General features: G+C 38.6%; 2 protein-coding genes across 4 annotated transcripts in view; both read left to right on the forward strand.

Annotated features, from left to right (window-relative positions):
- si:ch73-206p6.1 (phospholipid scramblase 1) overlaps nt 1-4,763 on the forward strand; it is a 6,962-nt gene extending 2,199 nt beyond the window's left edge. For both annotated transcript variants that reach the window (XM_040044345.1, XM_040044344.1), the window contains exons 3-7: nt 874-916; nt 1,007-1,227; nt 1,428-1,589; nt 2,098-2,259; nt 2,652-4,763. In XM_040044345.1, coding sequence (XP_039900279.1) covers nt 874-916; nt 1,007-1,227; nt 1,428-1,589; nt 2,098-2,259; nt 2,652-2,681 — 618 coding nt within the window. In that variant the 3' untranslated portion in view covers nt 2,682-4,763. The remainder of the gene's footprint in view (nt 1-873; nt 917-1,006; nt 1,228-1,427; nt 1,590-2,097; nt 2,260-2,651) is intronic.
- Nucleotides 4,764-14,996: 10,233 nt separating this feature from the next.
- plod2 (procollagen-lysine, 2-oxoglutarate 5-dioxygenase 2) lies at nt 14,997-51,086 on the forward strand. 2 transcript variants are annotated; one of them, XM_040043995.1, is made up of 20 exons: nt 14,997-15,489; nt 28,361-28,452; nt 29,715-29,851; nt 34,293-34,456; nt 36,796-36,908; nt 37,244-37,307; nt 37,587-37,684; nt 38,654-38,755; nt 40,871-40,996; nt 41,111-41,232; nt 42,741-42,845; nt 43,634-43,759; nt 44,283-44,424; nt 45,150-45,212; nt 46,339-46,452; nt 46,747-46,812; nt 47,035-47,139; nt 49,148-49,294; nt 50,138-50,263; nt 50,433-51,086. In XM_040043995.1, the coding sequence occupies exons 1-20, from the start codon at nt 15,390-15,392 to the stop codon at nt 50,586-50,588; spliced, it is 2,268 nt and encodes a 755-aa protein (XP_039899929.1). In that variant the 5' UTR covers nt 14,997-15,389; the 3' UTR covers nt 50,589-51,086. The 2 variants fall into 2 exon arrangements, with proteins under 2 accessions (XP_039899929.1, XP_039899930.1); XM_040043996.1 differs by lacking the exon at nt 45,150-45,212.
- The last annotated feature ends 21,003 nt before the right edge of the window (nt 51,087-72,089 follow it).

Genomic DNA, 72,089 nt, shown 5'->3' on the forward strand with positions numbered 1-72,089 from the left:
ACACAACCCCCTATAAGCAAGTGCTTGGCAACAGCAGGAAGAAAAACTCCTTTTAATAGGAAGAAACCTCTGGCAGAACCAGGCAGGTTCTTTACACATATGCAGGTGTTACCTTCTGTAATATGTACTATATATGGATAAATACATCAAATGCAGTAAGTTTACACATGTTTCATATAAACATCATCTGTATCTTTCTTATTGGCTTTCACCCAAATAATTAAACATTTCAGTTACTTAAAAAAAATGTGAATTTTAATTTTATGTACTGTATAGCCTATATAATGAATAAGCATGTAGCCCAATACAATCCAGAAAACTACACAACATGATGTGGATCAGTTAGAAATACAAGTCTAACTTAAGTTTCACACTCTTCTTATTAGAAATAATCAAATTGTTACATGCCTAAATTTACACAAAATGTCAAAAATGCGCTGTTGGTTGCTACTGACAACAAGAAACAAAGCCGTTTTGCGTTAGGGGCTGAACCATTTTTAATGAGGGGGTATTATACAGTATATTTCATTTTAGAATTGCTATTCAATGCTAATTGAAGCTAGGCTCAACGTGTTAATGATAGATTATTTTAATAAACAACTGTCATATGCAAATCTTGGGTGGTACTAGAGGTGGGAAAAGATTATTTTAGGGTGGCACATGCCACCCCTAGGCCACCACAGTAGATCCGCCCCTGGAACCAGGCTCAGGGAGGGGGGGCTGTTTCCTGTGACTGGGTGGCGGTGAGGAGCAGGAGAAATAATACAGCACCTGTTATTTATGTTTATGCCAGCATATATAACACTACGCCACCAACAGCTGCTCCTCTCAAGTGTTACATAAAAAAATAACATTGCTTATGTGGTTTTCTAGGTGGATCAACTGCTCATCAAACAGAAAGTTGAGTTGATTGAAGGTATAGTACGTAAATAGTTTACTACATGCATATTTTAAGGATGTCTTTAGCGACAGTTGTTCAGTGTTTTTTGTTTTTTAATCCATGCAGCTCTTATTGGTTTTGAAAGCAATAATAAGTATGAAGTCCGTAATGTCATGGGCCAGAACGTCTTCTACGCTGTCGAGGAGAACGACTGTCTGAGTCGACAGTGTTGCGGTCCCCTGCGCTCCTTCACCATCCACATCCTTGACAATTTTGGACAAGAAATCATCACTGTCACCAGACCACTTAAGTGCATGTCATGCTTCTTCCCTTGTTGTCTACAAGAGGTGAGAGTAACTACGTTTAGACACATCCTCTTTGTATATGTTAAATTACAGTATTTCCCTTTGATCACCAAATCACTCATTGTTTGAGCGATTTGGGTTTACACCTTGAGTTTACACCTTGCACCACATCTTTGATTTTTACATGTATTTTTTAAAAGCTGACTAGAAATGAAACTGTTCTTTAATAACGCTTCATTCAGCTGGAGGTGCAGGCTCCCCCCGGCAACACAGTGGGCTATGTGATACAACAGTGGCATCCCTTCTCCCCTAAATTTATTGTTGCTAACGAACACAACGAACCTGTACTGAAAATTCATGGGCCTTTCTGCGGATGGAGCTGCCTTCCAGATGTTGACTTTGAGGTGGGTTTACCCAAACACAGAGAAATCCGTGAAATTTGTGAAAACACAACATGACATGGTTACATTCACACCCACTGGACATTATTTTTTTAAAGGAAGCCTTCTCGTGCTCTGAAGCGAGAAATGTGTTTCCAGTAACACAAGCCCATGGCTCGGATGAAGCCACTGCACAGGGCATGCTCTTGTGTGGCATAGTGTAGGCTTTGTTCCATGGCTCAGCTAGTTTTATTAGATTGAGCTGTGAAGGGGATTTGGGTCAGTGATACAGGCCTTTTGCCAGATCCAAAGAAAGGGTAACTGAAGCATGATATTACCATCCCCTAGCTGCTTTGAACTCATTATGGAGCGTACAAATCTCAGATTTCAGTGGCAGCGGGCAAAAACCAAAATCGAATTATGAGCTGTTCGATGATCCTGTTCCAGTAAAACCAAACAAGTTCAGGGAATGACCTTTACGCTAATGCAACACATGTGCACAATTTGTTTTCTTATGCAACTCTTTCCACAGATTTTAACAATCGATGAAGTCAGCAAGATTGGGAAAATCAGTAAGCAGTGGACAGGGCTTCTTAGGGAGGCATTCACAGATTCAGACAACTTTGGTATCCAGTTTCCCATGGATCTGGATGTGAAAATCAAGGCTGTGATGATCGGCGCATGTTTTCTCATTGTAAGTTCAACCTTCACTTACCTTTTAATCAAAATGATTATATGATGTATTAACCTGTCATGTTAAGGCTTTGTAAAGGATATAATTTTAGAGCTCTTGAGCTGCAGATTAGGTGTAATTTTCAACATAGTCAACCAGCAGCTGACCGACTGACTTAATGTGTAACTTTGCCCTCATTTAGTGGGAAATGTGGTTTAGAATCACCTGAATTTCAACTAATAGAAAACAGAGTTTGCTAAATTCTTTCAATATGTTTTTACTTTTCTAGAAAATTGGCAGTACAAATTTTATATATGCTTTGGCTGATGCATTTTAACAGACGATTAAGCATTACATCGTTACATTTTTAAACATTTTTACGAACGCTTTCTTTTTCCTTATTTTGCATACAGGATTTCATGTTCTTTGAGTCAACTAACTAGGAGCCAAACCGCATTTCCTTGTACCTCTGCAAGAAGAACGAGGCCTCAAAGCCATGATGATTAGTCCCAAATGCCCTAACATCGAACAGCCTTCAAAGGAATAGTTTAAAGAAAGTACCAAATGGTACCTCAACGTCAACACTTTGCATGAACAAAGAAATAGAAGGTTTGTTTTAGTCTTAGCTGCTCAGGTTTGTTGCAAAATCATGTCATTGGGCTGAAAGTGCAAAATGCAGTTTTAGTTTAGCCAGTGTTCATGAAGATTTCATTATTATAATTATTATCTTGTATTTATTTAAAGGAAATGTTTTTTTTAATATATTTTTTGCTGTGTGTTTTACATTGTGACCATTAAGTCAATCTGGAACACCGAAAAAACTTTGCTATTACTGCAAAATAACGTTTAGGGTAAAGATACATTTATATACAAGGAAACAAAAACGGAGCACAGTGGTGTAGGAAAAATGGTTTGGTGTTAATATGGTTAGTATGAAACCCTCATATGCAATTTGGTCACATTACAAGTAAAGATACTAATTTACTTAATCTACTCTGCTTGTATCTACTGTGTGAGAACTAAGGAACTCGTTTAATTCAGTTATCTGTAGTTCTGATATCCAGTGCCCTGTTTTTTATTGCTTTATGTTTTGGTCATTTGCCACACATAGCGATGTCTGTGCGCACTGCTTTGAACAAGTGTTTGTGTGTCTGTGAGCTATGATTGTACTTGTCTGTGAACAGAAGTTAAAATACCATAAAATATTTTTTTCCACAGTTTTTTTTTTTTTAAGGAAAGGGTGAGTGGGAAGTAGAAAGGATGTGCTATAAGCTTGACATACTGTTCTTGTCTTCCCCACTAGAGGGAGCTAGATATTCATTTAAGAATAAGCAGCCCAGACGAACGATATAAATACTTGCTAATGTTATTAGTATCTGATGACATTGTATATTTTTTTTGATAAACTCAGGTTGAAATGCATGCTACTACTGTATTACAGTGTTGGTCACTACTGGCTCTGGACGTTACACACCTGCACCTGATACTATGAACATAAAGCGTTCACTGGTTTGTTTTCTTAAATCATTTTGTACATTATATGATTTTAATATCCATATATTGCTTCCATTTTCTTTTATATTACATTTAATTTTGATTATGTTTACCTTTTACATTAATATCCTATATGACAGTTTTACATGTATCACAATATTGTAGTTTCCAGTACAATAGAATAATATTTTGCAGAAAATGGACATTGGTACTCTTTCACCATACTTCAATTTAAAATTATAATACATATTAATTGTGGCAATCGGTGTGATTAGGGGTGGTATAAAGTATTGTAGCAAAGGCGTTATGTGTCAAACATTCTTTGTGAAATATTTTTTTCACCATGACTGTGTAATCTGTGACTTTACAAACCTGAAAAATTAGCCTCCATCATAAGCCATTTTTACATATTAATACTTAAGCTTTTATTTTTGTAAAAGTACTATATACTGCCAGTTGGAAGAGATAATATTACTGGTGTAAACTTACATTTTTTTTTGGTGTCCAGAGTGTTTTATTCTGCCTTTAATGTATTGACACTTGTTTTTAGAATAGCCATAAGTGGATATATTTCTCTCTTTATAAACATAATTTTTTTAAACCCCTTAATTATGCGAAACCGAAATAAAAACTTAATAGATGTCTTTTATGAAGTCTGTTTTTTTTCTTTGCATACAGTTGGTTAAGATAATACTCAGTTGAAATAAAATCCAATCCCATTCTCGCCACTAGCATGGGCCTTTCCTTTTCTTATAATACAGTAGTAGTATAAGATGCTGGTGCTAGATCCTCTGAAGGCTCTTTGATTGTGTTTAAACGCCAAAAAATTCAGCCAGAATGTGATCTTAAAAAAGGGAACTTTGCTATTTTCAGTCAGTTATATAACAAAAACAGTTAAGAGTCCTTATTCTTCTACTTTTGCACTATTACTGTAAACTGATAAACTGTTTAGTCACGCAATGAATGGAAATGAGCTACGCTTAGATTGTGCAAATAGTCCATGGAAAAACGTCAATAAAAAATAAAAAGAACCGTGATGTGTGATGTTCTTTTGATTTCAATACTAAAATGAGTAGAAACTGACCATTAACAACCACTGATAGTGAAAAAGTTAAACTTTAGTACTATGAATGAACTTCTTTGTTATAGTCATTTCAATGTTTTATAACAATGCTCAGACCTTGTAAACGGTTATGTAAAGGCACTGTGCTTGGTAACCACCTTCATCTGGTCTTTCATCGGTTTCCATAAAACATCTTTGTTAATGTTTCTGAATGTTGAATTTTTAATGGAAAAACCTGATCTGAGGTGCAGAATAATCAACAGTTGCATCAAAGAGATACGAAGGATATTATGAAGAGGGAAACGAAAACTACTCATTTTCTACCTTCTGAAATAAGCTGCAAACCTTCATTGGATAAGTCCAACTAATTCTCATTTACAACAGCCTTTTCAACAACAGCACCTTTTGTTATGACATTTATTCAATGGAAAAATTATCTGCTGTGAAAATACTTGTATCTTTTGATGAACCTGGTGTTTATGAAAATTATCATTACTAAGTTATATTAAGAGCTTCCTTATAAGGTAACTATTTAAGGGCAAATTTCTCTTATATATAGGGTTTGTATTATACTTAAGGATATGTGTGAATCATGGCAAATATCAAGTTTCAGCTATTTTTGTGGTGCAGATGGTTTTCATGTTATATGGCAATATTTTCCGGAATACATGATGTCCTACTTCTCTGAGTGGTACAGATAATTAAGCTGTGGTTGGAAAATAGTGTGGAGGAGTGCACGTGGAGGAGGGAGGATGTGATTAAAAATAACACTTTATGCCATTTTTTCCTTTTTTTCTGATCATCAAATAAAATTCTTCTCATGACATAGGTATGGCAGTGGTTATATTTGCAGTAGTACTGAGGTGGATAGATGGTCAGATTGTTGTGGACGGGCGATGTCTATGATAGAGCAAGTCACATTTTCTGTATGTGCAAGTAAGCCTAGCTCTTCTAGGCTTCAAGTGACATCCATTCTTTTATTAAAGGGTTTATGAAAGGGCTGTAACACACACAGATTCTAGATCTGACCAACCTTCTCAGCCGTGGGCAAAAGATGACAACCAATAAAATTCTAAAAGATAATTTATTAGTACACTGCACTGATCATAAAAGTGAAGGGACAAAATAGTCCAGTGTCCCACTTGCAAAAGGGATACAACACACAGTTCAAGCTATGCCACACTTCACTATGGCGACAACTTTAACAGGAAACAACAGTTGTCCTCCAAGACCCAACGCCCTGTAAGTAAAGGGCTGATAATCACTCTAGCCTCAGTAAACCAACTCTGCCTTTAGGCTGTGTCACATAGTAGGCACAGAGAAACAAAATATCACAGCATTGTATTGGGTATAAATAGACCAGAGTATCAGTACAATCAAATACACTGCCTTCAATTAATCCAACCCCATAACAACCACTCGTTCACAGCAATTGTGACACACAAAAAAACTCCCAAACTAGTGCCCAATACCCACAGCAAAGATGGAGATGAGTAAATATAGGCAATACTAGTCCACCATATTACAGGGGCATCACTATGGCAGCTCAGTATAAGCCAGTGTAAACAAGCCAAGTCAGTCTTTGTATATTAGAATGCTAACTTTAGCATTCTAACACAAATACATATACAGTATAGCTACTATTAGCCAGTCTCCTGTTCATAAGGGATTGCTACAAGAATCAGGGATCAGGAATCCTTCATTGGTTTGGCAGATGTATAAACCAATACACTACAGAGACACTGTGACTGCACGATTATTTGACTTCATTAGTCTCTCACATTGTTGTGGAGAAATTTTGACCCACTCTTCTTTACAGTGTTGCTTCAGTTCATTGAACTTTACAGACATTTGTTTATGTACAGCTCTTACGGTACTGGTATGTTAATTAGGTTAAGGTCTGGACCTTTACTGGGCTATTTACTGGGCAACACCTTGATTCTTTTCTTTTTTAGTAATTCTGTAGATTTGTTGCTTTCTTGGCTATATGTCATGTTGCATAACTCAGTTTTGGCCAAGCTTTAGGTGTTAAACAGATGACCTCACATTTTATTCTAGAATACTTTGGTATACAGAGGAGTTCATGGTCACTTTAGTGACTTTAAGGTGACAGTTGGTATGAGCTGTGTTTGGTTTTCACCAAATGTGGCAGTGTGCATCAAACATCTCCAAATTGTTCCAGTGTTTAGCTTTGTTCAAAAGCAACTTTCCAAAGACATGTAATTTTTAGAGAGTGGAGGCTTTCTTCTGGCAACCCTTCCAGATAAACCATATTTGTTTAGTCTTTCTCCAATTGTGCTTAATGAACTTTTACATTTAATATGCTAACTGAGGCCTGTAGAGTCCAACGTGTAGCTCTGCAGTTTTTCGGAGTATTGTACAGTCTGAACTTGACGTGGATTTACTGGGATGTCTAGTCTTTGGAAGATTGTGGCACACACCTGAATGCTCCAGACCAGCAAACTGACAAAACATCTGCTTTTATAGATGTCCTCATACTTGGTCATCATCAAATTAATGAGGTATATTTGATTAGCAGCACATGGCTGCTAATTACCCTGTTAATTCCTATGGAAACAGTGAGTGTGTACCTAACTTTTTAAGTACATAACCTCACTAACATAACTAAATATTATCTATTTTTCTGACAACTGTAATTCTGTACTTAAACTGACCCTGGTTTTCAACCATGAAAAAAGAGGAACAGTTTTTTGAGATTAACAATGTAGCGCTATGTAGATGCCTGCAAAAATGGTAACACACACAGCTAACATTTCACCACAGCTTGTTACAAATATGACCACCAGGTGTAAAACTGTCACCTTTGAACTCTTTGTGACCCCACATTTCAATCAACACCACTGGGAACTTTACTATCTGTTGTGAGGAGCAATCCCTTTATTGTTGCAAATTCAATTTAACAAGGATTTAAAAGACTTCCTTAGAAAAAAATCACTCTCCTTTGACATGTACTGTAAAAGAGCGCACATTTCAGAATTTACTGGAGTTGTTACTGCTGTTACTGCTATAAGCTATCATGTTTCCAAGGAACATTCCACATTTGTTAGGAATTAAATATTCAGACCACACAGAATGACCTCACTGATGTCGGTGCGGCAATTTTGATGCCTGACATGTTCCAGACTGTGAAAAACAGTGTGGAAAAACAACAATGTTTTGTGCAAAACATTTGAAACTTCATTATAATTAAACACATTTGCTTTCGATAACTCTGTAATATTTTGCAATACATATACTTAAAAATGACACAATTGGTTACACAAAAAATAAACATCTGTGAGTCAAACATATTTAATATACTACTACAACTCAGATCAAAAAAAAATTTGTCAAACATTACAAAAATATAACCGTATTAATTCGAATGAAGTATTAACAATCTATACTTTTAAAACTGTATTTGCAGATTGTGATTTCCTTTGTTAGAAATCATAACTGTGATATGAAACAAATTTATTCTTCAGCTCTAGCAACAAGCCAGCATTATAGTAGTGATCGATTCACAAGTTTGGCTGATTATTTTATATTAACTGAACTGCTTGGTGTAATCACTCTGCATATTTTTAATGATGTTGAAAGATGTTAAAATTCATTTTAACATCTGTTAGCATTTGTCATGCATGCAATAAGCATATCCCATTAGTATTGTGATAAATCTGTGAAACCCAAGCTGGAATAGAAAACATATCTTCTCATTACATTTGCTGTTCTGCTCTGAGAATAAAATGGAACACAGATTGCTCTGTGTTGCAGTGACTACAATTGTCTCCCAACAGTATACAGAGAGTGGAATTTCTGGTATCTGTATTTTAAACCCAGGGTGATAAACAAATGGCTGAAGCAACATCTGTGCAAACGGAGCCTAAGAAAACACTATATACCCACAAGGGTAGAAGAAAACAGATGTAAAGTATAAAATGGGGGATGGTTGTTTGCTTTTACACTGAAATAAGAAAGACTGGACTGGAGTCAGTTTAGACTGCCCGTGCCTATGAAGGTAAGTGTATCAGAAACAGCTTGTTTACAAAAAAGATTTAGAAGCTGTTTTAATTTGTAAATAAAAAAAGAAAGAAAGATTTTTGACAAACTAGTCAAAAAATGAAACAGACATTTGTGTTTTAGAGAGATTTTTTTAAGACCAACACTATAATACATGTATATACAGAGCTGTGGAAAAAGTATTTGCCTGCTTCTTGATTTCTTATTTCTTTGCAGATCTGTCACACTTAATGTTTCAGATCATCACACATATTGTAATATCAGACAAAGATGATTGAATGTTAGTGTCAGTTCTTATCCAAACCTACCTCACTCTGTGTGGAAAAGTAATTGCCCCATTGTTAAATCCTGAATTAAGTGTGGAAAGTCACATGAGAAAGTCAAATCTCAATCACTTGAGTAGAAACTGTCTGAGAAACTGAAGTAGGCTGAAAGATCTCAAAAGCAACAGATCATACCATGATCTAAATCAGGGGTGGGGCAACTTCAGGCCTCAAGGGCTGGTGTCCTGCAGGTTTCAGATATCACTCTGGGTCAACACACCTGAACAAATGATTAGTTTGTTACCAGGCCTCTGGAGAACTTCAAGACATGCCGAGGAGGTAATTTAGCCATTTGAATCAGCTGTGTTGGATCAAGGACACATTTAAAACCTGCAGGACACCGGCCCTCGAGGCCTGGAGTTCCCCACCCCTGATCTAAATAAATAAAGAACAAATGGGAAACAAAGTAACTGAAATCTATCCGCTTGTAAAGGGTTACAAAGATGTTTCTAAAGCTTTGAGATGTCAGAAAACCATTATCCACAAATAGAAAACACAGAGGAAGGTTCCCAGGAGTGGCTAGCCTACCAAAATTACTCCAAGATCACCTCAACAGCTCATCCAAGAGGTCACAAAAGAACCCAGAACATACTGTAAAGAAGTGCATGCCTCACTTGTTTTAGTTAAAATCAGTCAAAGTTTTCATGATTTAACAATAAGAAAGAGACTGGGCAAAAATGTCATCCATGGATTAAGAAAAGGGTTAGGGTGTAGAACTAACACAGCATTTCGTTAAAAGAATATCAAACCAGCAGTGAAACACGGTGGTGGTAGTGTGATGGTCTGCTGCTTCTGCTGTAACTGGAACCATGAATTCTTCTCTGTACCAGAAAATCCTAAAGTCCAGTTATCGTTTCAAATCTTCAAGCTCAAGTACACTTGGATTATGCAACAGAATAATGATCAAAAAAACATAAGCAAGTCCACCATTAAATGGCTAAAAAAAGAAAACAAAATTAAGGTTTTGGAATGGCCTAGTCAAAGTTCAAACTTAAATCTGATTAGGATGCTTTGGCATAACATTTAAAAAAAAGCTATTCATGCTAAAAATCCTCTAGTGGGACTAAATTAAAACAATTCTGGAAAGATAAGGTGGCCAAAATTCCTCCACTGCGATGTTAAACACTTGTGCCAGTTATTGCAAACGCTTGATTGCAGTTGGCATATATAATCGGAGACATATCAGTACTAAATGTTAAAGCGAGGGAAGTGTCTGATTATACTCCCGATCCAGAAGTGGGACAGTGGGGATAGGCACTGTCTTGCTGAAACAGCCACAGGGTGCCGTACTGCTTCTACCTACTATTGAAGCTGGAAATCTAAAGACTAGAGCACAATGGGAACAATAGTAAGCAGTGGAAACATAATGAGCAAACCAAGTAAAAACAGGGCTGTTTAATATTTTGTAAAATTTATGACAAAACCACAACCCTTTGGTAGTTGATGACATCTTAAAAACTGTGGGAAAAAGGACCAAAATCCTACTCTACACTTTCTAAATTGTGAACTTAACCACACACCCAAGCTTCCCCTGTGACCACTGAGATATAGATGTCACATATCAGATGCACTGAACCAACTACTGTCAGTGAACAGAATCAAGGCAACAATTACTTGTCCTCCAAACTGCATTTGGAAAACCAAATTAGTAGGGTATGTACACATATTTATAGTGATGAGGTGGCACTATATTGGCAGGTTTACTACAAGGTTGAATCTTCTTTTCCTTAACCCACTTCTGGTACACATTTTGAGGCCTTGCGGTTCTAACTTTGCCGCCTAATGATGACATTCAAATGAAAGTCTGGAAAAAAGAGCTTATTATATGTGTCTCAAAACTCCAGCTTGTCCAGTAGAAATGGACATTCATAAGACTAGAACTCACATATATTTAAGAATTGCAAGAAACTATACACTTGATAAATACAAACTGCTGCCTCGAGTGGTTACAGTAAGCTGTGGCCTGTTTTCAGTAGATAAAAAGCCATCCACGTAAAGAGGGAATTAATCCATATCTAAACCCTTTCCCCTTGTGCAGCTAGACTCTGTGACTATAACAAATGTGCACGCTGTGCTATTTAAAGGTCTTTGGTCTAAGATTAAATGCAGTGTTACCTTCTAGCACTTCCTTCGAGGAATCCCTCAGCCACACCCAATGGGCCAATGGAAGCCCTAAAATCCCATAAATGTGACCACAGGAGCCAGGCGATGACGTGGTGACGTACTGGGTACTCGGGAAGATGACCTGCTGAAGTAAGAAAAATGAGTTTTACTCTTTCCATTGATCTGGACTAGTAATTACACTTTCTGTGAAGTGATCAAAGCATTGGGATAAAAATAAAACCCATTCTTTTACAATCACAGTGCAGTTGCGGGTTCTCATGAATGCTTTAGGGGTTTCTGTTATATGTGACTCACCAGTGCAATTGCAAAACCATACCAGAAAAAGAGGGTTGTGTTAAAAATAGAGCACAAAGTAGAGCAAAATCCAGGGCCAACTGACAGATAGTCAATATTCTGGTTTATATATTTCCTAAACTATTGCACTGACATGAATTAAATGAGTAATATATATATTATTCTTTACCTTTTATTCTCACTATTGTTTGTGTTAGTTACCAGTTAATGAGCAGTTTTGTCTTCAATTGTCCCTGTTTCTCTCATCTTTTTAAGCCATTTTTGCTGTTTTCTGTTCAGTATTGAGCATCTTCTTTGAGACCTGTCTCCCTAATGAATCATCTGTTTCTTCTTGCAGCTTGATTAAATTTAAACAGCGCTTTTAAACCCACTGTCTCCACAGCACTGCCAAAAATAGAGGATGGTCTGCTGTCGTCGGGGAGCTACAACAATATTTAGCCTTTTACTCACTTCAAGTGACAGTGAATGCTGGAGGCTTGTGTGTTCTTGTTTTCCACAAAAATGAGCTTAAATTAAAAGGCGGGCTTAAGAACACACCACCTGTGCTGCAGGAAACTTTCAAACAGTCGGCATTCCTTTTAAAGGTTGATAAACAGCTGTATTTAACCGTGTTGCCATCCAAAGTCTCCAAGTATCCCCTGATACGCAGGCAGATAGAGTGGGGATAATGAGGTCCAGGTGTGTCTTGTTGCAACGATGAGCTAATGGCGTCCTACTCTGCCATTACCCCCCTCACCCGCTGCCATCTCCCAGTTTCTGTACCCTGCACTTGCCCATTTTTGTGTAATTAAATGCAATTTTCTCACCCACACCACATACCCAATGTTTAAACTTGTCAACAGTGCTACTGCCACCACCGTGGACTCTTGAAATGTCATTACTTCAATCTTCAGTGCTGACTTCAACAGATAAAGCTCTATAGATGGCCTCCTGCTTTTTTGCAGCTCTATGGTATGTCACATTTCCAATTACTGTCTCTGGCAGAAAATGAAATACCCTGTATGACTTCTGGACATTTTTGTCAGGGTGTAATCGAATCTAAAGAACATTACATTGGCTTTTTCAGATATCTAATGGGTATTTAGTCAGTGAACTGAAGCAATGGTTGTAGCATATTCCTGTCACAAGCTTCCAAAATAAAACATTAGGTTTTGCACCACAAACACTTTTATTTTCCAGCTGCAGAGAGTTCCCTCACAAACCCACAGGGCAAAAATCCCTGTTATAAGTTATATGTTTGGTGCTGAGCTGTCAAATTGCTTTAATCCTTCTTTTGGCTGTGAATGATTGGACTGAAATTTTTGCAAAAGTGCAAAAGCAAGGGTTGTTCTACTGTTATAACTTGGTCTGCGTTAGTTTGAGTTTCCGAATAGGAGGAATCTCTGTTGTTGAAAGTATTTCTATTCAAGACAGACAGCAAGATTTAAAGGGGTAATTTTCTCATGACACTAATGACACACTAATTTCAACAAGCGTGCCTGCCCAGTGCTTGCTATAGTGTCAGTTACACACTGACTTACCAAAAAAGAAGAAATTAAAAACAAAAACAAGAGAACAGCTGAAATCAAAGTCAAACATCCAATACCAACTTTCTGGCATGACTCTACATTTTATAGTTCTATCAGGGCCTCACTGGAAAGAAGTAATAAAGGTTCTCACTCTAAATTTAAAACCACGATTCTGGTGATGTCATTAAGCAAAACAATCTTCTGGCAGAGATTACAACAGCCATGCAAAGTGTTTACCAGGAAGAAATGGTCTGAGCTGGGGGACAAGTCTGTTACTCTTAATAATGAATCAGGGACACAAATCACAGAAGGCATTAGTTTCAGTGTCAACTAAAACACAAGGAAACACAAATACAATGTGACAGTTAATGAAAGCCAGATTTATCATCTGGTTTCTGCTTTCCCCTTCATTTCTTCTTGTTGAGGGCATACAGCAGCTCTAACATGTGTAGTATTGCATAGCTGCTTTATATATGTCCATCGGCTCGATTATATCACAGGATTCCCTACTGTATATCATCACCTGGATGAGGATCTGCATTTGATGGGACCAGTTGGTCCTTGGGAGGATGGTCTACTCAACCAACAGGACATATACATGAAATGATCCATAGCCAGGAAGATCGCAGGGGATTCCAGCAACCCCAACAACCGGCTGCTGTCTGTGCTGCCATCAGGGAGCCTGCAGGCTGCCAAGACAGAAAGGACGAGGAGCTTTTATCCTACTCGTAGCTGGACTGTCACATAAGCTGCGCATTCTAACTGTATAAGTTTACATGTCTAATCGTATATGTATTCAACTCGAGCTTGTGCTATAATACCAAATTATTTACACTCACTTATAAGGATTATTTAACTATTCAAGTAAGTAAAAAGGAAAAACATTCTCATACTGTAATTTCTCTAATGGAACAAAACTGATGGCCAAACAGTCTCCTTCAGGATTTTGCTTTTCTGGTAGAGTGCAGAATTCCTGGTTTCACCACTTATGGCAAGCAGCAAAGCAGCTTAAGCCAGACTGCTACCACCATGTCTGATTGTTCTCATGTTCATTTTATGAAATGTGGTATTAGATTAATGACAAATCTAATTGGACTCAAACTCCCCAAAATTTCAGCTTTTGTCTTTTCACTCCACGGGATATTTTCTCAAAAGTCTTGGGGATCATCAGGAGTTTTCTTTTGGGAAATATGAGATGAGCCTTTGTGTTCTGTTTAATCACAGTGGTTTTGGCTTTGAAACTCTCCCTGTGGATGTTGTTTTTGGCCAGTCTATTTCTTATTACTGAATCATAATAACTGACCTCAACAGAGGTCAGTTATTTAGACATTGTTCTGTGTTTTTCTCCCGAAAAATGTGGTTAATCACTGTTAAATAATTTAAAATAAGCATCAGATAAGTCTGTATAGCATTTTTTCCCTTGAATATTGAAATAATGATACAAACAAACAAACAAACAAACAAAAACAAACAAACAGCTTTGTCTGGCTTTCTTTGTCTAATGATAACCTAATAATGTATTATTATTTTTGTTTTTTGACCATCTGAAACATCTAAGTGTGAGAAATATGCAAGAAAGTAAGAAAGAAAACAAGTTGAGATAATAAATAATAAATAAATAAAATAATAAGTTTTACTTATTTTTCATTATAGTTATAAAGGAAAGTAATTTCTGGAAACGGACTTTTATATATATATATATATATATATATATATATATATATATATATATATATTTTTTTTTTTTTTTTTTTTTTTTTTTTTTTTTTTTTTTTTTGCTGAGGTATTCGACAGCTTACACTAATGAACTGTTTCAACTTCCCTGCAGAAGGGGAGCAGTGTTGGTCAACCAGATGCCGTGTGCTCAGGGGGAGGGGACCAGAGGAGGGACAGTTAACAGCCGACGGGGTGCGGGGTTCAAATACAGCTGCGCTTACTCACACTTTTCGCGTAGGACGTCCCTGTGCCAGGGGTGAATGAATACCGTTATCTTTTCCTCTGCACCGTCTCACTTCATAGGCTTTACCGGGAACTCAAGCTGCAGCTGCAATTAAGGAACCACGCCTGTTTCTATTTAATTTCCCTGAATTGTAGCACTTATACGACAGCTCCCTAGAGCTAAAAGAATAGTTACAGGCTCCCAACCAGAAATCACACTACTCGTTGATTTTTTTTTCTTCCTAAATCCCCCCTTATTAATTGTATTATCGCGAGAGCCAACAGTACGAGCCTCCTGGGCTGATCTTGACCACTGCTGCCGGGCTGGGAGTTAATATCCCCGTCGGTCACCCAGCTCTCTGACCTGGAGCACGCACTATAGCAGAGATGGAATACCTCATGTTTTTACTGATTTCATCCTGGATCAGGTTTGCAACTTCTGTCTTGTCCAGTGATGTTCCTCAAGCCCCTGTGCCAATTCCTAAAGGTAAGAAACGATTTAAAAAAAACAAAACAAAACAAAAACTTTCACTTCTTCCTATTCTTGTTTAGATGCTGGCAAATATGGCTACTTTGACACCGCCAATGGCTACATCACATTTTACTGCCTTTACAAGTTGCTGTATTTTCCTGCGTCTGAGTTGTCATGCCAACTGTGCAAATACGAAGTTGTGTAGGTTATTTTTCTGGCTGTAATTTCCGGTTACATGATGTCTACATGAGACGCAGGTTGCCTGCCTGCGGCTCCCTGTGTGGGAAAGTGAATATGTCTAGCGCGACATATGTCGGAACGTAAAATTACATGATGTTGCTTGACAGAAGAGTCGTCTGCGGTTTCTCACAATCCTGTTTTTATTTGTTTGGCTGCACACAGCGCTGGCTTTTCATAAAGATGTCAGGCTGTAAATTTCACTGCGAGAAATAACTAACCAATTGCGGGCGAGTCTTTGATGATTTCACTAGTTTCCCCTTACTCTGCATTAAGACTAAAAATTCAGATCGTTATTGACTCAACCTAGATCCTAGTGAAATCCCCGAGTATATCATTTTATTTATTAATTTATTTATTATACAGAAAACAAGCAATTATGTGATTGAGATACAGAGAAACGCCTGTAAACGTGTTATAATTTAAGGTTTATGGAACAGAGCCAAACACTGCTCAGATCTTGAGACAGGCTTTATTCTGATGTAAAGGGCTAAGCTCCTTGAAGCAAATCGTGTCACATTTTTATTGACTTTGGGAGGGGGAAATCCACCCTCTGCTAACACGTAGCTGTCGTTAAACTGCTCTAAATTACCCTTATTCCCGTTTAGCATGACTTCTTCCATAGTCACAGAGCACCTTGTAAAACCTATAGACAACATAAGCAGATGTTGTGGCTTGTGTTTTAGTTAAATCTGAAAATCTGATTCTTTTCAAATGATGCATCTGGGATCATTTGAAAAGCTGGGAGATTTGACTATCAGGACACAACAGCTGCTTTCAGTCTCTACAGGCTTGTTTTGTCATCTGCTCTGGACTAACCCAGCGCCTTCCACACAGTAGCCACATTAACTTTACGAGGGATATAATGTTTTATTGTGAAAGCCTTCGATCACTAAACTGATGCAATATGTTGGCTAAATTTGTGACAGAGAGCAAACTTTCAAAAACCATGACTAATATTAAAATTGAACCCGTAAACTGTAAACTCTACATATAAAGTCATTTAAAATGAGAGCACTGGACATTTCATTTTACACATTGTATATAAAGGTGGTGCTTACTAAAGTGATTAAATGAAAAGAACTAGGAGGGAATTCAAAGCTGTTTTAGTTCTACGTTAAAGATTCAGTACATGGTAGTGGATGATTGCAAGCCTTTCTTTTAAGCATCTGAAGAACATCAGAAAAGTATAAAGTAACTCCATTTGGGGGCAATTAAGTATTTAATACACAGTCACCCATTTCCAGGCATGCATTAGATGGAAGAAAAGGCCATGAGAAACATTTGTTCTGCTTGGTATCAACTCGATGAGTATTTTGCAGAAAGGCAACATTTCCAGAGAAAGGGTGGGTGTCAACACCTTGGTAGTTGTGTGTTTGCCAGGTGGACATAAATATGTTTCATTAGAACAACTTCAAATCACATGCCGTTATGAAAGAACAAGGTGTCACCACTGTTTAAGTAAAAGTAGAAATGGTAGCTAATAAGGCACCAATGAAAGGACCCTAAGTCCCTAGGTGTTCGTTAAACACTGGTTGTAGCACAAGATGCAAACGGTGTGATTTAGCACTGAAAAGGGTTCAGTAGAAGAGGAGGAATTTACAGCTCTGCCCATTTCTCACCAGTGTGCACCTGGCCACTCATGGTGAACAACGGACATGGCTGTCTGGTTTGTCCGTTTTGGAAAGTTACAAAAATTGGGGCTGCGTAGACCCCCACTGTCCAGCAGTCTGAAAGAAGCCTTTCACTTATGTCTGAATGACTGTGTGAACTTCGGACGGAGCATTGGATTCAACATGCAGGTCTTGCTAATCCAAGTTTGAATAGTTTGCTGCAACACATAGTTTAAAATAACCAGCCCACTGTTAACCTCTGACAGGCATCCTATCAGAACAAGTATCATTTAATTTGACGCAATGCCTGAAGTTTAATAGTAAATGCTGGCTAGGTTAAAGGCTATTTCTCATGGCTTGTACTCTGTCCCCCTATTCCATGGATAATGCATCTCTCAGCCTTTTCCCAGACATCATTGACGTGTCAACAGGCAGCATTTTATAGAGAAGAAAAGGAAACCCCACCTAAGGTTGTCCATGCCTTATATACTGTATAATAGCGCTCTCTATTGCCTGTAATTCCAGTCTAACAAACTTAACAAACCTTGTTGCCAAGCCAAGGTTGTAATCATGCCTTAGAACGTTGTCACTATGTCACCACAGGGTTGGTTTCGTGCCTTCTTTATGCCAAGTATGTGTTGTGTTGTCTGCGTTTTTGCATTGCCTTGTTTTCTCTCTGCTTTGTCCCAAGGATTTTATGTTAACTTGTAAATGTATAGATACATGAAAACTGCAAGAAGCACAGTTCTCAAGGAGAACTGAAAGTCAATGACACTTTAAAAATGTCGAAACACTCCCTATTGTACAAATAATCAATTATTTTAAGTCATTTTAAATGGCTTTCTGGGAATCAAGCAGCTGTTGATCTTTGACAAAAGACATGCTGGCTGAACCTTATATTGATGCAGCTGAAAAGACTGAAAAGGCGGTACTTTTCAGACTCCTGCATATTCTTCAAAATTTCAGGACTCATTTAGATTGTAGTAATATTGGCCAGAATGTCAAAAACACTGAGGCTGGAAAATTTACCTTCACCTGCCAACAAGTTAGATATCGGGGCCAGTTTGCAGACTTTGCCTCTGAAAGTCATTACTATAATGCATTTATAGTAGAGAGAAAAACAACAAAACTTTTTTAGTTATTATTTATTTATGCTACAAAGTCAGAGACATGCTCATGTGCATTCCTGCTGTTCTGCAAAATTAAACAAAACTGAAAAGATCAAGGTGGAACATGAACAATGAGACAGTACATTAAGTTTTGATTTGTACTTCATAAAACTGCAGGATAAGTCATTAGTCCGAGTGAAGGATGTGCTCATCAAGTGCCTTTTGTAGTTGATTATAATGTTGGTTTAAGTAATTGATACACAACAAAACCAATTTTAAAAAAGAAAAATTCAAAAGTAAAGCCATGTTTGTGCTATTTAATGAGGTAGTGATTCAGTTTATATGAGTAATCATTGATTCTTGTTAAAATAAATTCCATAGCTGAGAAGAAGCCAACCCATGCTCTTAGGGACCTGCTCATTGTTTGCCTTAAACAAATCATTTCATTCCCTTTCCAGGTGCAGCAAGAGAAGCAAATTTAATGCCCGTTTTTCTCTCTGAAAACTGTGTGACAGTTCTGACAAATGAGAGGAGAGAATCAATATAATTATGATATAAGGGTGAATTCTTCTGTTAGAAATTTCTTGGGACTCTGTGTTGTTGGTTTATTACAAATTATTCCTCTATGCAAACCTGAAATCTATGTGTAACCGCTGATATATATGTGTAGAAGAACATAAAATATTATTTGCCCATCAAATCCTGAGCCATCATTGGTAATGAAGTCACTGTTACGTTGCCAGAAAACTAAATGTTCACATCTTTTGGTTTTTCTGCAGTACGTACAACTAATTGAATTTATGCACTGTTAGAAAACCTTGCTATGAGGGCATCTCTGAAGAAATATTTCAAGCACAGTTCATTGGCTTTGCCACTGATGATGCTGGAGGCATGATGGGCCGACACTCCTCATTGAAAAAATCGCCAAGATGACTATTATTTATTGAAACATTTAGAGTACTTAGAACTTGTGGTCCATAATGCTGGAAAACACGTTACAGATTAATTTTCACATGTTTCTTAACTCTTAAAAGTTTGAAGTTCTGCTGGCGACCCCTCCTTCTCAGGTCAGATATTTACAGATTTGGGTAAAAAGAAAGACTCAATCACTGTAAAAGCTACAATCCAGGAAAGTAGGAGAAAATCTGAAATCAAAGCAAGTATTTTCTTAGGAATCGACTGCCGTGTTATGTTAATTCTTTCTTTAAACTAAAAGCATTTTATACTGTTGCATTTTAACATTACGGTATGTCTTATTAAAATACTGAAGTTAAATGGCACAACTATTCAAGTGGAGATGGGATGTAATCCTGGCATGTTTGCATTGTTGTGTTGGCTGTGAGTGTCTCAAACAAATTGTCAGACTGAGAATTGTGCATGTTAATTTAACACTAAACCTAACACGTTGCAACAGTAAGACATTAGTCTAACACACATATACAGTCCTGTTAACAGCTTTATTTTGACATATGGCGATTAATTGGAGGCCTTCCGCAATCTGATTGAGTGATTGAGTGAGTCCGAGTTGGATCAAGACAGATTGCCTTGCACTGAGCTTGCAGAGGTTGAGGATTTTGCATGCTCAACCTCTGGACAACCAGCTGGTTGTAATCAGTCTAAAACAGCAAAAAATTAAAAAAACTGAAAATCAGCCCAATCACTTACACCTTTTTCCTGGTTGCACAAAGGCTGACATTCAATTTCTACTCTAATGTGATTGAGACCTAAGTTGTGTTTGTTATTCCTTATACAGCAATTCAGCACAGAATACATTAGCATATTGATTGAGTGCTTAACCTGCGAGTGCATAATGTTGAACTGGACTATGTGTTCCTTTCATTACTGAAAGTCTATAGTATAACCAGCTTTTTGGCAGAAGAGAAAATTACTGTCCTTACTGTCACAGCATGACAAAAGCTAGATGACAGATTAGCTTTTTTTCTAGTTTTTATTTGTTTGTGTAAGGAAAGGTAATGAGCTATTCCTGATTCAAAATGATGTGTGACGAGACTACGAAAATTGTTTCCTGGCCCACTGTCGGTGACATCATGCCACATCCTACGCCTGAAGTGCCTGTGGTTTGAAATGTGTAATTGAAAACACAACCGTTTCTGTGGATGCCCTCCGTGGCTCTTGTGTTATGGAAAAAGTGTGTTTTATCAGTTATGGTGACTCTGGTAGTCACTAAAAAAGAAACTCTTTATTTTAGTTGTAGACAACAAAAACAAGACTTGTTTCATCAATTCTGTAAGCAAAAAGGTTTACTAATGCCTTGCCTATCCTCTAAGGCTACACACAGGTCCTCGTGTCTGCAAGCTCCAAGTTTAATGCATGAAAAGTGAAACTTCTGTGCGTAAGCCTCTTTGTGGTCACATTAAAATTCTAAATCTTCCAAAGCTGGAAAAAGCCTTACAAAATAGCTGTGGGCTGGGTAGTATGCTTTATGTGTATCTGAAAACTTAGAGATGAAGGGATGTAAATGTCAGGGATTAACAGTTTAAGAGTTCATTCATTTTTGTGTACATGTATTCTTCTTATATTGTACACATTCATATGATCATCATTTTCTAATTTTTATCAGTGCCAAGTTATCAGTATCAATATACACAAGTCATAAAGCTTCAGAAATACCCTACTCTCTCACATTTTAAACAAAGGTTTTGAAATGTCCAGTCAAGATTGGGTTTGAGCTTTTTCTTCAAGTCATCTGTCCCTTCAATGTGTTAAACCAAATTTACTAGCCTTCTGAAGGAGACTGACTAACACTGTGTGGCATTTTTAATAATGTGGGTGAGTTAAATAACCAAGTTTGCATTGATATTCAGATCAACACCTTTCTCATTCCAGCTGTGGCCCGGTATCTCAGCTGGGATGCTGGCTGATTGCAGATTCTTGTGATGGCTGAATTTGAATAATTTCGGTAACTTTGGCAACTGATACAAGTGATGAAATATTCATTCATCAGAAGCTGAAGTATACATTCTTCCAGGGCTGGAGTTAGCTTTGCAGGACACAAGAAAATACAACAACCTCGTTATCTTCTATCTGAAAAATCGTAATAACGCTGAGGAATGTCATGGTAGACAAAGATAAGCGCTGTTTGCAATGACTAACGCCAAGAACACCTGGCATAGCTCCGTCACTTCCCAGCACCAGTATGGCCTCTGGAGCTAATCTTCCTTCATGCACTCAGAACAAAGCTTCCTCCAAGCATGTCTCAGCACATTTTAGAAGCATGCCAAAAGTAGTCCTCTATGTTAAAACTTGGTTGGGTCCTTAAAACAGTGTTGTTATATTTTGTTGCCAAACCAACCTTGCTTCTCCAACTTGTCTTAGGAAAAATGTGCTTTGGCCAGCCAAATGATTCTCCATTGTACTTTTCTTTTATATAGTTATATTTTCAGTAGCATTACCTTTAAAAGAGAGATAATTGTATGTGAAGGACTTGTTACTTTAAGTAACACAATAAAGGGTTTCAGCTATACAAAGTGCTAGTATAAATCAGCGTTAAGGTTCTGGTTATGCACGAGGAGCAAAGCCATACATTAAGAGGAATCTTTAGAAATCCATTATACTCAGTTTCTTAACATGTTCCATATACTCAGAAATGCAGGAAGTCAACACAGACCTTAATTAAATTTAAATTTACATCACAGACTGGCTTTTCAGGAGTTTCTGCAAGAATATCTGAAAGTTCACTTTGAAATCCTTGCATGAAAATCTAAATGACCTCTGGATGAGGTTATAAGAATTCCCTTTCTAGCTCAGTAGGTCTCTTGTTCTTGCCATCATGCTCTGGTTAATATGGACCAACTCCAGCAGACTGTGAATGAGGCCGATTGTTTCTCGTTGACATGAACAGCGTCCTCAAGCCAGTAAATGCAGATAATATAAGTGTAGGTCATTGACTGCAATATTTGCGAAGTATCTTTACTTACTTGACCAAAATAGAACTAAGGCTTGTGTTCACTGGCCAGGACCATCTCATCAAAATGAATCCTGTTATCCTTATGTGCAGGCCAGGGCACATTCCCACGATACCCCTTTCCTTTCTGCAAGAAATGCTTACTTAAGCCTAGCCCCAGCCAGTGAGTCAGAACTTTTGCTCATCCAAGTGTGAAAGTTTACCTAGACGGCTGAGCCCCATGTGGTGCAGAGGAAAAGTGCAAAGGAAAGACCACTTGGCGTCCATGCCTTTTTTGGAGAAGAGTTTCAGCAGCACTGTATGAGCTACATTCCTCTCCTCCTGTGGGCTGTTCATACACTACTGACAAGAGAACACGCTGTGTTTACCCTGACTAGACACCAAAACTCTAAAATCACAGCTGTATGAAAACCTCCCTTTTAAGTGTTACCATCTGCCGCTCAATTATGCTTCATTATGGGTGTGATTATGGCGTTTGCATAAAAACACATCAAAGGACTGCTGGTCAGTTGCCCTAAGATTCAAAATTAGTGTTAGACAAAAAAAACAAAGGAAGATGTGTATTTCTATTACCCTGAAAAAGTCCCTCGGATTAAGTCAAATAATGAAGGAAGTGCGTCTTCTATTAACACCCTAGCTCAGGGGTGTCCAACTCCAGGCCTCGAGGTCCGGTGTCCTGCAGGTTTTAGATGTGTCCTTGATCCAAATGCCAAATGACCTCCTCAACATGTCTTGAAGTTCTCCAGAGGCTTGATAATGAAGTAATCATTTGATTCAGGTGTGTTGACCCAGGGTGATATCTAAAACCTGCAGGACACCAGCTCTTGAGGCCTGGAGTTGGACACCCTTGCGCTAGCTCATCACCCAGTTATTTAGTTGGTCTAAACCAGGGGTAGGGAACTCCAGGCCTCAAGTGCCAGTGTCCTGCAGAGTCAAGACATGTTGGGGAGGTCATTTGGCATTTAAATCAGCTGTGTTGGATCAAGGACACATCTAAAACCTGCAGGACACCAGCACTCGAGGCCTGGAGTTGCCTACCCCTGGTCTAAACCAAGCCTATAGTAGCTATCATTATTATATTAAACATGAATAATATAGGTTATGAATGTTGCATAAAAGGATATTTATTTCTAAAAGAAAATTTAATATTTGGGGGAAACAAGTGAGATGGTATAGCTAGATTATATGAATGATTGAACTATTTCTTTTCCCTGTTATAATCTGTTATAATTTAATAGTCTGTTATAATTTCATGGAGCCCTATCCTAGAAGCTTGCACTAATCTAATATGACAGTGCTGTTGCTCCATTAAATAATGAAGAGTGAACAAGTCCTCTAAATGTCTCCGCCTAGAAATAGGCAGATTTACCTGGATTTCTGCACTAATTGGCAGCAAAATGTGGTCTGGTTTTAATCTTTGTCACAATAGCAGACCACATGCTGGTTAAACTAGGAACACATGAATGGCTTTACTTTTAATGTTTCTGTTGAGCACATTATATAATTACCCAAAATGCTGACTGGAAATGTGAACCCTTGAATTAGTAACTTGTTGAGACTCCTGAAGCAGCAATAGCCTCCATCAAACGTTCCCTGACAAATTGGCTTGGCCCATCAGTTTTCTGATGGAACTTTGGCTTGCATTTGAAGACAGTTTCACAAATTTCTAAGCAAAGTTAACATCAACAGTTCACATGAGGGCACTGAAACTCCTAGGGGATTGCCATAAATGTTTGAAAAAAAAGAAACACTTGGAATGTAGGAAATAAAAGTGTATGTCTCATTTCTTTTAAATCAAAGGTGGTTTGCATTTCCAGGCTATACTTAAGTGGGAGCTTGCTTGTTGGGATGCACTCATGTGGTCTCCATGTTTATGACAGGAGTGAAGTATGTGGTTCCGAAAGGTCACGCCAGAGTCACAGAGGAGTAATTGGTGTTAGCTGTCAGTGCGTTTCTTCCTCATGGGAAATGTCTCACTGACATAACAGGAAAGTCACTGTTTTTCTTTTCTTTTTTTTTCTCAGAGTATATACTGTACTGAAGCACAGCTCTTCGAAGTGAAAATAGATGTCACCGTGCAGATATCACAATATGCAGCACCCTGTTATCTTTCATCGTAGAAATACAAACAAACCTACTTGAAGTCTTGAGTTTATGTGTGTGCAGACAAAACAAATGGAGTTAATTTCAAAAAGAAATACTAAACATTTCCCCTGGCTGTAATCACAGCCCACAAGTAAAAGAGACCTTTCATGGAGGTTTCGGAATTTTTCCAAGACATATTTGTGTGCGCCTTTTCTGTCTGCAACACTATGGCTAGCTTCCAAGGTACACAGTCTGAAAGTCTGTTCTTTTATCCCCATACCTAACCTGGCTGACCTGTGAGACATCAGCTTTGCCTCTGTGTCTCACAGGTCAGCCAGGTTTAGGGAAATGGGCAAAATAGAACCCTTTCCTGCAACCGTTTAAATAACCTGTTTTATAGAGCGGTATGAGAAATGTGTTTCTCAGCTGCTGGAAACATCATCCCCTGGCAGCACTGTGCTCCAACATCTTCTTGCTTCAAGCCAAGAACAAGAACAGGGAACACCTGTGGTTCAGAATAGTCATCCCTTGCCTCTTTACAGTGATTGACGTGAAACTCTTTCTTTTAAATGTTTCTAGGTTTTGTTGGGTGACATAGCATTTGGAACTGTTTGGAAAAAGCAAGACAGGGCGTTATTTCCACTTTCTATCAGGACTTTTACGTCACACTAATACTGGAATGGCTGTGATGACGGAGCCACAGACTAGACAGAGATGAGAGCTAAGTCTAAGCTAAGTCACACTGACGGTAAAGGGATGGAAAAGAGTTGCAATGAGGTTTCTGGACAAATACAGCTCTAGAACAGGACCTACCATGTGAACTAGTTCCTTACTTGACAGTAGAGCTGGGCGATATAAGATTTTTTCATATCACGATATGTTTTTTTCATTTCAGGCGATAACGATATATATCACGATATAAGCCAAATAACTATATTTGTAAGATTTAAATGTGCCGTTGCTCACAAGTAAAATGTGAAATAATCAGCAGCTTGTTTTGATTTAAATATTTATTTCCCATAATAAGTTCAACTGGGTAGATGTAAGGAACATGAGACTTTTTCAGATAAATAAAGGCAAATATTGCAAACTACACAAAAGGCAGCCGCTAAAGCGTTTAAGTTTCAAAATAGAACAAACGAAACAGAGTAAATTGTCAATTCCACTTAGAAACAAAATATTAATTCTAAAAATAAATCTTAGTTTGTTTCACAGAAGAACAGACAAAATTGACTAACTTTTGTCAATATCAAATAAACTGAGAACTAAAAGGAAATTCTCAATCTCTCCTTGTTGTATAGCTTAGCTTTTCAAACAGTTTTAACAGTTACTTTAGTCTGACAAAAGCCGAATGACGAATCAGCGCTTCCAGTCAGAGATTGAGCATGCACCGGTTTATTGTATTTCCAGACTTGCTTTCGGCACAATTTACAGTGCGCGCTACTCTGTTTTTTTTTCAGACTTGAAATAGCCGAAATACCTTCACACTACGGAACTTCTGTGGCTCTTCCGTTCGACAATCTCTCCGGCATTGGAACCATCATCTGTTTTCTCTTCGGTAACCTTCGGTCACGCTTTCGGTTGATTTTTCTCTAGTCGGCACACTTATTTCCTCCATTACCCAGGCGGCACGGCGGCTGGCTGCTTCCAAAACAAATACACATGTGCGGCTTGGCACTTGTGCTGTACGTAACAAGTCACGTGACGTGACGCTGCGGCTGTGATTGGTTCGGCTCTGCGCTAGTTAATTTGGATTGGCTGTTCTTTTTTTTTAAGAGGACAAGCAAGATGAGGCCTATCGCAATAGTTTAACTTTTCTATCGAGAAAAAGTTATTTCGCAATACATATCGTTATCGTTCTATCGCCCAGCTCTACTTGACAGCATGTTTAATTTTACACTAGTTTCTGAGGTTTGTTTACATATATTCAGTTGTTTGTGTTTTTTGTTCACATAGTGAGAAGTAGTAGATAGTTGTTAGTATGTCTGTGTCAGTTCGTCCCCAGTTAAACAGGCCTAGAGAATGGTTGGTGTCTCCCTAGCAACCTCCAGTCACTAGGGAAGCATGTGTACACCCCAACTAGTTGGCGAGGGGTCGCTGGAGGTTGATGGCTGTCACTAAAAAATCAGTTGCTAAAACTCCAATTGGTCACTCAGACTTAGATACTGGTCTGTGGCCCCTGGTAACTACTGGTTACTCGGGAAAAAGGTTTATTTACTGATCAGTCAGTGATTGATTGCCGAATGCTGCTGTCTCGCTAGGTGAAACTGGTCTCACGGACGTCTGTGGTAGTGCTGCAGTCATCCACAGTTTGCTTAGAAGACACAGACTAGCCTGCAAACACTCGCTAACTACTAATAAAATGGTAGTGAAAATGTGAAAAGTGCAACACAAATGCAAATAAGACTGTTTGCCTTCAGAGTAAAAGCTGTGCCATACTGCTGCAGCCAACAAGTTTCAAAAGCAAAGGGTCTCTGTTTTACCTTTGTTTCACATTTTTTAAGTTACACTATCACTTGTTTGCAGACAAATCTTCTGTTTTCAGGGTAGTTGTTCAAATGTTTTAAAAAGCCCATGCTCCTCCAACTGTTCATTGTATGGGGCAAGGGATGGGACAGGAACTAAGGTCTCTGTATCTTAACATTGAACAAACATTACATTTTAAAAACTAGGGTTTCATAAACTGCATTTAAATTATATGAAATAAAACTGAAGCAACAAATGTATCCATTTAACTTGTATCAGCTTTTTTTTTAGATCCACATCAAAGGACAGCCATGTAAGATTTATTTGGCCAAGATTAACAGGTCTCTCAAGATGAAAACGTGATGTCATAACATGTCCTTTTTGAACTGTCTAACAATTTAACTCTTTATACGTCTAGTGAGGTTTGCATTGCAGTCAAAAAGACAAGAAAAAGATCAGTGATGATAATCGTGGTAAACTTTGCACTCCAAAGAAGAAATGGAAGCTCTTTAACTATGTTCTCGGGCAGGCTGCATTTTTGAGTTAGGTCCTGTGGAAGCGTTTATAAGTCCCAGATATCTACTCTTTCCCACTCCCAATTCCACTTGGCAATGTCCAATAAATATTTTACAGGGGTTTAATGGAACTTTGTGCTGTATATTAAACAGAGGATAGTCTGGTTTCCATATTTGAAAAGCAGGAATAGTTCTCAAATAGTCATTTAAAACCACATAAAAGCATCATTAACTTTTTTGTTAGCTTGTCTGATGGCTAGCACAGAACAGCACATTTTAAAATGTAAGCTAGGAATTAATTAGTTTCCCCCCTTTATGTTGTAATAGCATTTCATGAAAAAGATTTAAAGATGTGTGGTCCCCCCCCCACACACAAACACACACCTCGTTTTACAAAACATGACAGAACAAGTGAAAACTAGCTCAGTGAGTTGAGCTTTTGAGGAATCCAGACACACTACTGTGAAAATTTGCATTTGGTTAACCCTTCTTCAGACCTCAATTTTCAGCACTCAAGGCCACTAGAAATATCCTGGAGGTTTGTGGGAGTTCTTCTATCCCAAAAAGGAAGAAATTATTTTGTCTGTCTTTGAAAATACACTTCCGTTTTGGGATCAAACTAAAACTACAGTAGTCCCTCCTAATTTGAGACATAGGTTTGCTTAACCAAATAGTTACCAGTATGTTGACATAGGTTTGAGGTTTACAACGATCATGGTCCACAAAGAAGTGGGAATCTCAATGCATATATTTAAGGTTAGAAAAATATACACATTTTTGTGGATATCCTTCAATGAAAGCCAAAAATTTTGCAACCTAATATGTCTTCTGCAAGAGTATATCCCTGCATCCCTGTAATTTCACAGGAAAGAAAGCATTTGATGACTTAAGGTCAAAATAAGGAATATTTAACGTTCTTTTTTTCCTCTTTTTCAGAGAAATTGCTCGTCTTAACTGTTGCAACTGAGGAAACAGATGGTTTCCTCCGCTTCATGAGGTCTGCTAACTATTTTAACTACACTGTGAAGGTAAAACTTTCTTTTTAAATTTTGAAATGACTGCATATTCACAAATCCAGAGTTAAGGGCACTGCACTGACACACACAGCAGCAAAATGTTTTAACACAAACTTCCCTGGATTGATTGCACTTATTAAAGGAAACAATGGAGTGGAGCAAGCTGCAAAAACATTCATGGATAGCGTTTAATCTGGATCCAGAATTCCCCTCTGTGGTTGAAACAATTGCAAAAAAACCCCGCTTTTTCCTTCTTTTTTTTCTTGCTCAGAGTTCAGTTCATGCTCTGCCCTCATTTGTATGCTTATGCGTGTAATTGTGCTGCACCAGTTTGTTTTTGTTCTCCAGGCAGACATTTTCAAGATCCTTTGTAAGCCTTTTGGGCCAAGACAATCCATTTTAGTGGTTTGAACTAAGTTAAGTTCTTCTTGTGTATTGTTTCTTATTATGTGTTTGCTTATATTGTTTCTGCAAAATGCATACGATAACTTCTGTACAGAAAGCTCATAAAAAAGATTAGTAAAAAAAGAATATCCAGAAAATGTAATTGTATCTCAGGAGTTTTACCTGTTACTGATGGTTATTATGCTAGCTTAGGCTATTATAGTATTATAGTATCACACTTGCGTTGTACGGGATCAGGCTGCAGAGTAAACATGGCTCCTGGATCAGTTTTGCACATGTTGTTATCAAGAAGGAGGGCTAGATGGATGTTTCTGGGAAAGGAATGCAACCAGACAGTTTACAGTTGTACACAGCTGGGAAGAAAAAAAACTCTCAGAGGCTTTAGTCATACTGATCAACTTCACAAAAGTGATGGAACTGCCACTTAAGAATCCAGAAAACTCTTAACATGCTTTTTTGTCTACTGGGGCATTTTAAGGCTTGCATGCTCCGGATGCAGCGCTGGTTCTCATCACAAACACTATGTAAGATTAAAACATCAGCTGTCTTGCAACGCTCCCATTTCCATTCCCATCAGACAATGATTCCCTGTGTCCTCCAAATCGAGCCATAAGCGGGCTGATATCTTCTAACAGTTGTGTAGACTGAACGCAGCGTAATAAGCTCTTCAACTGAGCGATATTAACCCATCAGCTTTAAAGAATTTGAATTATTTTATCATTAATCAAGTAACCAATCTGACAGTGCATTTTAGAGTTGTTTTTTTTTTTTTGAAAACTATACAAAATAAAACTGACAGACAAGGCAGGGCTGCAAGGCCATTTTTGGTGTCGAGAGGGTTTTGGGACTCATTCTGTGTTATGTTTTAGGTGTTGGGAATGGGAGAGGCATGGAAGGGCGGCGATGTGGGTCGTTCTATTGGTGGAGGGCAAAAAGTCAGACTACTGAAGAATGCCATGGAGGCTCTGGCTGATCAGGAAGATCTTGTTGTCCTCTCTGTGGATAGGTACGTTCTGTTTTTTTCTGAACTTTTCTTTAATATTCAGATTCATTTTCTGTTAAATAAACACATTTAATTACATGGGAAAATATATAAAAAATATGTCTGATTGGCTAAATTTATTTTAATCTAAGCCTTGACAGATGTAAGATATGCAGAATATTCCCAATAGACATTTGTGAGACAGATGTGCAGACAAGCAAAAGCCTTTATTCTTATGATATTTACAGTCAATAAATATAATAAATTTAAAAAAAGAATAAGTTGCTTTTGGTTCCTTACACTATATCTGTGTTATTTCAGTTTTTTGTTGTTGCTCAGCTTCTGTTTAACCATCAGCTTTGATCTGATTTATGTTTTCTGTTTCAGTATAAAAAAGAGATGCAAAACACCTTTAATTGCTACGTAGAGCTATAAATGAGATATTGTAACTAATTTTCACAATCACAGAGCATAATAATTGCTTTGAAAGCCTTATTTCCTGAGTGAGAGGTGTTTCTGCATATTTACGTGTGCTCCACTTCTTCTTGCAAAGGCATTATTATAGAGCAATACCAAATACATGAGGAGAATAATTCTCCCATGCAGGTAGGTGAATTATGAGTTTTGCAGTCAAATGGAAAGTTTCACTGAGTAAATGTGAGTGGTTAAGAATAATAAGAGCTTTGCATGCCACGTTTCCTTAAATAGAGCAACAGACGATGATACTTGCCATACCATGTGACATGAATAATGTTCACCATAATTGCCGTGCAGAGCTGTCACACCCTTGAAACAGGTAATTGGAATGTATTTTTTTTCCTTTTAGAGGAAGCGATTGTAGTATATTCAACTGCCTCTGCATTTCAGAGGATTAGGAGCCAGTTAAATGTAATTTAACATCTATAATCCTGCTAGACCACCTCGGGTTTTTTGACAGTTTCTGCCTTTGCTACAATCACAGGCCTATATTTTGTCTTCTGATGAATTTAGTCATTAAACTGTAATTCACTGTGTTTTTGTGCGTTTTAAAAAATGTGCTGAATTTTCAAAATCAAAACGCCTACATGCATTTAAAAAAAGACACATGCATAGATAGAAGTAATCACTTCAGTGTTTCACGTTGCACAATATAAATTGATAAATGTGTTTTCTCACACCTTTGTAAAGACAGGACAAAATGGTTTTTCCATTTTTAAATTCATAAGACAGGAGAATAACACGTTTTCTGTAATTGCTGCATAACTATGTCCAGATGTATTTTCTCCTCTTTGGTGCCTTTGACTTGGATCAATGCTACTGCAGCAATCAAAATGTTAATGAAGCAATGACAAACAATATATACAGTATATGTTCTGGATTTACAAATACACTATGAATTGCACTGTTCATCATACGTTGACTGGCACTTTTTACTGGGTACTTTATTATTGTTCAGTCGCTCATTAGCACAAATATCAAATCAGCCAATCACATGGCTGCAACTCAGTGCATTTAGGAATGCAGACATGGTTACAACAATGTGCTGACGTTTAAAGTGAGCATCAGAATGGGAAGGAAAGGTGACTTTAAACGTGGCAAGGTTGTTGGTGCCAGACAGGCTGGTGTATTTTATAAACTGCTGATCTAATGGGATTTTCCCACACAACCATGTCTGGGTCTTACAAAGGTCCAAAATAGAGGTCAGAGAGAGAGAAAATATCCAGTGAGTAGCAGTTCTCTGAATGAAAATGCCTTGTTAATGCCAGAGGTCAGAAGAGTCAACAGAACCTCGAAATGATCACTGGTAACAACCAAGATGTGCAAGATAGCTTCTCTGAATGCACATAATGCTGAACCTTGAAGCATTTGGACTACAGCTGCAGAAGACCACACTGGGTGTCACCCGTGTCAACAAAAAGCAGGAAACTGAGGCCACAATTTGCAATGGTTCAACAAATTTGGAAAACAAATTAATTACATGCTTGATGTCTTGATTTCTGGTGCAACATTCAGATACTAGAGTCCGAATTGGGTGTAAATAACATCCCTTTTACCAATGGTTCAGGCTGTTGGTGCAGTAATGGGGCACAGAATATTTTCTTGACATACCTTGGCCTCTTTAGCACCAATGGAGCATGATTTAAATGCCACAGCCAACCTGAGTATTGTAACTGAGTGAACCCATTTTCTGATGGCAACACACCATGTCACAAAGCTCAAATCATGATAATGTTATTGACAAATTTTCTTCTTACTTCATGGTAAGTGGGTAACAATAGAGCACCTTCGAAATGGGATATTTACATCGTGGATATATAGGTATCGCGTGAATATGGACCAAAATCTCCAAGGAATATTTCCAGCACCTTGTTTAAGCTATGTTAGATACTGGTTACATTCACCTGCTAGTTTGTGTTGATGAGTCTAGCAACCTAAAACAATTCTTGGTACCAGTAGTTAATATTCACTAGTTAATATTACACAGTGTTCAATAACACCAAAGTTTGGAATTGTAGCAAAACAATTTGGCATTTCACTACAGTGATGGTTAATTAAACATCATGAAAAGACATTTGAGTAAGTTTAGGTAAATACGAGAAATACAGAGAAAGAAATCTAAAAGACAATTGTTTTAATGGACAAATGTCTTTTGCACCTTTCTTGGTTTGCAAACTACATGAATAGTTACTATTATTTTGCAATTGCTTTGCTTGGCGTGGTGATAAACTGTCATTGCACAACTCAAGCTATTATAAAAAATGGGATTTAGTTCATGTTAAATCCCCACAAGTACAGACAAGTGTACACTTCCCATACGGAAAAGATATATATAGGGTTGCTCGATTATGGCAAAAATGATAATCACAATTATTTTCACTGAAATTGAGATCTCGATTATTTGACGATATTTATTTAACAATAACAATGTATTGGATAATGACTTTAAAAATTGTCAAAAAATAATATAAAATAGTGTGCAAATACTGATAACAGTGCAAATGTCTGCAATATAAAAAATAAATGAAAAATGTAAACATCTATGTTTAGTGAACTTTGCAGTGTTGCTCTGTGGTGCAGCTACAACACTGTAGCAAAGTTTACACACTATGTCTACTTGATCCACGTCTGACTCCGCGAACCCATAATGTTTCCACACCACTGAAGTTTTTTTACCTCTCTTTTCAACCAACAGCAGTAACTCTCCTCTCCAAATAACTTCTGCTTTCCCTAACTTCCCTCAGGTCCTCTTAATCAGCGGTCCCCAACCCCCGGGCCTCGGACCGGTACCGGTCCGTGAGTCGTTTGGTACCGGGCCGCGAGAGTTGAGGCTCAGGTGTTAAATGTATAGTTTTCAGGGTTTTTATCGGTTTTCAGCGTTATTTTGTTATCGTTTTTATCGTTTACTCGGTTTTCCTGGGTCTTTTCACGTGTGTTATGAATAAATTCTCTTTTTTTCGGTACCGGTACTAGTTTTATTTTGTTGTATTTATCCGCGACACCTTAAAGGCCGGTCCGTGAAAATATTGTCGGGCATAAACCGGTCCATGGCGCAAAAAAGGTTGGGGACCGCTGCTCTTAATTGTTGTGACACGTGTTTGAAATGCAGAGAGGTGCGCTCGATTTGTCACACGGAGCAGCGCGAGAGTAAAGCACGAGGGAGGGGCTAATAATCGGCTCAGTCATTTTTAATGATCGTTGAAAGCCCAGATTGTAATTGTGATTAAAATTCGATTAATTGAGCAGCCCTAGATATATATAAATCTTATAAAGTTTGTATCGGTCTTGTGTGAAACTTATATGAAAAGCATACAAGAGTGAAAACAGATATAAGATCCCTTGAAAAATTATATAATGAAACTTGTATGTTTTTGGATAATTACTAAAACAATATATGAAAGTAATGAGAAAGTGGCCACTTTCATGAGTAAATCATGTCAGTTTTTACTATTTCTTTTCCATATGGGTTCATCAGAGCCACATCTATTAGAAAATATTTATTAAGCAATTATTTTGGGAATGGTGTCACTAAAATGAATCACCTCTTTTATTGTTATGATTTCACACCTCCAAGTAATAAAAAAATCACCAGAAATATTACAATTTTCCACATACTAAAACATCTGACCTTTGGGTAATAGCATACTTTTAAACAAGTCACCATGAGGCTTATGTAATGAGGTGGGCATTTTCCCCTCAGTCTGGCGCAGAACTGTATACGCCATGCATGCATCAGCACAGTTAAAGTGCTTTTGTGTGTTGGTGGCTGACAAATCACAGCATTTTTTGAAATGCCTAGCAGTGCAATCCACAGTGCTTGGCTAAACAAGTGTTCCCACCTGAAGAATGTCTACTGTTTAAATTGAGATGTTTATCAGTCTCAGGCAAGTAGAAGCCTAGCAGGTGTGTCAGATGTAAGATAAAAGATGTTGATGAAGTTGAAAGGTTAAATGATCTATTGCATTTTGTCTTCACTCCTCCCTTTTAGCTATGATCTTATCTTTGCTGGGGGACCAGAAGAAATTCTCAGGAAGTTTCAGCAGGCCAATCACAAGGTGCTATTTGCTGCAGAGGGACTGGTATGGCCAGATAAACAGCTCGCTGACAAGTACCCCTTAGTCCGCACTGGGAAACGCTACCTCAACTCTGGAGGTGGGTTCTGAATATGAAAAGCTGCTTTGACTTGTTCAAGTCCAATCTCTGAGACTTTGGAGTAATAGTAACCATAAATTGTGGTTAAAGAAAGTGAGTTCAAAAGACTAGAATAGCTCTTCCCTAGAGGTACATCTACACAAAAAGCATTGCAACTTTGTTTTTTAATCCCGTGTTTGGCATGCATCTGACAGAAACAATTCACTTCTATTTTAACCAACCCAGCTGTCTGCACGAACTGTATACCAGCTTGCATTTTACTCAAAGAAGAAAACAAAGATGTGAGGTCTTCTTTTCTGTGTTCTTAAATGCACAAGTAGAGGGATTGTATATTAGACTCAGCATAACTACATACTCTGCCTGAAGGCATTCTCTTTCTGCTGCTGCTCTGCACCTCCTGTGTAAACATAATGTTTCTAATTCAACCCTGTCACCCATGTTTTACCCTAAGTGACAAAATCCAGGCGTCTCCAGAGAATAAAATGTATTAGTTAGGGTGAATGGTTCCTTGTGTTGGACTACTGGACGCTGCAAATCTGAAGGCAATATTAGGATCATTACGGCAATGGTTTCCACTGAAACTGGTTCCAATGTTACCCACTGTGTTTATGTTATGTGCCTAGATATTTTATGCTTGACTGTAAACACACCTAGTTTCTATGTGAGCAAAGGGATTTTGAAATTCCACCATCAGCTGTCAAAGTTTGAAGACCTGTAAGCCTGGCTGGAATTCGGGAATTTAAGCCGCACTGGCCCTTCAGAGTTCTACAGTTATGAGAGGTGGAGAAGCTGCGAGACCTGCAGCCCAGTGTTAGTTTTAAAAATACAATACCACTTAATGTTTTTTTTTATTATTATTATTATCTTTTGCTGCGAAATTCAACTATATTTTCCTTGTAATCTTGCTCCGTCAGGTATTTCCTGTCTGCGGTACACTGGAGGTGGGTGAATCCCATGGCATACTGCGGTTTCTTTTCTTTAGTAATGATCCTCTCTGCTACATGAGGGGATGTGAATACACACCTGAAGATGTGAAATGAGAGAGGGGGAAGACAGTTCAGAATATGTGCACTCATGCAGACATTTTTAAGAAAGAAACAGTAACAGTATGTTCTCATATATAAGCCGTATGGCCTGGTCATTTGCATCCTGCCAGTTCTTCAGGACATTGAATTACTGCCTTCCTTGTGGTCATCAGTGTGGTCTGACCTCCCATATTGGAGCCCAGCTGTCTCAGACTGATCAGAGGCTGTTTTTAGCATTCATTGTCATTGACATGACATGTGGATTTGTCTTGGGCCCCTGAATGTGCCACAGTTTGTATAAAATTGTAGGCTTTGTTTGTGTTCCTAACGCTACCGCCCAAGTGACCATTGGGGAAAGTTTTATAGCATCTGGATGCATACTTTGTCACAGAGAGTCTAGTGTCTTTGAGATGCAGTCAAGATAGGGTTATGTTTGTGTGTGACTGCATGTGTTTATTTAAGTAGAGTGAGGGGTCACGCACACTAACAAAACTACTAATGGTTAAAGCTAATTACCTGAAATCCCTGGGATTTAGCCATTAAACCCTGTCTGTCCAAGCATATATATCATAAAAAATGTGAACTGTTGTTTCATATTATGTGTTTTCATTCCTGAGAATGTTTTATGCTGCCTCATCTAGTAGAGCAGTACAAGACACTGAACGTTTCCAACAGGCATGCAATTCGCAGCATTTGAGGTGGACTAGCTATCAGGAATAAAAGCTTAAAAACATAAAATATGATTTCTTTTGAACATTTTTCTCTCATTCCTGCCGCTTAGATTGTGTCATGTCTGTCTATCGACTTGTTTACAGTGTCTGAGGCTTTTTTCAAATGATAGGATGCAAAATGGAGCAAACCAGCAACACAGCCAAACCCTGCAATCTGTTATTGTGGTCACTGTCCTTGAGCAACACAGTGAGGAAAAGAAGAGACGTGGGGGGGAAACTGGAGTAGAGATTGCCATGAGAATGTACATTTATAGTATGTAAGATACCACCAAATATAGTTTCAGAAACTCAGCTAGCAGTAAGTTGTGTTGTTCTAAACATAAAGATCCTTCTTACTACCCATTATTACTCTGAGGGAAGAGAAAGTCCCTAGCTATTTCTTGTGTGTGCTTCGGATTATTGCCAAAAGTCACACTCTGTGCTAAGATGTCCAGGCTTCCCAAGTATTTCGACCTACACCATGGAGCCAGCAGTTGTACTGTAATTGTCACCAACAGCCTACCAGCCATGTATACGCCTGTAAACATTTCTCACTCTATCTTTTACTGCTGGATTTGTGTTTCATACTGTTTATTACTTTCAGGTATAATTGGCTACGCCCCGTACATAAACAGAATAGTTTCACAGTGGAACCTTCACGATAATGATGATGACCAGCTCTTCTACACTAAAATATACCTGGACCCATTACAGCGGGTAAGTCCTGCCAAGAGAGCAAAGATTCTCTAAATCTGTGGCTTGGTTCATGTCTCCATTGTGGTTTTTTTGTGGTTTTTTAACCACGGGCACAGTGACTTGATCGTGACTGCATCAACATCTGCCATGTCTCAATTAGTAATGTAATGGGAGCTCCACAGCTTGGCAACAGGTTCAAATTGGATGTGGTTATTGCAATAAGAGAAGACAGACCCAGAAGAGTAAACTGTGCACCACTGAATCCCAATGGCAGCATCTTAATTTAAAACACATGTCTGTGTTTTAAATTATGGATAGCTATGGATGGCTAAATGTAGGTCTTTGTGTTCTTACAGGAATCTCTCAATATGACTTTGGACCACAAGTGCCAGATTTTTCAAAACCTGAACGGGGCTGTTGGTGAGAATTTAAAGATATTTTATTTTCTAATTGAATAATCTGTGAATCTGTATAATTTCAACTCTGTCTTGGATGTCTAAGTGGCAAAAAAACAACAACCAAAAAAAACACTTAAACCAACATTTGATGTTGGTGCTGCCGCCAATCTGTGGATTACTTTCAGTGAACATGTAGGATTTGCAGTTTATAAGTTCTAAATCCTCGCAGCTCTTGCCCATGTAGTATGTCAGTTTTCAAAATCTGGCCTAAAATGTCTTGTGTTCCCCTTTTTGTTGGCAGATGAAGTGCTTCTCAAGTTTGGAACGGACAGAGTGAGAGTTAGAAACACGGCGTACGACTCTCTGCCAGTAGTTGTCCATGGCAACGGAAACACCAAAGTGAGCAAGAAATTGCAGTCAAGGACACACCTAATGTAGCCTACTTAACGGACAGAACAGATACTTTTAAGATAATTATCCTGACCTATGACACTAACCTTGAATGTAATTATCAAACTCTTTCCTGCCATTTGCAAATGAGTTTCTGTTGGCCTTTTAGACTTTTAGATTTTATCCAGCAACCATTCATCACTGCTGCTGATGTTCTGTTCGTTGTATAAATTTGACTTTACTTACTGGTAACGTGATACTTGCTAGTTACCTAGGCATAAAAGGCAGTGAATATAGCTACAATACTCTCATTTTGTTTTTGCCATCACTCAATTTTACATCATGGTGAGGAGCTGAGGAAACTAAAAAGCAGGATGCCCGCTATAATTCTGTTGATTTTTCTTCTGGTCTTTTCCTTCTCCTGTCTCATTTTCTGGCCAACTGTTTATGTTTGGTCTTCCCTGTTAAAGAACCAAACCCACCAAACTACTGAGTCATTCTTCCCAGAGGGCGCAACAGCTGAAAGAAAAGCTTTTAATGAGAGATCACAGTATGAGCTGACTAGCGAGTTGTCAGACCATTAGTTCATTTTATTTCCCAGTTATCTCGCCAAGTTGAGTTTTGTGACAGCTACACGATCATGGCGTTAACGTCTGCAATAACAGACTGGCAAACGGTAGCAACCAGGAAATTACACGTTCTCACACTAAATACAGAGCAGCAATGGTTGTGCTAACAATATGTTGAAAGTTATGAAGAATGATAACATTGTTGCCAAGCCTTGGCTTCTGTAGACGACACATCACTCTGTGGCCTTTAGTCTGACCTGCAAGTGAATGTGTCCAGTCATGACACAGTCGTACAATAAATCTTTATGTCCACAGTTGTATTCCAGGTTAGGATTTTCAAACATATCATAAGAATGTGACCTCAGCTGTCTCAAGTCTTTTATTTACTTTGAATGCTTTTTTCTTGCAGATGTACTTGAACTATCTGGCCAACTATGTTCCCAATGCATGGAACTATGAACACGGCTGTAGCCACTGCGATGATGACGTCGTAGACTTTTCTCAGTTAAAAGTAGGTGCACCAGACTGCTTTTTTCCATCTACTTGCCATCCTTTTTTAGTCTGCTTTGAAATAGCTGCTGTGGAAAGTTCTTCTTCAGCCTCTCTTCTGGACTCCGGAAAGGATGACACATACAGCCCATTTCCCAACATCAACCACCCATGTATCACTGACTGTTTAGACAGTTGATAGGTTTGTAGCTTGAATCTATCCGCTGGAACGTTGAAGACAATATAATTACACTGCAAAGCAAGACACAAGTAGGCAAGCTTCTTCATGTTTCTCGTGCACGGGAGAGAACCGGACAGGCACCGTTCCTTCGCTTGACCCCAGTTGCTCTCGTCCGTTCTCCCGTACCACTGTTCGCATAAATGACAATCAACAATACAAATCTAACACAGTAGTTGAAGATCCCAGATTTTTTTCCGTATTTCAACAGATAAGCAGTTCTGTTGGTACTCCACTGTCTTTCCAGCGATAATAGGTTATGTGCCCATTCTGCATTTCTGGACCATTTTAAAAGAGCATAAGTGCAAGGGGAACTACTTGGGCAAGAGGAAGCACTGCACATCTGCGGTGCAGGATATGGCTTTTGAGGTTTTCTGAAAGGCTCATTTAAAGGGGTGTCACTGTCGACCAGGCTGTCTTTTAGCATGCGCCGCACTGTGGGTTTTATCCACAATAGTAACTTACAGTGGTTGTACTGAAAATTTGTCACAGAGTTCAACCCAGGCTGGCAACGTATAGCCGGCAGGAATGGCAGGCAATAGGAAATGTCTATTGCTGTGTGGTTACGTCTGTCAAGAATGGTGCCAAACTTTACTTCAGGGTCCTCTAGGCGAACACTGTAACCAACACAAGATCTCAGTTCACCTTTATTTATTTTTACCTTAAAAATAGTTTGAGGAAAATCTGTCTATTGTAGAGCAAAATGTGTTTTTACTGTTCACTAAAATTGATGTTTTCACATTACACAAATAAAATTGCTGTAATCCTACATGCTGCATGGATACACTTCAATAGTTTAACTGGAGCCGATTCAGTACAAACCAAGCTACATGAAAGGCATCACTGTGAAAGTTGCTATTGGTGACCTTCCACAGTGAATGAAGAAAACACTACTCCTTCTCAATAATAGGCACATTAGAAAGGACATTTCATTCCACTGTGCCCCTTTGTTTATGTGGGACAGAAACTGGTGGGAGCTCAGGTCATGTGGAAAGTTTGGTCATACTGTCCAGGCCTTTCTTGTGGGGTAAACCCAGTTTGGAGGAGGTACTTGTTGGTTTTTAGTGTACTTGTGTTTTGAGATTGAACTTAAGCCCTGCAATGACACTGAGAGTTACACCACGAAAGACCAAACAATCCCACCCAGGCCACTTCATTGCTTTTCTTTAACTGTTTCTACTGTTGGGTGTTGCTTTTCTCTGCTATAAGAAATGCTAAGGGTAACTTTTTGCTTTCGTTTCAATGTTTCTGTCTACTCCTGCTTTTCTGTGACAATTTAAGCTCACATTGCCTTGATGGATGAGCTCCCATTCTTGTGCCTAAAACACAGTCATTGCGGAACTTGCAAATTAGATGGTTCTTCTCGGATCTCTTTTCATCCTTGGCCCAGACCTTTGCCATGAACTGGTCAAGAGGATCAAGAGTCCAGACTGAGCTGTGTGGGCTGGAGCTGAGTGTCATGGGAAAGTCTTTGCTCTTCTCTTCTCTATTGCTTCATTTTTCCATTTTATCTTTATTTCCTCAACTTTCTGCGGAATCATTTTGTGCACGTGTTTGTACCATGGTTTTGGTTACCCACTTCATTAGATTACAACATATCAGCTGGTCAGGATGGAAGATGTTCAGGAAATTAAAGCGAAGGGTTTTGCAATGTGTTAACAACATATTTAAAATGTTAAAGCCAGCACCAAATTCTGCAAAGACAATAGTCAAGGCACAATTCTAAAGTCAAATCAAGAAAATAGAGTTAATGCAGTGACAGATGTATTGGCTTCATGGTTTGCTTATGTGAGAACTGAAATGTCAAAATCATCCATGATTTATTTTAAACAAGTCTTCCACTGCCAGGGACACTTTTATGAAATCTAAACAATATGTCTTTCTTTCGAATCTAAACAGGAGTATCCAAATGTGCTGGTTGGAGTATTCATTGAGCAGCCAACTCCATTTCTTCCTGAATTCTTTCAGCGATTGCTGACCCTGGATTACCCAAAGGATAAACTCAAACTCTTTGTCCACAACAATGTGAGTACATGCAGCTGCGTGTGCAGTTTTTTTTTTCCTTCCTAGGTCTCTACATGGCTCCTTACACAGTATGTGGTGTCTCTGTTAATCCATTAATATTGGCTCCCTGCTCAGGAGGTTTACCACGAGAAGCACATCCAGAGGTTCTGGGAAGAGAACAAGAATGTGTTCAACAGTTTCAAAGTTGTGGGACCAGAAGAAAATTTGAGCCAAGGAGAGGCCAGGAATATGGCAATGTATGTATAACTATTATAAATGTATCATTTCTCAGAATCTGAAGTTTCTTGGAATTTTTGAATGATTATAAAGGATATGGTGTTTTCTGACTTTGATTAACCATGCAATACTTTCAAAACCTCTAAACGAGTTTTCATGGTTTCTGTTTGGGAAAACAGTCATCTTTGTTGCTAGAAGCATGAATAATTCAGTGCATTCAAGGTCTGTATTAAGAATAACCAGAGAGACAAATACACCTTTGGTGCTGCTTTGTAGTCTTTCTGTATTGATTACTCATAAAACGTGGTCTTAGGTTCAGCTAAATCACAGATTTACAGATAAACATAATATGACTAAACTAATAACAGGCAAACAGTTGTAGTTTTTGCTTCTGAATATCATTCACAGTCAAACCTGGGAAAAGGAAACTGGAAATGTGGGCTGTAGAGCTTCCCCTCTCTATCAACATAATTGCTTTTAGATAAAAGATGGTAGTAGGGGTCCACTCCTATTACAGAAAATAAAGTCGAGTTATTTAAGTCTTAGTAAGCTCTTTCTTAATGGGTTCATGCTATAAAGTCTAAAGTTTTTTTTAACTATAACATAATGTTTATTTTGTAAATTATCGTTCTAAAGGATGACAAGGCAGGGTATGTTTTATTGTAACTGTCAACCCTCTTCAGCATCCCAGTCAGGCTAAGGCCAGCAACTTGGTAATTCAAAAATATGAATTTTCTTAATTTTCAGCCATTCTAATGTTTTTGATTTTTTAAATTTTATTTTTAATTATTTCCTTCCTCTATCTGTGAAGCCTTAGACCCTATTTTTGAAAAGCAGCCCCAAACATAATGCTCCCTCTGCCATACTTTAAATTTGGGCGTGCTTGATTTTTAGCATGCAATTCCATTTTCCTTCTGACATTATGGATTTCTACAACTAAGTCTGAACTCTTCACATCTATCTACAATTCATCATAAAGGAATTGTTGTAGAAGGAAAACAATTATTTAAGGAGGACCAATCCAAAATGTCTTCTCATAGTTTAGCAGGTGTCATAAGCATCTACGAAGATCTGATGGAGACTGAGACTGTCCTCAAGAAGGTTGTAAATGTTGCTAAATTAAATTCATTGACTTATTTTTTTTCCAGGCTGCATTGTGACTGATTTAAAATCCTCGGCAATGTGTAAGGATTCACAAACACACACACTCAGGTGTAAACTGCAGCTTTATTTGGACCAAAACGTTTAGGCACAGCATGCCGGGAAGCATTGGTCAGCACAGCCCTGTAATGAAGAAGTCTTAGGTTTATTAGGAGTCTCTAATTTTCTGAAATCTCCTTATCCACTGGAGGTTTAAAGATAGCAAGAGTCAGACTCCACCATTGAAAATTACACCTTATACTTTGACGCTGATAAATCTAAAGCCGTGACAGTGATTAATTCCAAGCCTTTTATTGACCGTAATCAGCTCTGGGTTGGAAAACAAAAAATCATTTTCTCCGCCATGTCTGTGTTTTAATTTCATTAGGGATCTTTGCCGTCAGGATGCCACATGCAACTACTACTTCAGCATAGATTCTGATGTCATGCTGACCAACAGACAGACACTGAAGCTCCTCATTGAGCAAAACAGGTAATCACACAGTAACTGGAATAGAAGCCACAACTGAGCCTGTTTGGACCTTCTTGGTAGCTGTTGTGATCATTGAACCATTTAGTTTATCCCGCAAGTGGCAAAACCACAGGAACATTACAGCTGAGTGAATTAAAGTTTTAAAATAGGCTGCGTTGGCTTCCTGTTTTTCTCTGGCCACATGGATACAGCAAAAGAGTCTATTGAACTAACTCAGAAATGCCACTTTGCATTATACAAAAAACAAACATTCAACCTCTTTTTGCCCTTCTGCAGCTCACGATCTTAAAGAAACCTTCCCATAAACTAGATGTCACTGTGGCCGTGGCATGGTATTGTGACTGGCGTTTACGGATATTTAAAGACAGCATGGGAATTCTCAGCTGGCACAGAGGTTGTGGGAGCAAAAGTCCAATTTATCTCAACCAAGAAAGTTTACCATTAGCATACTGCAGTATATATACGAACCCACACTGTGATTTATGGTGGTGTTATTTTGCAAACTTTTTACCAGTTTATTTAACAGAAAGAAAGTACACTTCTTTGAATTGAGTCCAGCATGACGTACTGGTGTGGTTCGAATCGTGGTTTTCTGTGATCTGTTTCTGACTTTGCAGTGTAATATAAAGTATACTATCCAGCTAGAGGTTGAGACTTTAGATAGAGGCCTTACCCCAGTGGCAAGTGGTCTGGTGCAATAGGTGGCTGCCTGCTTGGGAGATTTCACTGAGTTTTAACTGCCCTGACAGAATTACCATCTCTTCACTCCGTCTCTCACTTTCCAACAGAAAAATAATTGGCCCCCTTGTCACTCGTCACGGCAAGCTGTGGTCCAACTTCTGGGGAGCCTTGAGTCTGGATGGGTATTACGCCCGATCTGAAGATTATGTTGACGTTGTGCAGAGGAAACGCGTGTAAGTCACAAGAGCAATAAGGGTAAACAAAGTTATGGCTTTGCATTTCATGGTTCACAAAGCAAATGTGGGTACTGGATCTCTGAGCATGTCCGTAACTATGAATAAATCTTGCACCGTTGTGCTGGAACTATTTTCCTTCATGTTTAGCCACAAAAAATAAGACCTGCTAACTTAGAAGGCCTATGTGAAGAGTCAGAAAAGTGATTTGATGAGAAAAACACTAAGTTAAACTTTTATTTCTGACTGACTTTGCTTAAAAGTAAGTTAGTAAGTTAGATTTGCTCTAAGATTGCACGGAAACACTTATTCACCCACAACAGTTGGAACTCAGATTGACAGCATGCAGAAAATAAATGGTTGTTATGTAAGTTTCAAAAGATTCTAAATGAATATGCTGAGCTTTTTTTCTTTTCTACCACACAGTTCACTACTGCACACTGTAAGAATGCATTCTTACATACATACATACTGGATTAATACAAAATAAGCACTTCCCGTCTTTATGTCTTGTTGTTTCTAGGGGTGTGTGGAACATTCCTTACATGGCACATGTATACCTTGTTAAGGGCAGTGCCTTAAGGAATGAACTGAAAGAAAGGAACTACTTTGTTCTGGAAAAACTGGACCCAGATATGGCTTTATGTAGAAATGCCAGAGAAATGGTAAGAAGGAACAACCGCCATCTTTAAGGATTCCTCTATTAGCACTGCTGTTCGTAATATATTAAGATTAATTTAGCAATAAGAATGTATAAGGTCATACTAACTTTAGGTATATTTATAATAGTTAGTTTGGTTAAGCAATGAATTTGCTACTAACAAAAGTCAACAGCTCAACGGAAACCAAAGACTGGCAAGTATCAGTGTTTGTATGTATGAGTATGTATGAGTGTCTTCGTCAGCAAGGCGTGACCGTCCTGTGTTTACAGTGTCTCTTTGGTTGTGCGAGGTTCTCTGCTACACTTGTATCCCATCATCCTTTACTTTCTTTTAACCTTACGTCTTGAGCACAGTCAGTACAACCGATGCCTGGCTGGCTACCAGACAGAAAGGGTCTTGTCTCTTGTGGGGGTTTTTTTCCTTTTCACTTGTGAACTTGTTACCTAGTCTTGCTTTGCGTCACTTGGACTTGGCAGCTGCGGTGTCTGATTCAAACACAGTGTATGTTGTCTGGTTTGCTTGGCCTGCTCCCCCAGCATGCATTGCTCCCATGTTAACCTACAAAAACATCAGCTTCAGAGGGAATCTTGCTTCTTTTTCATGCAGGCGTGTTTCCTCTCCTCCTGAATTCCTATGTATGTGACATATGTACTTCCTCTGTCACCCTGTTTTATATTTTGAATTCACTAATGTCACCTTATTTACATGATGCTTCTCCTTTATTTTAGACCAGTCACAGAGAAAAAGACTCCCCTTCTCCGGAATCATTCCATATGCTCAGGCCCCCAAAGGTTTCCATTTGTTTTGACTACTCTGCTTTCTGAAACATCCATTTCCAATGGGTTAGCACTCAGAAACCAATCTAAGCCATGTAGCATGCATAGTTTTAGGTACAGAAATAAATTTTCCCTTATACTGAATTTAGTATTGGAGGTTTTGTTTTTTGAAAATGCGCAGTTACAAATTCTTAATAAATTCGTACTGAGTCGCCTACTTGACTGGCAACTTTTTGAAAATTGATGTTGACTTTTTGCTTGTGATAACTTTAGGTCTAAAAGTAAAATGATCTCAGTCAGACAGAACAAGACTCATAATCTTTTATGTTTTTATGATTGCTTCTAAGAGGAGATCACGGAGGAGACAAAAAAGTTCACACAGTGAGCAGTTCCCCTGTCCTGATGCTTTACCCTAAACAACCAAACCCTACATCACACACACGTTACCAGCTGCTCTTTCTAAACACACTGACTAATCTCAGACTAGGCTCAAACTATTTTTTCCCGCAGTCATGCTAAACATCTGGTGCAAATCACAGTTTTTCACAGAATGCATTTGTACATTAGCAATTTGGAATCTTGTGCAAAGAGATTGCAAAACTATCCTTAATTTTTCATTCATCTTCATCAAGCACAAAGCCTAGTCTGATAGTAAGTCCAAACCACTCCTACACATCTCCCTCCCCATGCTTCACTTTAGAGGGAATATAATTCCTGGATTTGCTTTGTCCCGACCTCCCCAGCACCCCTCTGTTCCTGTTCTCCCACTCCTCTCCTGCCCCATGTTATCCAGTTCCCAACCCTCTAGGACCCTCCCCCAACACCCATAAATAATCTAAGATTATTTATATGACATCTGTGTCTGTTTGAACATAGAGTTCAGTAATGATTTCAGTGTGTTTAAGCACACTTAAATCCGACTATATTCTCAGTTTTGTGCAAATGAAGCTTTTAGTAGTTTGCCACAAGTATCAGCTTGTCAGTTTCATTGCCAGTGATAACTACTCATGAGTATTCATGTGTTCTAATACTGCATGCATGATGATTATGTAGACAAGTAAATCTTGCTTGTGGAACATCAGAAATCTTTTGCTTCTCGAACTTTTATGAAACTTACTCAACTTTCTCCTGCTTGCTGCAGGGAGTCTTCATGTACATAACCAACCGTCACGAATTTGGGAGGCTCATTTCCACAGCCAATTATAACATTTCTCATTACAACAATGACTTGTGGCAGATATTTGAAAACCCTGTGGTAAGTCATTATGATCTCTCATTATCCTTCAACCACAAAAAAGCTTTTTTTTCTGAATAGCTGAGATAAACAACAGCCACCTGTAAAGGTTATTAACAATAATGGAACGATTACAAATGTGAGACAATTTTGGAATAATGACTTTGGTGTGATAAGGCTCCTGGCTGATGATTTACTACTGTATTTGACAAGCTGGGATCTGCCCTGTGGGAGATGAGATTAGCTCTGTGAGGTATGCAGGTCAGAAAACATTTCAAAAAATGGGCACTAATTTGAAGTACTTTCTGCTTGCAGGACTGGAAAGAGAAATATATCCACTCAAACTACACTCGAATTTTCACTGACAACTACTTGGAGCAGGTTTGTATATATACATGTGTATCTGTATGTCTTCAACATACTGATACAGACCGAGGGGGGAAATGGGATGACATAATGTCGCAGCAAAGAAAATCCCAACATCTGGTTTTACCATATCTGAGTATTACATTACAGTTACTAGAGCTCAACATGAAGGTGTTATTCAAGTCTATTCTCAGTGGCCTCTTTTTGTGTGTCAATGTGTGTGTGCTTGTTTTATAGCCATGTCCAGATGTGTTCTGGTTCGCAGTCTTTTCAGAGAAGGCTTGTGATGAACTAGTTGAGGAGATGGAGCATTACGGTTCATGGTCTGGAGGCAAACACCAGGTGTGTATTGTTAGCTCAGTTTCACTGAACATAAAGTGCTAAATGTGATCGTCACACTACAGGCACAGTGCTCTTCTTATTCTTTCTGTGTTTTATGTTTACACATTTTAATAAGGTGACAAGCATAATAAAATATCAGTGGTACTGGATTCAGTTTAGAAGTATGAGCCAAAAAGCAAAGGTTATTTATTAGAGAGGCCAGGCACTGAGATGCAACCACTGACCTCTTCACCACAGGGACAAAAAATACATTAAATGTATCCAAAAGTATAGAACGTAAAAATTCAGCACTATGATAAGAAAGAAGATGGCAAAGATTAAGGCTACGTTCACACTGCAGGCGAAAGCGCATCAAATCTGACTTTTTTTGAGCCTATGCGACCCATATCTGATCATGGTATGACAGTGTGAACGGCACAAATCCGATATTTTCAAATCCAACCTGGGTCACTTTCGAATGTGGTACTGAATCCGATACATATCTGATGTTTTAGAAAGCGACTGCTGTTTGAACGGTCATGTCGCATTAAATCCGTCTTTTACGTCACTGACACAAGACAGACGCCAATTATCAGCGCTGGAGAAGACATCGTGAACGCTTCCTGGCCATCCAGTGTAGATGTTAGTGAAACTGTTAGGAAGACAACGTTGGAGAAATGTGAACATTTTATTTGTACTGTGTAATCTGTAGATTCTGACAGAAATCTGCAACTATCCTTTGAAGCACCGCTCCTCTTTAAAACAGCAATAAGGATAATTATTAGGCCAAATGTAAATAACAAAATAACTTTATAACTTAAAGCAAAATTGGGAAACGTAAAGTCTGAAGTCTTTATATTAAGGGCCATCAGTCAAATAATATTGTGTGGTCTGCATCTAAACAGAGCGCGTTGTGTGTGATGTCTTCTTTTGCGCATGCGGGCCGCTTTGAGCGTTCACTCTAGAGCATGTTTGCTGTCACATTTTATTTGTAGTGTGAACAGGCAGACAAAAAAATCTGATTTGATCAAAAAAATCGGAATTGAGCATCAAGACCTGCAGTGTGAACGTAGCCTAAGTTAATTTAGTTAGCATAACAGATGTGCTGGGAAAACTGAAATGTACTTATAGTTTGATATGTCTGCTTTATCTTGCTTAACATCTTAAAGTTTTTTAGGGCTAAATACAACCAGTGTACTTTAAATTCATCAACTGATGGTTTCATTTATGTTATATAATGACAAATACCCATTGTGTGTTGCCAGAAACAAGAAGACACTCTTCCTATCATTAATAATGATTAAAAAGCCTGCTAGTGAAGCTGGTTATGGCTGGTTATGTGCAGCACCAGCTTTAGCTCACAACAATAGTGTGAAGGCATGCTACCATTTGCTAACACCACTAGCATGACTAAAAGGTTTATTGATTTTTTTTTAAATTATACAGTAGAAATTTAGATTTTTGAAATTACCCCAAAAGTTTACATAAATTAACTGAGTTAACTATTGCTGATACTTCTAAGCACTCTTTCACTGTTTGTGGGTTAAATGGCATCCAGATGTAACAAGTATCAGACTATTCTTGGTTAGCTTGCTAGCTTTTAAATGTCAAAGTTATGTTTTGGTATGACACAAAAAGTTACACACATGCAACTATGATTAATGCATATAGTGAAAAATGATTTTAGTGCTGTCATCACAAGGTTGGCTATTTGAATACAACCAAAAAACCCCAGCTGTGTTTTAGTTTAATGGTGTCTAATTCCCAGTGGCTCAAAGTTGGCCAGGGAGATTACATTTTGTACAAATACTTTGACTCTGTTTGAGAGACGACTGAGCTGGATGGGTCATTAAGTCTCATACAGGCAGACAACAGAACAGCCTGTGGTTTAAAAAAAAATAATAACACATGCACATCATCACAATCACCATCACTTTGAAAACTGTGGACACACACTTTGAGGATAGTAGGTCATTTGTTCCATCGTTAGTCACACTGCATCGGGCTCTGTTTCTCTCCTTTTTCTCAGGACAAGCGGATTGCTGGAGGCTATGAGACTGTGCCGACAGATGACATTCACATGAAGCAAATTGGGTTTGAGAAAGAGTGGCTGCATTTCATCCGAGAGTTCATATCACCTGTCACGTTAAAAGTTTTCTCTGGCTATTACACAAAGGTTTGTGTGAATCTGACCTTTTTCTAGTAATAGCTGAGTTATAACAGCAGAAAAGTTTAATCATATAATGAGCTGCTGACCTGCTATTCATGTTTATGTTTGTGATTCTGATGTGAATCTTAACAACTGATGACAAATTTTCCATTAGATGACAAATTGGTAGAATTTCCCATCACCACTCGTTAATATTGTGGTAATAATGGTAATAATGGGGTAGTAAGCTGGAAAGAAAAAGGTGCCAATATGGAAAATTTAAGTTAATACCCCTTAGTAATATCTAAGTAACAACCAACTAATCTCTTGTGTCAACAGTGTTTATAATAATTTAATGTGACACTGAAATTTAAGTCATTTGGTAATAAGTACCCAGAAACTAGGGAAAACTATGATACCGTTTTAGGGCCGCTGAAGATCAGAAAGACAATAAGGTGCATTTATTTATGAGGGGAAAAAAGGCAAATCTTCAAGATTAAAGTGGCAAATTTCTGAGACGATTCCCTGTCCCTCATTTTTTTCACCAATCTTCAGTGGCCCTAAAAACTGTAGTAGGAAACATACATATGCCTTTGTATGTATGTCTAGTAGGAATACTATAATATTATACTGGAAACACTATCAGAACTTGCTAGCAATAAAATTGACATCCATGCATTTTAAAAAAAATTTTTGTATACAGATTTTAAAGTGATAGTAACCTTATAATAATAAAGTAATACTGGTGGACAGGTTCACATATTAGAATAGTATTACCATATTGTAATGGAAACACATTGTAAGCATAATTCTTTATTTGAAGGTAACATTAGTACTGTCAGCCAATGCATTTCTATCCTTTTGTCACAGGGTTATGCTTTGATGAACTTTGTTGTAAAATACACTCCTGAGAGACAAGCCTACCTGAGGCCCCACCATGACTCCTCTACCTTCACCATTAACATTGCTCTCAATAACAAAGGCATAGACTTTCAGGTAAGGACTTGTATTATGGGGCATAAGTCACACTAATATTATAGCTGTTACATATATTTTTTTTAAATGTAGATTTTATTTTAAGCTTTCCAATTAGATAATCTGTCTGATGAGTATTGTTAACCCAGTGACTTATTTCACAATTATAAATCCAATTTACTTTTTTTAGGGAGGGGGTTGCCGTTTCCATCGGTATAACTGTAGCATAGAATCACCGAGGAAAGGCTGGAGCTTCATGCACCCGGGACGACTGACTCACCTGCATGAAGGCCTACCCACAACCGGCGGCACCCGCTATATTGCAGTGTCCTTTATTGATCCTTGAACTACCTGACGGCCTTATGATGTCAAGTCTTTCAACCACGCTTCGCTTTTTTTCATCCAATTTTTTTTTTGTTTGGTTGTATGATTTGAAGTTTTGTGCACAAGCTGTTCTTCTGATGCGATTCTTTTTTTAAAGCAGTTGCTTTAAAATCTTGAAAAAGTTGCATTCAAATAACCTCTGTCAGACAGAGAATAGAGAGGCCAGGGAAGTAACAAAGGCAATTAACAGTTTTGATACACAAATTGAAACAAAAACCAAGCTAGCAGGGTAAGGATTTCTGTCACATTACTGCTTCATTTTTTGATTCAAAACAAAAATCTTTCAGGAAATCGTCTATGCTGTAGATTGTCATGATTTTCATTGCTCTGTCATGGTAACCATCATTCATCCACCCTGGTTGATTTGCTAGCAATTAGCTCTACTGTGTGAGGTTGTGCAGATGACCATTGTGTATAAAATTGTGTTTCAGGTAAAATGTGACTGAACTTGCGTATTGCTTCAAAAGTTACTACTGGTGCTAATAATCATGTTTCTGCAGTGTAAGTTACATTGTTTTCTACCCTGAGTCAGTCAAGGTTTTATTTGTGATTTTTTTAATTACATTTCCATTTGGTTTGTGCCCCATTAAAAGAACTTGTGCACTGTAATTTTGCACAGCAAAAAGAGCAGAATTCATTAAGAATTCAAGCTAAATGAAGATCAATGTGTCATTTTTACTTGAAAGGTTTTCCTTCTTTCTGTACTGAATATTGGCAACACTGATTTGCTTTACTGAAAATATTTCTGCAAAATGTTCTTCCTTTTTTCTGACAGATATCAGTGACTTTATTTTGAAACTCAGCAAACTATTTTTTAACTTATTGTCTAATTCAATTAAAAAAAAACCTGAATACTGAAAAATTAATGTTTTCACATTTACTCTAATTTTGCATTTAATATACTAAAGTATGCTGCGGTATAGTCAACACATTGCCTCATGAGCCTCACGAGACCCTGAAAGGAGACACAAACCCAGCTTCAGGAGGTCATAAGTGTGGGTAAATGTGATGGTTGCATCTGGCATACCATGTGAATCCATCCACTTTGATGACCTCGTGGGAAATAATGGAGCAGCTGAAAGCACATTCTTTCATTTAAAGCACTCGCTGTCCAGAGAGCAAACCAAAAAGTCTCCTTGTAGATTGTAGAAAGTCTGGATGTAGTTACCACTGCATACAAGCTTTCATTGTCTTATCGCTTTATCAGTTCAAGTCTGGACGCATCACATGTTAAACCCATCATGGTTGGTTTGGACTGAAGTACTCCTCTGCACAGGGAGTAGCCCCGAAGTGTTTGGGCGCGGTGTGATGATGTATATCAGTGCAAATGTGGTTCAGTTTACCTTAGGGGCTAAGTGTAAACATGTACATGCAACTTCATGGAAGTGGTACAGATGGTGCTTAGAAGACTGATGACAGAACAGAGAGGGGAGGTGTTAAAAGCACAGCTTACAGAGGAAAAAAAACATCCAGTGAAAACTATGATTTTTACCCCTTACATGACTATATGTTTACCATCTAGAAACTTAATAAAATATCCACCTTATATTGAGCCCTAGATTTTATCCAAGTTCTCACCTTCTTATCAAATCCCATTTCTTTTTATTGCCGACAGCCTCTGGAGCTTTACTTCCCCCTTGAGGGCCGTGTATTTACCTGACCAGATGTGCATTTTTGCTCCCTGTAAAGCCGAATGAGGGCTGAATTTCTGAGTAGCTGCTATGAAGCAGTAAAGACGCGGGGAGCGGAGGAGGAGGAGATTTAGGTCAGACTAGGAAAGGCTCTCAGCTGCTGAAAGAGCCCTTTGTAGTCATCATTTCCCTTGAACTCTGCAGTGTCCAGACCCTGTGAAAGGTGACATTAATTACAACCAGGCATGCAGGAAAAACCTAGGAGATTCTCACAGCAATGCCTTTATCAAAAGGAAGAAATGGTGACACATATCTGAACCTTGATTTATTCGAAAGTCGCAAGTAGGATACAGTATACTCGGTGTTTTGGAGGCAAAGGTGGGTCGTTCAAGGTCATTTCCTTCTTTTATTAATAAAATCAACTCTAGAGTCTGTGTTTTTACAGTTGTACATGGTTGTACGCACCTTGTTTAACCCGATGAATACCCATACTTAGGGTAAATGGTTTTTGAGATGGGAATTTAGTTTTTATACCAAAGTCAATTCAAGCGCACCACTAACTGCAGGGTGCCCAGTGGCAAATAGTGATTTAGACATTACCCCAGCAAGCACTCTGGTCTTGACCAAACAACGGATTTAAATTAAGTGTTTACAACATTGTAGGATTTTAAGTGCCTGGGGCCAGCCTATGTGTGGTCATATCTGTAGCTGATGGTTTAGAGGCAATCTTGCACCACGGGGATAATGAGAAGTTTCCAGCATATTTTGTCTGCCTTCAATGCACTATTTACCTGTTAGTGCAGTCACTCATTTACTGCCTGGGGTAATGAATCAAAACATTAAAGCATACGAGCCTTGTGACCTGGCATGTGCCACAAGGCAGAAAATCTATTAAGGGGCAAAATAACTATTCCTAACTATCCAAGTTCAACAAGATACATCCTTTCATACTTCTGTTTATGCTGTTGAGCCACCAAATCTAACTCTCTTGAAAAAAGGCTACAGTAAGTCACAGATATACAGTTTCAGTTCTTCTTAGTTTAATTTCCCCACTTTTTCCCCCACATTTTTCTTCCCAGTTAATTTCCTCGTGCACCTTAGCACTGCTGTTTTTACTAGAGTTAAGTTCCAGCTGTAGATTAATAAACCTTTGGTGCGCTATACTATGAACTTTTGGCACCAAGCCAGCCTATCCAGAGCCCACGTAAAACACTGTACGTAAAAGTGCTTGTGTCAATCAAAGTAAAACAGCATGTTATCCAGTGCAACACACTCACTTATGATTGTGGGTGTTGAATCATTTTTGGACAATGAGAGAGGAGGCGTTTGGAATGAAACCCGGAGTATTTCCATGGAATTTGTTTCCAGCGAAAATATACAAGTTATCATTAGCCATATGCTTTAGGTAATTCATCATCCTCTTGACAGAATCGTTTTGTAAGACATGTTTTGTGTGTATCCGTGAAATCCATGCAAAATCAGTGATCATCCCTGAGGAATATACCACCTCTGCAGGATACAGTGCAACATTTTCATCCAAACACATCATGGCAAAAAGGCCAACTGCATGAGTGTGTGTGTGTGTGTGTGTGTGTGTGTGTGTGTGTGTGTGTGTGTGTGTGTGTGTGTGTGTGTGTGTGTGTGAGAGAGAGAGAGAGAGAGAGAGAGAGAGAGATAAAATGTAGTGCATGGTTATTTCATTGTAAATTTCTCAAATTACATTTATAGAAGAGGGCGGAGGGGTCGTAGGGGAGTTGTATGATTAGTGTGGTTTGGGGCCAGGGAGAAGGTTCAGGCGCAGTGCAATTGTGAGTGAGGCATCAGTGGAAAAGTACTGTGATGGAACACAGATACAGCAGGAAACATTTGATGCCACTGAGTCGGCATTTTGTGCGTTAATGGATGCGTGAAAATACGTTTGTGTCCATTATTTTCACTTGTGCACAGTTCAAAAGATGTTAAATGAATTTAATCTCACGTTTCACATAAATGGGACTTCGGGGACCAGAAGTCTTTTAGGAACTGTGTGAGCAGAACAGATGCAGCTAATAAAGGCATGCTTAAAAGCTTGGAAATGTGACCTTGTCTGTATCATTTGCTAACAAGCAGTCTGGGATCTCCACTATGGAGCAACATCTTCAGCAGTGGAGACACAGAAGTATGCAGGCCTGCTGCTACTTGTTTGGTAAAGGTACCTGTTATAGAAAGAACCAAAAACTCGATCATCATCATCACTTTTACATTTGCATCATTGGAGCGCAAAGAAGTAGAAAATGACTCTTACATTTTGATTAAAACCTGGTTTGTGCCAGCTGAAGAGTGGAAGTATTTACTGCTAATTCTTTTTTAACCATTTAAAAACTCCTGTTTGAGGCAAGAGCAGCAGCTCTAACACATTGTAAAACCTTTATTGGGTTGTATAAAAAGAGCACGAGACTCTGAGTCTGCAAATCCCTGTTAATATGTTTTGTTTGCAGTCTCACATGTGAGGCTAACATCTATAATATATATGAAACAAACAGAAAAACAAAAAGATTCATGCCACATGTTAGGTAAGACAAGATGATCCGTATTGAACATGATCCATAATGTTGGTTGTAACCAAAATAGTACTTATTATTACGGGCCTATCATCATGCCTAACTCCCAGGTAAGTAATGAAATACATTGAGTCCACAATACCAATTATGTTGATTGTATGCTTCTAGGGGAATCAACACCCTCACTTTTTACCAGCCAGACTGTTTACCATCTCAAAGTAAACTGGGTGCAAGTACCATTTAACAAAATTACACAGCAACGCTCTGTAAAAACAATCAGCAGCCCCACACTCTCAGCAGATATTGATTTATGGAAAAGACAAATGTGGAATGGAAGATGGGTGGAGGATGGGGAGTTTTCTAAAGCCACAGAAGCTCTGTTTATAGAAAGCAAACAGCAGTCACACAACATGTCCTTTATGAGCTATTTTGGAGTCCTTTGAATGATCTTTTAGTGTATTTAAACCTGTATTTTGTCATTTGAAGTGCAGACAGAAGACTAGTGTTGTGCAGTGGGGCATTCTGGTGTCAGGGTGTGTGCGCCCAAGTCTACGTGGTGGCTACGTGTCTAGGTCAATGTGGTTGCATAAAAGGAGCAACGAGAGCCTGGCATTTAGAGCCCCCCTGTGGGTACAGACTGTTTATGCCACTTCTAAAGTGGATGTCAGAGATTTTTCATTGTAAAGAGAGACGGTAAGACAAAAAAAGAAGATAAAAAAAAGTTCATTCTTAGATGTAAGAAAACTCAGCCTTTGTTTTATATGTAAATACAAATCCAAGAAATCAATCAGTCCAGCCAAGAATATATATTGACTGCGATTTGGCTGTTATGCTAAATTAAATATATTTTGATTCTTGATGGTATGAAGAAATTAAATTGATCACTTTTTCTTACTTGTATAAATGCACATTTTTTTCTATATTGTCTGCTCACAGGAAGCTGTAAATCTAAGCATATTCAAAGTATTATCTAGGGCAATGTTCACACATTACAAATTAAATATAATCTACTATTTTTTAATGCTGGCAAGCAAAGAGAACAAATCAAATACCCTGATCGTTCTTTTAGACAGGCAGTGAAATTGCCTGAATACCAGCTGACGCCACTTGCTGCCGTGTTTGTTGATGACTGTCGACAAACGTCAAACAGTCAATTTCCCTGCTACTTTCATCAGCTAGTTTGTAATTCTTGGCACAGTACTGGAGATGACCACCCACGCTCAGTATGTCCATAATGATTCACGAGATAGGAGCTGGTGAGAGTGGGCCGTAATGAAACTAAGGCCTAAATATATAAATCTTTGATGGGTCTAATTTTGACTCTGTGATGATAGGAAGCATTTGAAATAGGCTTTGAATCATAAATGGAAATCTAACAAAGATTTCAGCATAAAGTAAGGCAACACTAATAATAGCATTGCTTCAGAATGTAACAAGAATTACACTTATTGCATGTAAATCTATATTATGTTGGACTTTTGCGTCTCAGAGACTTAAAATGGTTGATGCCCCACTAAAAAAGTTTGCTTTTGGACTGGCAGTCTGGCAAGAATATGGATATTGTTATACCTTATGTACAGACAAACAGGCCCCTCTAAAATAAGAGGGCTTGGGACTGCTGGATAATAATAACAGACACTAGCCTTTCATGGTAACGTTTCTGAAAAGTCTTTGAGGTGACTGGTTAACTACCTAAAATCAATAACCATCAGTATAGTTCACTAATAGTGTCATGTCAGTTTTAAAAGTAAGAAAAATCCCTCCCAAAAATCAAGGTTCTTTCTTAAAACCATCAAAGATAAGCAGAGAATAACGGGATTTCAACCACACACTGACAGAGCAACAGCCTATCTGAAGTTGTGATAAAAGGCAGTGAGTGAAATGTCTCATTCATGCAAATGTGCCATAAAGTATCAAATGTATTATTATCCAAAAGCACAAGACAAATGGTAAAACATGACTGTGTACTAGGTGTTATATAATTGTACAATCACAAGGGAGACTTTAATTGTACAATTTATTATTTAATTGTACGATTATGACATCTGACAGCAATTCTAAATTTCCTGTAAGTGTTTAGCTTAGCTTTGGTCATTGTCCCTCTCTGTGTGGGTCGAGTGAAAGAGTGGTGACATGTCCTAATCTTAACTATTACTAAACTTAAGTCTCGTGGCTACAGAGGCTTCTCTGTGGCAGGTTCTAGACTCTGGAATAGCCTTCCTCTTTATATTAGATCTGCACAAACATTCGAACATTTTAAATCGTTACTAAAGACACATTTTTATGGCCTGGCTTTTAACACACTTTGATGTAAACATTTTGGGTTTTAACAGCCTTAGTTGTTGTTGTTGTTTTAGTTGTTTTTATTGACTTATTTGTTTTCCTACATTTTACTGTATTATTGTTTTGTATTAGATTTATTTTCGTGGCATTTTATATTTTTAAGCACTTTGTGCAGCATGGACTGTTTGGATGAATAAGCTCCAGCTTCAGGTGACCCTGAATTGGCATGGATGGATGGGTGGATGGATGGATGTTCAAATTTAAACTTAGATCAGTTTTTATGGTTGCTTCTGCCTCCACATGGCAACATTTTGTTAAATAAAATGCTGACATTGAGGCTCCACAAATAAATGAGTGACATCACAGTGGCAACATTTAAGTTTTATATGCAGACTTTTGCTACAACAGATGCGATTCTGCATTTTCCATCCACTATCTCTTACTTCAAGACCATAAAAATGATGTCTCTATTGCCAAACCTCAGCAATCTTTGAATGAAAGATTCTGCCCTCGCTTGTAACAAAGTCCCACCAAGCTAAAATCTGTGTGCCCAACTGAAAATCTATATTTGTAACATTTAAAATCGTACTTGGGTATTACTAATTGCTTCAGAAAAGGTTATATGCAATAGAAAGGATTGATATTGCAGCTTTCCCATAGTTTCTCTTGTCTTGATTCCATAGAAAGCTTTCCCCAGTTGCTGTCTGTCTGTTGGTATGATATAATTGCATGTTTCCAGTTGTGTGGCTCTTGTTAGATTTGTAGTTAGCACTTCTTTATATCCTACCAGATACTAAAGACGAAGAATCCCTCAGCACGGGTGTGTTTGTTTTGAGCCATCCATATGAACCTAATGCCCTCTGAGGAGCCAGAGGCAGCAGCGACAGGCTGGCAATCTGGTGACCACAGCACATCAAGACAAAACTAGTGGTGATCCACCCTGATCCTTCTAATTGGGTCTTTGGCTCCCACTTAAAAGACCAACCACAAGCAAGGGGGTGTTTTTTCCCCTTGGATACCTCTGTTGTATGTACAAAGGGAATCTTCCACACTGGACATTGTGGTCTGCAGCTCTGTGCTGTGGTATTCTGCCTTCATCTGGGCACTCTGCCCTAACCATCTTTTCGTACTGACTTTCACAAGTTTCTGTGAAAGGAGAATTTAATATCTAGGTCAAGTCTAACTAACTGTGCAAAACTTTAATATTTCATGAGGCAGACTTGACTAAAAATGCATATACCATGCATTTAAAATGCTGCATACAACTGGGACAGGTTCTGAAACAATTAGATATACTGCAAAAGATAAATGTTTTCTGCATAAACGGAGCTGGAAAGACAATAATGTGGATTCAGATCCCCAACACCCAAAACACAGAAGGCTACAGATGCTACAGTAAAGCTGGAAGACTATTACCAAAGTCGTTAGGATTTCACTTTTTAGAAACAAACTCCATATTGATTCATGCCATAGTTGTTGAAATATTCCAGTCATCCATTTAACCATCAAACTTGCAAGGATCTCTCCAGTGATGTAATGATGAATTGCACATGCCTCTATCAACAGTATCTTAAATAAAATATTACTCGATATAACAACTTAATTAAATCTTTTGGAAAGAATGAATGAAACTGACAAGCTACTCAAAGCCCAGTGGTAGGTACTTTTTTCACAACACTTGCGGTAGCAAAAAATTGCATTGCTGTTATATCTGTCAGGTGCTGCTCTGCATAATATTAGGGTTGGCTTAATAGAATTACAGAGTAGACCTGAACTTAGCTGTGGGTCCTCTGTGTGAGATGGCAGAGTAAATTTAGCCTCAGACGGTAAGGATTTGATTGAGAAACATGTGCAAAGCACAATGCCAAAGTCAAGTGGTGGTCATTATAGAGCACACTCGGGAACCCCACCCCCCACCCTCACTCTCCCTCCCTTCTTTCTCCAGCACACGTAAACACTGAGGTTAGAAACCACGGGGAGTTGTGAAAGCTAGAAATCCCTCAGATCTCTCAGACAACACAGCCTCCCAGGAATGCAAAGCTTAAGACTGGCTCACAAGGTCAAAAGCTTTTTTGTATCTTGCCTGGTAGGTATCTCACAGGGGAACCTTTTAAAGCAAGTGAGACTACTGATTAAAAAAGGTTAAAAAATAACATGTTTAATTATTTCCCACCATGCAGCTTGGGAATAGTAAGACAGCTTATGTAGAGACACATGCATGCTTAAATGCTAATACATACACGCTGGCTTTATGCTCAACCTCCCTCCCCCACTTGTCTCTCTCCAGTTACCAAGGTTTTGTCCCTGGAACTTAGCAGCACTTGCCTACAGCCTCTCGCTCTGAGCTGCTTACATACTACAAACATGCTCAAGGTCTTCCCCTGGGCCATTCAGACTGTCAATAAACACTTTCCCCACACACCCCACCCCTGCCCACCCACCTCACTAATCTGAGCCATGGTCTGAGTAACCCCCATAACTCAGATAGAAAAAAAAAGAGTGATATATACTAAAATTAAAGCTACTTTCAGCTGCTCCTTTATTCACAAGGGGTCCCACAGAAGGTAGCATCCACACATTTGATTTGGGATTTTTTGTTTAATGCTGGATGCCATTCCTGATGCCACTGCAAAGGGATTTGTGTCTCTTAAGATTGAGCTATGGATCTTTTCCTCCTGTTAGGCAAACATGTAAACCACTATATAATGCAGGGACTAAAAAAGAAATCTTGACCATGTTTATGCCTTGTACCAGGTTTTCTCCATAATGTACTGTATAAAACACACACAGAGCCTCTTGAGATAGCCTACATCACTATCTCTGGCTTTTATGCTCACATGCATCAAATACCCCCCCAAAATCTGGAAGAGTTTAAGTTGCTGATGGGAAACTCTTCTTCTAGGCCAGAGGTGATCTGGAACATCCAATATCTTAAAAACAAACCACAACTCTTCTTCTTTGACATGAATGTACTCAAAGGCCGTGTTGACCGTCTTGATACAAGATGTCGCAAAAAAAGAATTAAATTAAACCACAGGAATGGTTTTGTGCACTGCAAATCATTCGGGAGCACGTATTCAGTATTTTTGTTAAAAGACTTATACTTATTCCAACCAGACTTGCGATGTAACTACTGAAGATCAAGATTTGTGTATAAAGAATAAGAAAAGCGGTTTTTCTCCCGTAGAGAATGCATGTATTTCCTGGGTAAAAGACTACTTTCATCACAAAGTTACAAAAACTGCATTTTGCAGGGTTTTTCATGGCTTAGAAGTGGGTTTTGGGGGAGGGTGGTAGGGCTATGCATGTAAGCACAATCTGCCTGTGTATGTTAACAATGAATCTGTTCTGCCTCATTTAATGAAATGTAAACATTTCTCTAACATTTCTGCATTGTTGTGCTGATAAAGTGGAAAAAAATAAACTGTAAAAAAATAACCTAGTGTAAGGGTGGTTGACTTGAATCCCCCCAAATACTTTTTGTAACAAAATGAATGCATTCGATTTAATTTGAAGAGATTCACTGCTTGGGTATCATAACGGATTACATAGACTTTCCCTTGCAAAGAAAAAAAAATACTAAATATAGCTTTCCTTGAGCTAATCATAAGCTCACACAGGTAGAAGTGCAGAGGCATGATCATTTCCAGACTATGCTGCACACTACACCTACTCATATACACAGGTACTCTTTCAAGGCCCTCATTTGACTTAGTCACTAGGCCGAAATAACTTGAACCAATCAGTGGTTTGCGTATGTTTGTCTACGTGCACATTCACACACAGCTTCCTATAATTTTCACTCTCATGGGAAGCTGTATAAAAGTACACATATGGCCACCCAGCTATGTACATTTGTGTGCTCAGTGTTGGGTGTGTTGATTGCTTTCGGTCCAAACCACTGTTTACTGATGCATGCTGCTAAAATCTCATAGTCTGCTTCCACATACAGTGGGGCAAAAAAGTATTTAGTCAGCCACCGATTGTGCAAGTTCCCCCACTTAAAATGATGACAGAGGTCAGTAATTTGCACCAGAGGTACACTTCAACTGTGAGAGACAGAATGTGAAAAAAAAATCCATGAATTCACATGGTAGGATTTGTAAAGAATTTATTCGTAAATTAGGGTGGAAAATAAGTATTTGGTCACCTCAAACAAGGAAAATCTCTGGCTCTCACAGACCTGTAACGTCTTCTGTAAGAAGCTTTTCTGTCCCCCACTCGTTACCTGTATGAATGGCACCTGTTTGAACTCATCATCTGTATAAAAGACACCTGTCCACAGCCTCAAACAGTCAGACTCCAAACTCCGCCATGGCCAAGACCAAAGAGCTTTCGAAGGACACCAGGAAAAGTATTGTAGACCTGCACCAGACTGGGAAGAGTGAATCTACAATAGGCAAGCAGCTTGGTGTGAAAAAATCAACTGTGGGAGCAATCATCAGAAAATGGAAGACATACAAGACCACTGATAATCTCCCTCGATCTGGGGCTCCACGCAAGATCTCATCCCGTGGGGTCAAAATGATCATGAGAACGGTGAGCAAAGATCCCAGAACCACAAGGGGGGACCTGGTGAATGACCTGCAGAGAGCTGGGACCAAAGTAACAAAGGTCACCATCAGTAACACACTACAACGGCAGGGAATCAAATCCTGCAGTGCCAGACGTGTTCCGCTGCTGAAGCCAGTGCATGTCCAGGCCTGTCTGAAGTTTGCCAGAGAGCACATGGATGATACAGCAGAGGATTGGGAGAATGTCATGTGGTCAGATGAAACCAAAGTAGAACTTTTTGGTATAAACTCAACTCGTTGTGTTTGGAGGAAGAAGAATACTGAGTTGCATCCCAAGAACACCATACCTACTGTGAAGCATGGGGGTGGAAACATCATGCTATGGGGCTGTTTTTCTGCCAAGGGGACAGGACGACTGATCCGTGTTAAGGATAGAATGAATGGGGCCATGTATCGTGAGATTTTGAGCCAAAACCTCCTTCCATCAGTGAGAACTTTGAAGATGAAACGAGGCTGGGTCTTCCAACATGACAATGATCCAAAACACACCGCCCGGGCAACAAAGGAGTGGCTCCGTAAGAAGCATTTGAAAGTCCTGGAGTGGCCTAGCCAGTCTCCAGACCTCAACCCCATAGAAAATCTGTGGCGGGAGTTGAAAGTCCGTGTTGCTCGGCGACAGCCCCAAAACATCACTGCTCTCGAGAAGATCTGCATGGAGGAATGGGCCAAAATACCAGCTACTGTGTGTGCAAACCTGGTAAAGACCTATAGTAAACGTTTGACCTCTGTTATTGCCAACAAAGGTTATGTTACAAAGTATTGAGTTGTATTTTTGTTATTGACCAAATACTTATTTTCCACCCTGATTTACGAATAAATTCTTTACAAATCCTACCATGTGGATTCATGGACTTTTTTTTTCACATTCTGTCTCTCACAGTTGAAGTGTACCTCTGGTGCAAATTACTGACCTCTGTCATCATTTTAGGTGGGGGAACTTGCACAATCGGTGGCTGACTAAATACTTTTTTGCCCCACTGTATTACGTTGCATAGGTTTAGTGCTTTGCTCATTTGCAGTCTCATTATGCGTATCACAGAAAAGGAAATGGAGGGGTGGGGAGAGGGGGGCTGATAACAAGTCAAATGTTAATTAAATGGTGTTGTTTTTTATACTCCCTGGTACTTTTCAGTATTTATTCTCCGTAACTGCAGAACTCACAGTATGTACCTCAGCAATGATGATCTGGCTCCCAGTGAACAATGATAGAATGAAAAACATTTACTTCCTGTATGACTTTGGAAATGTGTGCCACACTCTCCTTTTTCAGAGAGGAATGTATTGCGACAGGTAAGAAATTTGAGAGCTTAGAATAAGAACATAGTATGTAGTCTAACAGAGATCTTTTTTAAATCAATTAATTGTTTTAATGCCGGGAACAAACATGGAAATATGTGTTTAGAGGATCCCAGGTGTTCTTCCTTTTATAGTTTCCATGGCACTGCCAAGACAGTGGAGCCTGCCAAGGTTCCAAATGTAGGGCAACATTAAACCTCAGTTTTAAACTAATGAGTCATGGTAGTCTGGGCAAAGGTGACATCATTTCCTTTTAGCCACAGTAGGTCTGGAATCTGAACCCCCTCCTCGCCCACCCTCCAGCCTTTATTTAGCAAATCTGTGAAACTCGTCTAGAGTGGAAACAGTCACGATTAACTAACCAAAACCACTGAGTCAAAATCAAATGTGACGCAAGCAGGCTTGTCTCTTGTATCAGAGGGGTCTTGAAGTAAGCAGGCACTATGATAAGGTGATTTTACTTGAGGCATTTTAACTAGCACAAAGAAAGTAATAGGATGACAGTGTGATTTGGGTGTTTTCCCAAATGCTATTTACACTGATGCACCATAATCTAGGCCTTAAATTGCAGGGTAGCGCCACAGAAAGTAAGCATTAAGCGAGTTCTTCCAGCATTGTGTCCCACTCATTGGATAGAACATTAAGCTAAATGCCAATATGAATGGAGTCATTACTGTGCTCCGATGAAATTCTTTTGAATTTAAAAGGTGTCATGTAGCAGATTCAAATGAAAATACAAATGCCAAGAGTTCAATACCCCGAGAGCAATGGCAAGAACATTGAGGATATTCACTGAGAGACTGCAAAAATTCTGAGAATGATGCCTGTTCCTAAGAATTACATCACCCACACTGATACTGAGACTTACTGCTGATAAAGACGTATAAATTCTCTAGTGGCTTGAAATGATAAGTGAGGGAAAGCTCTGGGAGCAGTCATGAATTATTGTTGAAATACTCCATATCTTCACAGCTGTGTGGGAGAGACATTTGGCCAGTGAAGTACAGTATGGGAGTGGATGTTGCTAAACAAGCCGCACTGAAGGACTAAACACTCACAAATCTACACAGCACTGAGTAAGTCTTGTACCCACCCTCATTTCATTATAGATAGGAACATTTATGACAAAAAATAAATGCAGATGCAGAATATGAGGCAAAAACAGAGTTTGTACAATTCTAATTCCAAGGTTGAACATCTATATTTGGTATGACCACCCTTATCTTTCTACACACCCTGAACTCTCTTAGGCATGCTCTTCTTTGGATGTTGGCTGCCTTTTTGTTCTGTTCTCTGTCAAGATGACCTCACACCGCTCCAATAATCTTGAGATCCAGGCTCTGGGGAGACCAATCTATAACTGATAGTCCTCCAATGTGTGTTTTACTGTTCCCGAACATCACTGACTGAAAGGCAACCACAAACTGCCATGTTTCGAAGCAAAGACAGATGGACCCAGAATGCAGACACAGCCAATGGGAGCAGCTCAACAGATATATTTACAAAGACGATGATGACAAAAGAGTCTGAGAAAGGATATTTAGTCCTTACAAATTCTGAGGCAGGCGGTTAAGTAGCCAAAAACACTGCCCTTCGGCTGACTGATTTCCTGAAGAGTGGGCAGGTGGGTCAGAACAGTATCATTCCAGAATTGGGTCTACTCCATCTTACAAGTTCTCAGGGGAGGAAGCACTAGCAGGCAACGTGCCAAGACTGAATCCAGCTTTCATAGGAAAAGTTGGGGAAGGGTTAGGGGGGTGATCAACGCAGCTGCCGGTGACACACACACACACACACTCTCACACTGGGAGATTTCCTGGAATAGAAGACAAAATGAATGGTAAGTAAAGATTGAAGCAAAGGCTATTTCCTAAGAGCCTGACGTTACCACTTAAACAGTTGAAACAAAAAGGCAAAAGTGAATAAGCACAGGCTTTTCCAGCTGGTGGCCACATTTTCAGAGTCTTTGGCCCAAACAGATGCACAGCAGAGATATAGGACCAAAACTACCAAGGAAGGAAAGAAACCACGATAGAGCCTGTACTATGTTTTACAAACTGGAGCCTTTCAACGAGGTATGTTCTCCTGTCCTCCATCCTATATATTGGCTACTATCTGAACCAAACTGTCAAATTTGGTTTCTTTAGACGATAATACATTTCCCCACTGATTTTCAGGACAGTTCTTGTATAATTTGGCACAGCTCAGCCTTTTCTTCCTCTTCTACTGACACTATTTCTGATGAGACTTTGGCAAACGGTTAACTGACGAACTCAAGGGCCAGATGCATCTCCCAGTTTCCAAAGTGTTTTTGAGGGCACACTGCACACCACACTGTTATCTGCCAAGTTTTCAGTTAATGGCTTTTTGGAAATCGCCTTTTTTTTTAACCTGTCAAACTTGTGTTATCTTTGGCATTCTCATAGGCTCAATGGAAGAAATGGGAACAATGATGTTCTTTAAAAACACGCTCTTTGCTAAGTTATCTGTCACATGTAGACAGATCACTGGTTCATCCCTTGAATTAGCTGCCTTTTTTATGCTTGAATGATTAGGCAGGTCAGCGTTAAGTGGATTAAAAACAAACAAACAAACATTCCTTTGAAAATGCTCTGGTACAAGGACTGGACTATTGCTCAAGATCTTTTTAACAAACTACAAGAACGTCTAGCTACTTGTAACCCAAATACAAACAAATATAAAGAAATGAGTTGTGGCTCAAGACTTGTGCACAGACCTGTATATAATAATGGCACACCTTTATACAAATGCATGCCTCAGATATGTTATCTTGTTGAATCTTGTTTTAAACTGCATAGAGAAGAAGCACTAGCCTCTGATCTGGAAGCAGAGAAGGTCTTTTTATTATATTTTAAAATGAGTTCATGGCGCTGATACCTCTTTCGACATGTGGGAGACTCAGTACAAACAAGGTCTGGTTACACAATGCAAAGTGAGACGACTCATAAGGACTCAGGAGACAAACGCCGCAGCAGCTCAGTTTCTTCCTTTGAAACATACTTTGAAACCAGATCAATCCAGATTCATTTAGACTGCCTTCAAACTGTATTAGACAGTGTTCCAGTGCATCCCGTGTGACCGCCTTCATCATGTTTCAGTTTACTATCAATTTGACTGAATATGTAAATAAACTGAACCCGCTGCTAAACATGCAGCTAAAGGAGCACTTACTATGCCAGCATGCAAGGCTTTGACAGCTGCTGGTTGTGTTCTTTGTGTTCACTTAGAACTTGTAAGGAGTCTTGCATCATTTAGGTCTGTCAGCTTGATGGGTTTCTGTGTTGTAAAACAAAATGAATTCAAAAGATGTGATTTTAAAATTTGGGAGTGTTTGCAAGCACATGGTTAGAAAATTCTCATTAAAATTCTAATTCTAAAAAGTTTCACTCAACCCCTACAGTATGGTAGCTTATTTGTATCTTGCTGTGTTCTGAAGGGAGATTACAAGTGCTGTAGGTGGTCTAACAGCACAGTCAGAGTGATGTTTGTCTTTATTTATCTCTAAAGGGAAAAAATAGATGACAAAACACCCTTAGTTTATTTTAGGTCCCTTGACTTGCTTCAGTGTGGAGGGTCAACACAACAGTTTAAGCTCAGGCAAAGAAAACATTGTGAGAATTACAGTAGCAAGTTTCTTTTAAACATTATACAACTGCACATCTGGAACTGGTACCATTTGTATGTAGATGCTGTTTGGTGTTGGTTAGACTCTTAATGTTGGTTTGTATAACAACAAAAAAAGGTATTTTGAAATTATATCATCACAGGACTATCAGTGTATCTCAAGTAAATCAGATTTCCTCACAGCTGAAATGATCTGACTTAGCTGAAACTCGTATTTGGCCACAGATATTAAATGCACAATGTCCTCCACAAGATGTCACTGTGAGAAAGACCCTGCTCCAAGTAAGAAATGCCACAATTCTCATGTATAATAATCAGCACACTATAGGAAGAGAACAGAAAAAAAATTGCCTGCAATCGGTTTAGATTGAAACACACACACACATACACACACAACTAATTAAAAATTTTTCTAATTTGCATTTATCAAACACTCAGCCATCAGAAATATCAAAAGCCGACTGAAGTTGCTGTCAACATCATTAACAACAAAGCAGAATTTCAAATGAAAAAGAAATATTTGATCACTGAGATGAGACGCTCTCCGTCATCCGCCTGCATCCGCTCTCCTTCCCCCTTGTGGCTAAATCCAAAATCGGCATTAATGAAGGAGTCGCTGTAAGATTTGCAAGCATGATTTTTTTTTTTAAAGTGTCTTCATCCTTACCTTTAGATTACTTTTCCCCAACAAGCTACTGAAATAAAAATAGATTTTTATAAAAGCAAAATAAGAATACATTAGTTTTTTACACATCCATTCATTTTATGAACAATTCAGCGATTTCGAACAATAATACGAGTTAATGTGAGTCTGCTAAGAGAGCAGGTGTTTGCCTTCACACCACAAGGGTGCGCCAGTGAGCTGCAAATGGAATTTTCAGAACTCAAAAAAAACAAAAAAAACAAGAAAGAAAAAGAAAAAAGAGAAAATCAGTTTAAGTTTAACTAACTGAGCAGGCTGGCTGTGAGCTTTTAATTGATGATGTAGGTTTTGGGTTTCTATTCATAGGGAGCAAACTGGGTCATAATTTACAAACATCATTTAATAATAATAATGCTAATTCATTAGTGCAAGACCCAAGCAATCTCTTTCATCAGTTGAATAGGAGAATGCCACTGGGGCTTGAAAGCAGGTCGGCGCGGGGGGTGGGGGCAGGCAGGGAGCGAGGGTAAACAGCAGTGCACATTCTCCAGCTTAATGTGGCTGCCTGGCGGATTTCTGTGCCTTCAGTGAATTTGTGATCACAAATGAGCTTCATCTGCAAAGTATAAGTAAATGTTTTTTTATGAGACGTTGCGGAAATTCTAGACTCGGTGATGTCTCTGACAAAAGAAAAAGACACAAACATAAACATAAAAAAGAAACAAAAACTCTTCAAAATGTTCTTTGTAATAAATGTAAATGCCAGACATATTTCCCATTGAAGATGCAAACGCATTTGGTGTCAGTATTTTCACAAGCAGAAGAGAGAGAGAGAGAGAGGGATAGAGACACTAAGTTTGAAAGTGCTGTCAACAAGAATTGTTATTCAGTCCGTTCTTCTTTACACGCGATCAGAGGAGACTACAAAAGTAGAAGGAGAGAAGGATGGCGATGGAGGAAGCTGGGTCTCTCTATTCCGAGTCTGTGTCCGGGGAGATATGATGTATGCCTGTAGTAGCTGTGACACTAGATGTTCTCAGGATGGCAAAGGCATAATAGAATTTGAGAGATTTTTTTTTCTTAGTGTGGGTCCCGTATCACCAGAGGATAAGGACACTTATCTAGCAAAATTGCAGTCCTGAGAGACAACATCAGGTGGCAAAGGAATGGAATTGGCTCTCATCCTGCTCTTTGTGTCTGAAGAATGCCGGCAACATAAGCACTTTGCGCGCACATTATTGAACCAGCTTGCAAATCTCGGGGACTGACTCACAGCCACGGTGAATGTTGAAAGAGAACACGAGCTGCAGACAATAAACAAAAATGAAATTATTGGCAGGGGTTAAATGATATTTTCATATTGAGGGCTTACATCATTTATTCAATGATTTCATTTAGTCTATCTGCGGGAAAATAATAATAATAACAATTATGATTATCAAATAATTGATCCAACGCAAAAATAGAAGTTTTTCAATTTCTTTAACTCCTTGCAATTTGCTGATTAATCTTAATTGTCCTCAGGGAGGTGGAGCCTATCCCGGCTCTCACAGGGGGAGGGCGGGGCACACACTGGAAAAACTACGAGTCTGTTGGTGGCTGGGTCGCGTCACCGTAAGCACGCCGCATAATGCTTACCTTCACCAACGAGGTTATTATATTATAACCGAGTTGGCGGAGAAGTGTATGGGCCAAGGAAGAACTTCTTCACTTTTGATTTCTGCACCCGGAGAATTGTACTGCCCCCACTTGTTAAAGGCTGGAATTGCATGTAATATTTGAATCATGTGCCCAATTTCCAGAAATGCCCTGGAACAAACCCATATTGTAAACGGGATAATGGATATTATATTTTCTCTTGACATAATTTAATTTTCACCAAATTCGGTACAGATAATCTTCAAACGAAGGCTCACAAAAGCAATCATATGGATTTCTAGTTTTCCAAAGAATTTGCCTGGGGCAGGCAATCCAAATCCAAACTGGGTCTAGCTATTAAAATCAAACTAAGCACATGGACTTAGCATTTATTTCATACAGAATTGTATACTACATCCTCCAGTTTTCAGAATCAAATAGTATTTAAAAACAGGACTTTCTTAGTATCTGGTAAATAAAGTTTCAGAAAACAAATTGAAATAGCCTGTAAACACACAGTGTCTTTTCTGTCTCCACTTTAGTTTACTTTGCTAATTATACATTATAATCATAAATTCAATGGGACAAATGAGACTATAATTTTAAAAATATGATGTACAGACTAACTGCTGATAAAAATCATGAATTTTAAACCTGTTATTATATTGGTATTATTATTATCTATTCATTATTCAATTCATTATTGTTATTATTGGTTAAACATTTTACAAAAACTTAGAAATGAATGCCATAGCTGATCCAGTACATTGGAAAGTTTGTCAATGGCTTTTTACTAGATATTCAGGGTCAATTTGGTTCAGACCTTGTCTATTAAGTCATCTGGTAACATACTGTTCAATAGAAACTCAGGACATTATGCCAGTACCTCAATGTTGGAGCACATTGAATTTTGAAGGTATTTTAGAGGGTCCGTCCCCTCTTGAGAGCCGTACAATGGGGAAATGCAAAAGGTGAATTAATTCAGCTGGGAATAAAAACCTTTTCAGTCCTCAAAGACACCTTTCAGTATCTCAGATAAAGTGCCACACGTGACAAAGATTATTACAGTCTTTTGTCTGCATAGCACCCATCTGATTCAACCAACAGAAGAAGAGGTTAATGTCGCCGAAATTAAAAGCCCTGAATGTCATTAAGACCTTTGAGCTCTTATTTTAATTTTTCTAGAGTGGGAAGTGCAAACATTTGGTCTGATAAGACAAATAAGACCTTGCTATAACACATGCTTTTTTTTGTATTTCTTTGTTTTAAAAAAATAACTCTGTAATTACATCTCTTGGTTCTCCAGAGTAATAAAGTCAGTTTACCTGTGTGGGTGACAAAGGCATCAGTAGTGGCAACAGGGCAGCAGGTGGTATCTGGATGATGCATTTAAAAGTGTGGGTGGGTGATCATAAATTGAGCCATCACCTTTCTTCTGCCGCTGCAGGCTGCTGCCTTTAGTTCCTTATCTACCTTATTCCCATTACATGCTCCCTCTGTGTGTTTTTCCCTCCTTTCTTTGGTGAATCACAGAGGAGTGGTAAATAAGAGGGACATAGGGAGAATTTAAAAAAATTAAAAAAGCAAGGAGGGAAAGGACCTGAAATACAGGCATCCCTACCTCAACCCTACCTCCATAAACGCTGTTGTCAGTGCTGGGTGCAAGAGCAATTAATCTCAGCCAGAGGAGGGAAAAAGGAGAGATGCACAAGTACAAAAGCTATCAAGATGACAAGACTTCGTAGTGCAATTTACTAGGTTTCTTCTCCCGTCAAGGATATAAATGGATGTTAAACTTGTTATTGTGTGTTGGGAATTTATTGCCGATGTGAGCCCTGTGTTGTAATTGAGATTTTCAATGACATTTGCTTTGCAGCTGATGAGGGTATAGTAAACAATTTAGCACACACACGATGGGACACATCTGTAAGATTAGTTAGATGTTATTTAAAAAAAATAAAATAACTAGGAGTATTGTTGTCCTTTGAGAGTCTTGAACATTAAAATCCAGTTTCCACCGGTGAATTTCAGTGAGCTTATTTCTCTCTCTCTCGTTCCTGTTCCTTTAATGCATGCCACACTCCTGTGAGTAGCCTTTTCCGCAATAATGAATTACTGAGACATCAGCTCTACAAGGCCAACTGAAGTGACGCTACAAAGACAAGTGAAATGAGTCTTCAAGTGGTTGGCCCTCACGTGGAGAATAACATTATAATGGCCAGAGGAGAAGGAGCTTTGATGTAGCACCGTCTTCATTTTTACAACCACCAAACAATGACATAAACTAAAAGGACACTAATTATAGACAATGAACACATCAAGAAGTAATCCCTACCTCATGCGTAAGCGCTAAGTGTCATCTTTATGGTGCATTTCAAACAACGCATTAACATTTTATGACCAAAATACTTCATTGTACACCACAATTCTGCAAACAGGCTCCGCATTATTTCCTAGCACCTACTTAGTCTTGGCCTTTAACTGCATTGTTGTTTGTGTGGCTACATTGCATACTGTCCACTCTACATTTGGTCTTTTCATTGTCTATTATGATGCAGCTATTAGAATGTCACAGAGAAGCAGGATCAAGGTCGCTCGCTACTAAGCCGACTGTGGTTCCTCCCCATTGCATATTTAGACATGACTCGGTGGGATGCTTGTATCTAAAGAACCCAAGCACAGGATTAGACATGTACAGCACTTCTGTAACAGATGGCATGAGTGCTGTCAGTGATATTTCAAAGAAAATACAAGTCATGGACTCAGACAACTTAGCGCAACTTTACTCCTCATATCACAATGACAGCTGAGTGTGTTTTCTTTAACATTTTCGGAAGTGGTTGATGACTGCGGCATTGACTGACTATATTCACAGGACATCAAACAGGCCTTGAGTTTGTTAAGTATAAGCAGCAAACACAGACTTGACAGCAACTGGGTATGAGTAGAGGAGCAGCACATAGGTAGACAGATTGAAGACATAATATCAGTGTAGTCTCTCTCTTACTACTCTGTACTGCAGATATGTCAGTGATACAAATGAGAATGGTTCTGAATTATATGGTTTTACAAACAATATTACCCAGAGGCACAAAAAGAATCCATTTCATGGGCATATGGCATTCAATAAGTTTTTTTTTTTTTTTTTTCACCATGCCAGTGCACTTTTGTTTCCATTGCTGGCATAAAACAAGCAAACAAACAAAGAAAAAT

Source organism: Simochromis diagramma, unplaced genomic scaffold, assembly GCF_900408965.1.
Source record: "Simochromis diagramma unplaced genomic scaffold, fSimDia1.1 OVJJ01000602.1, whole genome shotgun sequence".
NCBI lineage: Eukaryota > Metazoa > Chordata > Actinopteri > Cichliformes > Cichlidae > Simochromis > Simochromis diagramma.

Coding starts and splice junctions, on each gene's coding strand:
- plod2 (XM_040043995.1), top strand. CDS start 15,390: ATGGAATACCTCATGTTTTTACTGATTTCATCCTGGATCAGGTTTGCA. Junction 44,425..45,149: donor GTAGAAATGCCAGAGAAATG/GTAAGAAGGAAC, acceptor CCTTTATTTTAG/ACCAGTCACAGAGAAAAAGA. Junction 46,453..46,746: donor AGATATTTGAAAACCCTGTG/GTAAGTCATTAT, acceptor TTCTGCTTGCAG/GACTGGAAAGAGAAATATAT.